Raw genomic sequence first — 60,948 nt, 5'->3', positions numbered from 1 at the left:
AGAGACGGGGTTGACCACGTTGGCCAGGCTGGTCTAGAACTCCTGCTCTCAAGTAATCTGCCTGTCTCAGTCTCCCAAAGTGCTGGGATTACATGTGTGAGCCACCACGCCTGGCCCCCAGTTTCGTTTCTTTTTTCTTTTCTTCTTTCCTTCCTTCCTTCCTGCCTTCTCTTTCTCTCTCCTTCTTTCTTCCTTCCTTCCTTTTCTCTTTTTTTTTTTTTTCTCTCTCTCTCTCTCTCTTTCACAGAGTCTCACTCCATTGCCCAGGATGGAGTGCAGTGGCACGATCTCGGCTCACTGCAACCTCCGCCTCCCAGGTTCAAGGGATTCTCCTGCCTCAGCCTCCTGAGTAGCTGGGATGACAGGTGTACACAACCACACCCGACTAATTTTTGTATTTTTAGCAGAGATGGGGTCTCACCATGTTGGCCACCCTGGTCTCGAACTCCTGACCTCAGGTGATCTGCCCACCTCGGCCTCACAAAGTGTTGGGATTACAGGCGTGAGCCACGCGCCCGGCCCCCAGTTTCTTTATGTGCAGATAAGGCTTAGGGAAAAAAAAAAAGCATCCTCTTATTGTCAATGCGATTGCATTTCTGTAGCAGGAAGTCAGAAGTACTTGATGGAATTTTGAACTCTCCTTTCAGAACCTGCAGGAGATCAAAGATAAACTGGGCTTTAAAAAATGTTTCACTGATTAGTTCTTTCCACATCCAAACACTGCGAATCTGTCCTCCCCAGTACTGCTCCATAGACCCCTCCTGCCCTTTTCCCTTCACTTCTAGCACTTCAATGACAAATGCCACCTGTCTTGATGTCCTCCTCTTTTCATCTGCTAACCCTGTCCTGCCAGGATCTCATTCTTCCCTGGCCCCTCTTTACCTGGCTTCCTGTGTACGCCCGGGTACCGCGCCTGTGCACAGTGTCTGGTGCTCAGGAATATTGCATCAAAAGGAAGAATTAAGCCTCTGAGCAACGAGGACAAGGTCTGGCAACACGTGTTAAATCGAGTAATTGTTGCTCGCTATAAATGTGACTATTCACAGTGCTGCCCAGTCACATCTTCAAGTAAGGTTGGGTTCCCAGTTCAGCACCAGAATGAAAACTGCATTAGTCACCACCCTTCAGCATCCCCAGCAGTACAGCACGCTGGGGAGAAGGGTAGGGGGTGGAGATTTATTATACAATTATGCGGTAACGCTGTGCTCTTAAGTACTGCCTAGCTGGACCACAAAAGAAGAATGAAAATGGATGTAAATGTCTGGCATCGGAACGATCACTCTGCATTTGAGAGCATAAGCTCCCCGTGCAGGGTTGACATGCGTCCTTAAGCGTCACCGCCTATGATGATGTTTGTCACGGTGAGTATTTAAGCAGGGGGTGACGCTGCACTTTGCCCAGGGGGCAGGTGGCGAAGCTACGCGCATCCGGGGTCAGCAGGTCTGAGGTCATTGCTCGCGCCCTCCCTCCCGCCCGCTCCCCAACGTCGCACTGACTCCGTCCCCGGCGGTGACGACATTCCTCCCAGGTCCTGCGCCCCGCAGCGTAGTAACCCCACGGCAGGCCACCGTGCGCAATCCAGCTGGTGGCACCCCGGCGTTGAGCAGCAAAACCCCGCCCCGAGCGGCTTGCCCCGCCCCCGGCCCGTCACTCACTCAGCCCACCCAATGGTGGTAGTGAGGGGGCGGAGCTAGGCCTGAGGGCGCCGTGCGCCGATGCTTGTGGCGTCAATGCGCCCGCCGTGTCCATGGAGAGAGGCTGAGGTGGCCGACCTCCGGCCCGAGGCACCGGGGCGCCGGGACGGCGAAGATGTCGGCTTCCTTAGTCCGGGCAACTGTCCGGGCTGTGAGCAAGAGGAAGCTGCAGCCCACCCGGGCAGCCCTCACTCTGGTGAGTGCTCGCGGTGCGTGGTGGGGCCCGTGACATTGCCCGTGTCCGCCCCGTGCAAGGGGAGGTCACTGCGGCCGGGAGCCGGGGCGCAGGGGCGCGGACACGTCAGACCTCGGGGCTGCCCTGACCTGCAGCACAGCCTCGCCGCCCCTTCCCCTTCGGCCCCTCTTTGCAAAGATAAACAAGTCCCGGGCGGGGCTGCTCCCTGGCCCCCGGAAACTACGTTTCCCGGCAGGCCGCGCGGCAACCGCGTGCGGGCCGGAGGGGAGCACGGGGGTGGGCGTCCCCGGGGTCCGATCGCTTCCACGCTCCGGCCGGCCTGCGCTGTTCGGCCCCTCCGGTTGAGCAGAGGCTGAACGTACCCGGTGCCGGGGGTGCCCGGTGGTGGCCCAGAGTCCTATCCTGGAGGTGCGTGGGGTGGGGAGGGACGAGGTTTTCCGAAGGACCGCTGTGTCAGGGCGACAGCGTTCGCAGAGGGCGAGCACAGCGGCAACAAAGGCCCCGGCTGCTGCCGAGGTCACGGCCGCGGCGCGCAAAGCGTTACTTACCGGTGTCCTGGGTGGTTGAGGCCTTTGAAACTCCCTCTGTGCCTCCAGCAAGCCTAGGCTCTTAGGACAAAAGATGATTTCCCGGAGTGAGTTTAAAGCGTTTTCTGGGTGAAAGGTCAAACACTCAGGGCACCAGAGTACAACCTGAGCTCGGTGTTCCAGCCGCACCGTTCAGTTTTTTTAGTGGAAGGAAAATCCCATAACATAAAATTAGCCCCTTTAAAGGGTTCGGTGCCATTTAAGACATTCACAGTGTCGTGCAACCATCACTTCTATCTAGTTCCAACATATTTTCACCCCAAAAGAAAAACTTATGATCACGTTCCTACATACACTCCCCTCTTAGTTAAGGAGATGACTTTATGCAACCATTCGCTTAGAGACTGGAAAAAAAACCGATTTAAATTGATTCATGGATTCTGTTCCATGTAATGCCAAAAGGGCCTATTACCAAAAAATAAGTTTGTAGCAAAGTAGAAGAAAATTGTGATCAGGTGAGAGAATTTATTTTTATAATCAATTTTTTAGGCCTCTGATGTTACTCTGATTATATATGGTACTGCTAGTGTACTGATTACGTATCATTCTATATTACCTCTTTTCTGTCGGAGCAAGCAAATGTTCATACGCCATGGGATGTAGAATTAAACAAGGTTTTAAGAACTAGAGGGCACAGCTCATTCTTTGTGTCTCTTTCAATCTCAGTAAGAGTTATTCAGAATTCTTCCACTGGTAATGGTAGATCCAGGAAGAGCCAGAAGGTTCAGGAACAGTTTTTGCCTTCTATTTTTTGCTTTTTGGCAACCCTATTAACTTTTTTTTTTTTTTTTTTTTGGAGACAGGGTCTCACTTTGTCTCCCAGGCTGTAGTTCAGTGGTGCAGTCATGGCACACTACAGCCTCAACCTCCTGGGCCCAAGCGATCCTCCCACCTCAGGCTCCCAAATCTCTGGGACCACCGCTGTGCACCATCATGCATGCACCTAGGGTCTCCCTGGGTTGCCCAGGCTGGTCTTGAACTCCTGGGCTCAAGCAGTCCACCAGCTTAGCCTCCCAGTGTGCAGGGATTACAGGTGTGAGCCACCATGCCTGGCCCTGATGTCTTTCTTCATCACCATTTGACATGTTACCTTTTCCTTCAGAATTTCTTTTTTTTTTTTTTTTTGGCGGGGGGACGGTGTCTCGCTGGGTCCCCAGGCTGGAGTGCCGTGGTGTGATCACGGCTCACTGCATCCTGTGCCTCCTGAGTTCAACTCTCTGCCTCAGCCTCCCGAGTAGCTGGGATTACAGACACCCGCCACCATGCCTGGCTAATTTATTTATTTATTTGTTTGTTTATTTATTTATTTTGTATTTTTAGTAGAGACGGGGTTTCACCATCTTGACCAGGCTGGTCTTGGACTCCTGACCTCATGATCCACCCACCTCAACCTCCCAAAGTGCTGGGATCACAGGCGCGAGCCACCGCGCCCGGCCCTTCCTTCAGGATTTCTGAGTCAGTCCCTTCCTCTCCATTTCTAGTCATTTAGAAAGATCTGCTGTGTTTCAGGACAAATGAATTAGTTATACAGTTACCAGCCTACAGGGACACAGTCGCAGGCCAAGCCTTTGCCACCTCTTTGGTCTCTCTCTACACTTGCTCCCCTCTGCTTCAGTACATGTTATCATAGCAGTTCTCAGTTCACAGGGTTGCCTTGTTGCCTGACTCAGCTGTTCTGGTTAACTTGCAGGAGTCTACTGTCTGAACTCTGTTGTCCTACTTACAGTATGGCTGACTTTAGAAGCTCTTTTCTCTGCGGTCTTAGAAGCTGTACCAGAGAGAAGGCACATCAGTGCTGTTTTCCGCACAGTCTGTGTTGGTGGGCTTGCAGTCATTTTAGTTCCAGCATTCGTGCCCTAGTCAGGACACTATGGCATGTATTGCTCTTTGTGCATAGTTTAACATCAGCATGTATCATCAAGTGCAAAAATATTGATGCAGTCAAAGGCCTAATGAGTGAAGACAGATAAGAGCAAACAAAAGTATACGTAATTTAGTAAAACTGATTGGAAGAGATAAATGTTACTTGGGTCTAATAAGTGGAGACAGGTAAGAACAAACAAAAGTATACCTAATTCAGTAAAACTGATCAGAAGGGATACATGTTACCTGGATATATAAATTTTGATATTAGTAATTTGACATGTTGCAGCATTTGAAAAGTGCTGTATCTGTGGGGTCTACCAGATGTCAGCAAAAGGCTAGGAAAAGTAATTGATAATATAACACAGTTCAATGCTGTCAGTATCAGATTATCTACATCTTCCCTATTTCCCTACATATCTAGAAATTGACAAGTGGAATTGAACTTGCAGGAGCCAGATGTGATTAAAGAATTGAAGAGTAAATGCTGCCCTGCTTGCAGACAGATTTATTTCCATCATTGTACAAGTCAGAGCAACCCTAATTTGTAGGATTGGGGTGGGTCACAGCTGTGCATTAAAACGCAACCAAGTTCTGTGAGAAGAATGATGATGCTGTGAGAGAATGATGATGCACAGCCATGATCATTCTTGATGTATTCATTGTGTACAGAAGGTGCCTTAGGGCTTCACTTTCTATTGGAGTCCAGTTGAGAAGCTAGGAAATGCTTAATGCTCAGTAAGGAAGTATGTGTTAGTTCACTGAACTAGAACCAGGAGTCCTTTCGAACAGTGACCAAGCACTAAGATTTCTGTCCGAAGGCAATTTAGGAAATACTACACAAGAAGCACTGGAAGTAGCCTAGCAGTCTAACAGTGAAAGAATGGTTAAGTACATGAGAATAGATCCTGTTGAAGGATATAGTCCCTGTAAATTATGATTTTTTTAAGTTTTAGAGTTGTAACTCTTCATTCTTTGACTTACGCTGTGCAAATTATTTAATCTTTAATACCTAAATCACAATGGCAGGAATAAAAAGATGATACATTTAAACCATTAAACACTTAGAAGGTGTTCAGTAAATGGTGAATATATTTTTATTACCATGTATCAAATGAAAAAAAATTGTTAAATTGTTTAAATGGAGGCTGCAAAATTATGTATATATGCCATGATTACAAACCTTTTTCTTTTTAGAGACAGGATCTTCCTCTGTCACCCAGGCTCATATGCAGTGGCATGATCATGGCTCACTGCAGCCTCAAACTCCTGGGCTCAAGCAATCCTTTCACCTCAGCCTCCCAAGTAACTGGGACTACAGGCATATGTCACCATGCCTACTAATTTTTTTTTTTAATTAAAATTTTTTTAATTTATTGTAGAGACAGGGTCTTGCTCTCTTGCCCAGGCTGGTCTCAAACTCCTGGCCTGAAGCCATCCTCCCACCTTGGTCTCCCAAAGTGCTGGCATTACAGGCATGAGCCACCACACCTGGCCCACAAATATATATATATGTGTGTGTGTGTGTGTGTGTATATTTATATATATAAAATATTTGTATATTATATGTGTTTTGGGTGTGTGTATACACACATACACAAATAACAAAAGACAAAAACAACACTCTAATGCCAGGCATGGCTGTTAAGCAATGAGTTTGATAAAATACACTATACTTGGTCACAGGCTCTCTTTATTTATCATCTTTTGTTCCCCCAGAAAATTGATATATTGACATTAAAATGCCACATTTGTAATGAAATTAAAATAAGTTGTTGTTGGCACGTGTTTAGTACACACAATCACAGAGTTAACTTTGGGTTTTAATTTAATTTTGTTTTCTTAAACAGCAAAAAATGAAATTTGCCTGGGGAGTTACTTAAAGAAATACAGGATTGAAAATGAAAAGTTTCTCCTACAAGGATTAGAAAGTGTATTGCTATGAAGTAGTGATAAAACATTCATCTACAGTGCCTTTTCCCATAATTTTAACAGCAGAAACATCTTGGAAATACTTAGGTTTTTTAATTAGGCCAAAATATCTTACCTCAAAGATAACCTCTCACTTTAAAAGTCATATTCCTGTGATTTGCATTCAGGAAGCTCTTAAATTTTAAAACATGGGCCAAGTCTCAGGTAAGCTATAGTCATTAATAGTACATACATTTCTTGAGAATTACATGTTTCTTGGTAGTTCTGGGAAGTGCACTGGTACTGGCATTCTGCGAGGCCCTGCAGCATGCCGTGTAGTTGAAGATTTTATGCTGTTTCTCTCATGAATTTTCCCTAAGCACAAAGTTGCCAGGGTATGTAGACTTAAAGCAGGGTAGGATTCTTAGCCTCTCCCTGATACTGAGACACAAAAAGTACTTTTTATAGCTCGATTTTTTTTTAAGTCCCAACTGTTCCCTGTTTAACCACTCTCACTTGTTCTGAAAATCAGATCCGTCACTTTGAAAGTCGTAAGAACCTTTTCCTTTGGTTGAGTACTCACCTGGGTTATCCATCATTAGTAACACCCTCCCGGTGAAGCACGTTTGGTTTTGGCCTGACACAGGAAAATTAAGACACATGTTTAGTTCCTGTAACAACAGCTTCCCAGGCACACAGGTTCCTGTTGAATGTTACTTTTCCCTTAAAGAGCCCTTCAATATAAGATGTAAACATCAGCAACTTTGTGATAAGTAGACCAATCCACACGAATTGCTTTCATTTACTGTATTTAAGTGTTTCCTGCTAAAAGTTGAGAAAATAAGAAAATAGATGACTTTGTAAAACCAAATTAGATAATTTAGAAAACCACTTGGAGATAAAAAAATTATATATTTGGGGCTGGTAAACGGAGTAGTGTGACACACGTTTGTTTTGTTTGGATCATGCAGTGGTGTGCCCGTCTGTGCCTTTGATCTACTCACATTAAATCAAGACCACGTTTAAGATTTTAGTTCCAGCAGGTATTTTCCATGGCTATGCTTTTTGTTTTTTGTTTTTTGTTTTTTGTTTTTTGGAGACAGAGTCTCACTCTGTTTCCCAGGCTGGAGTGCAGCAGCATGATCTCGGCTTACTGCAACCTCCGCCTCCCGGGTTCAAGCGATTCTCGTGCCTCAAGCCTCCTGAGTAGCTGGGATTACAGGCACGTGCCACCATCCTCAGCTAATTTTTGTATTTTTAATAGGGGTGGGATTTCACCATGTTGGCCAGGCTGGTCTCAAACTCCTGACCTCAAGTGATCCTTCCACCTCGGCCTCCCAAAGTGTTGGGAATATAGGTATGAGCCACCACACCCAGCCAAGCTATGCCTTTTTAAAAGAAACTTACAGAAAGCTATTTTTATTTGACAGTAAATGATTAATTTCTTCAGCATGCACATAGGAAAATATGATCGTGAAAATTTACAAGTGGTTGATAAGAAAGCTAGCTTTTATTGACAATCATTTAGAACAGGGGTCCCCAGTCCCTGTGGTACAGACTGGTACTGGTCCATGGCCTGTTAGGAACAGGGCCTCACAGCAGGAGGTGAGAGCAGCAGGCAAGCCAAGCATTACCACCTAAGCAAGCTCCACCTCCCGTCACATCAGCAGCAGCGTTAGAGTCTCATAGGAGCGCAAACCCTAGTGTGAACTGCAGGTGTGAGAAGCTAGTTTGTGTGCTCCTTATGAGAACAATGCCTGATGATCTGTCACTGTCTCGCATCACCCCTAGATGGGACCATCTAGTTGCAGAAAAACAAGCTCAGGGCCCCCACTGATTGTTCGTTTTGATGAGTTGTATAATTATTTCATTATATATTACAATGTAATAATAGAAATAAAGTGCACAATAAATGTAGTGCACTTGAATCATCCAGAAGCTATTCCCCTTATCCGTGGGAAAATTGTCTTCCTCGAAACCAGTCCTTGATGCCAAAAACATTTGGGACCACTGATTTAGAAGGGTAATGAGCACTTTTAAAAATAGTAACTATTTCTATAACTATTTAAAGTTGGTATTCTGTGACTCAAAAAACAAAAACAACACCATAGTCCTGCTCTTCCCGTTTTCTCCTTCCGCCCCCTGTGTGCTACTCCCTGCCTTGTAGGACTGCTTGCTTCCTTTTCTGATAGAACCATGGGAAAAGGCCTTTAGAGGCCGCCTACTGGCAGTGGTTTGTTTGTTTACAGTGACATGCAATAAGAAATGTATATACACAGATACTATATATTAATAACTGAATTAAAAGTTTTACTAAACAGTATTCACTTTTTTTAAGTGCAGTGCATTGTTTTCTGTTTTAAATTTTTAAGACATGTTGGTCTTCACATTCTAAATTGCTTTCATGCCCTTCTAAACTGGGTCTATACTGTGTTTAAACATGCTCATCTAGCTGAACGCCCACCCCGACAGGGCAGGAGAGTACACTCTAGGGCCATCCATTGGGCTGGCTCCTCCAGGTGTCAGTCCTGGCCTCAGTTTACTACCAAGTCTTAGGTCGTAATATCCAGACTTTGAGACTTCAGAAGCAGTCTCAAAAACTTTACTATACAGTAAAATGTCAGTACAAAGAACTGAAGGGCCTGCAGAGCACTGCCAGCTAGAGGAGCTGATAAAGTAGGAAGGACGCACGTAATCTCTTCATTATGATGTACTCTCATCATCGTAATAATACTTGGCTTTTCTGTGCCTGACTGTCCTGAATGCTTTTCATGAGTTTATTTAATCCTCGCAAGAATCCTGAGGAGGAGGAACTATTATCCCTGTTTCATCAGTAAGGGACTAGAAGTCAGAGAAGCCACATAGGGTGACTACCCTGGAGGCACAGCTAGGAAGTGGGCCAGGAATGCTGGAGAACAGCCTCCTTCCCAAGGAAGTGGAGTTGGTAATGCCGACCTGTTTCACACAAACTCTGATGTCTTTCTCATTTTGAGGCCCACTGAGCTGCGTTAAACAGCATTTCTCCTGGGAAACAGCTCCTCCTTGTTCTTATTTCTGTCATTGACTAGCTTAGTTTTCTTCATCTAGATCTCCTGAGATGTTGGTTTAATCCACGTTGGAAAAAATCTGTGTGAGCATTTGGTGGGACTGGTGCAAGAAGCACACCCTGGGTTATTTTATGCTGGTAACACTGTTTCCTCAAGCTATGCATTGTGTTGGATTAGAAATGGATTGTGAGTAAGAAAAAAAAAGTGTAGGATGAATAATCAACAGGAAAAACACCTGAGGTTGGCCTTCCCAGTGAGATACTTGATTCCTTCATTGGCTCTTTGTCGTAGGCAACATGCTGGTTGCTGGGCATAGAGTTGGTGCACAAAATAGATGCTGCCCAGAAAAATAGCATTTGTGATGTGAGTGAATAGCACCTTAGAGAGAAGGACAGGGAACCAACCTGACCTGAGGAGCAAGATTAAAAGGATGTTGCTAGCAGATACTTTTTAAAATAAAGAGGGTATTTTGAATTCAGTATAGTTTATGTGTTTATATATAAAGTCCATAAGGTAACCTGGGAAGAATGGAACATAAAATTTGTCACATGAATTTGCTAAAGACAGACTTACGAAGACTGATAAATATGAGGCTTTGAGGAACAAGTTTTGTAGCTAAAAACATCATTTTCTTTTTTCAGACACCTTCAGCAGTAAACAAGATAAAACAACTTCTTAAAGATAAGCCTGAGCATGTAAGTAAAACCAGTTAATTATTCAGTAAAAACCTGAAGCTGTATTTCAAAATAAATTATCTTGTGATATACAGTATTATTTCATTTAGGGGTTTTTATTTAAAAGGTAAAATATACTCAGGATTTCTTTTTTTTTTTTTTGAAACGGAGTCTTTCTCTGTCACCCGCGCTGGAGTGCAGAGGCCGGATCTCAGCTCACTGCAAGCTCCGCCTCCCGGGTTTACGCCATTCTCCTGCCTCAGCCTCCCGAGTAGCTGGGACTACAGGCACCCGCCACCTCGCCCGGCTAGTTTTTTGTATTTTTAGTAGAGACGGGGTTTCACCGGGTTAGCCAGGATGGTCTCGATCTCCTGACCTCATGATCCGCCCATCTCGGCCTCCCAAAGTGCTGGGATTACAGGCTTGAGCCACCGCGCCCGGCAGGATTTCTTCAAAATTCAAATAATATAAAAGGGCATTTAACTAAAAGGAAGTCATTCTTTCTTCCAAGAAGCAACCTCTTTGGTGTCCTTCCAGGAGTAATGTATACATTTGAAGTGGCTAGACCTGATTTTCTCAGCCTCCTCACAGTTGACACTTTAGGGCAGATTGTAGAATGTTTGACAGCATCTCTGGCCTCTGTCCACTAGATACCAGTAGTAACCCTTCTTTGCCACAACAAAGAATCTACATATGTGGAACCCACTGATACGGAAAGGTGACTGTATAGAGTAAAAGTGTTGTGAAGGGTAATGAGCACTTTTTTTTCCTGATTCTACAAAGCTTTGGTTGTCCCAACCAAAAATGTCTCCCTGAGGGCCACCACTGGCCTAGACTGGGCTTGTTATTCTTGTGTGTGTCTCTTCCTACCATAAATGTTTTCATTACACTTTGCTTTTTACCCTTAATAATGTGGCTTGAAGATATTTCCATATCATTATGTAATGATCTGCCTCCCTTTCTTGGCTGCATGTAGAGTATGTTCCATTGAACAAGTTCAATTTCTTTAACCAGTCCCCATGTTAAAGGGTCATTTTCATTCAGTGCTGCCACAAACACCGTTCAGCAACTATTTAGTGGCTGCAGTGTGCTCGGCTCATTGTTCTAGACCTGTAAGCATGGCTTAGTTCACCTACATAGGATCCATTCCTATATATAGAATTGTTGAGTTAGGAGTGTGTGTATCATCTTAATTGTACATTGTTAGTTGCCAGTGGAATGCTGTAAATCATTTCAAGTAATGGACTATCAATATTTAATAATTAGACTGTGGAGTGATCTGGTTTCTGTTGTTAACCAACGTTACAATGTAATGGAAGTTCTCAAACCTGCCTTTTAAAATTATTAAATTTCAGAGGATATCAGTGTTCTGATTCAATTTGGATAGACCAATGACTAGAGTACAAATTGGCCTAATGAAACAAGAGTTTAGCTTTGTAAAATCAGGAACTGCTGGTGAAATAGTACTTACAATACTTTTACTATATACAGTCACCTCCCCGTATCTGTGGGTTCCGCATACATGGATTCAGTCAACCACAGGTCAAAAATATTTGGGAAAAAAATAGAAGGTTGCATCTGTATTAAACATGTACAGACTTTTATTCTCCAAACAATACAGCATAACAACTATTTATGTAGCATTACATTATTACAGGTATTCAAGTCATCCAGAAGTTATTTAAAGGACATGGGAAGATGTGTATAAGTTATATACAAATACTGTGCCATTTGCATAAGGGACTTGAGTGTCTGCAGATTTTTGTATACTCAGGTAGTCCTGGAACCAGTTTCCCACACATACTGAGGGATGACTGTATTTAAATGAAAAGGCAGATCAGCCCTAAGACCGAGAACTCAGGTAGATATTGTTCGAAAATTGCGTTAATGTAAACATCGATATTTTTAAAGTGCTGTTTGGTCACTTTTTTAAACTTCTTTTGTCTGAATTGACTGCAGTCTTTTGCTTTCTGGTATTTGAGACTGTACACAGGTCTGCACTCGAATTCAGATCCCATGTAGAGAGAGGATTGCCAGGTGATAGACTGTGAACCCTGGTGAATCCTAACCATAAGGAAACATTTCAGAGTATATCTCACAGAACAAGGTAGAGCAAAAACATTTTAGATAAAGTCCCAGGCTGGACAGGGTGCTCCTGCCTTGTAATCCCAGTGCTCTGCGAGGCCGAGGTGGAAGCGTTGTTTGAGTCCAGGAGTTCGAGACGAGCCTGGGCTACATAGTGAGACCCTGTGCTACAAAAAGTAAAAGAAAGTCCATTTTGGTGTGGGGAGGCTATTGTCACTTTATTAGTATAATTGTTTAATCTGTACTACTTTAAAACTAAGTTTATACTTTCACTTCTTTTTCAGGTAGGTGTAAAAGTTGGTGTCCGAACCAGGGGCTGTAACGGCCTTTCTTATACTCTAGAATACACAAAGACAAAAGGAGATTCTGATGAAGAAGTTATTCAAGATGGTGAGTTTTTAACCAACATTTTTTGGGCACGTTGTTTTGCCTAAAATTGTTAGCCTTGCACAGCACAAAGTAAAAAATAAGGATAGTAGCAGGAATTATGTAAATAATGCTCACTGTGTGTGTAGGCATTGTTTGATGGAATTTCATATATTAACTGATGTATACACAACACTGAATGAGAGTGGTACCATATCCCTGTTTTTCTGATGAAGAAACTGAGGCACAGAGGAGTTAAATAGTTTAAGGTCATAGGAAGTGGCCTAGTAAAGTTCTTTCCAGAGACTCTGCTCTTAGTAACTAATTGGTAAATTATTCTATAAGCTTGTTTGAACTATGAAAGATCATTGTTATGTCCAAAAAGTGAACCAACCTTAAACCTCGGAGTGAGCCAAGAGTTTTTGTGTAAGCAGCAGTTTTATATCTGTGTCAAATAAGTACAAGTTGAGCATTCCAACCCAAACATCTGAAATCTGAAACACTCCCAAATTCAAAACTTTCAAAGTGGGTGCCAGCATGACACTCAGAGGAACTGCTCATGGGAGCTTTTTGGATTTGGGATGCTCAGGCAGTAAGTGTAATGCAGATACAGTCACACATCACTTAACGTTGGAGATACATTCGGAGAAATGTGACATGAGACAAATACTCTGGGGTGTACTTACACAAACCCAGATGGCAGAGCCTACCACATGCCTCGGCTAGATGATACAACCTATTGCTCCTAGGCTTCAAACCTGTACTGCATGTGACTGTGCTGAATACTGTGCACAGTTCTAACACAGTGGTAAGTATTTGTGTAAACATACCTAAACAAAGAAAAGGTGTAGTGATATTTCACTGTAAAAGATCAAATGTGGTCAGGCGTGTGAACACAAGCCTGTTGTCCCAGCTACTCAGGAGATTGAGGCAAGAGGATTCCTTGAGCACAGGAGTTCAAGATTGTTGTGTACTGGCCGGGCGTGGTGGCTCACCCCTGTAATCCCAGCACTTTGGGAGGCCAAGGTGGATGGATCACGAGGTCAGGAGTTCACGACCAGCCTGGCCAACATGGTGAAACCCCATCTCTACTGAAAATACAAAAAATTAGCCAGGTGTGGTGGCGCACCCCTGTAGTCCCAGCTACTGGGAGGCTGAGGCAGAAGAATCGCTTGAACCCCGGGAGGCAGAGGTTGCAGTGAGCCGAGACTATGCCATTGCACTCCAACCTGGGTGACAAAGCAAGACTCCGTCTCAAAAAAAAAAAAAAAAAGAGATTGTAGTGCACTTTGTTCATACCTGTGAATAGCCACTGCCCTTCATCCTGGGCAACATAGCAAGACCTCCGTCTCTTAAAAAGAAAAAAACATGAAGAAGGAGAAGAAGATAAAACACGGGACACCTGTATGTGGCACTCACCATGCATGGAGCTTGCAGGACTGGAGGTTGTCCTCGTGAGTCAGCGAGTGAGTAGGGGAGTGGTGAGCGAATGGGAAAGCCTAGGACATTACTTTGTAGTACTATAGACCTTATAAACCTTGTACATTTAGTCTTCAGTAAGAAATTAACCTTAGTTTACTGAAACTTTTTTACTTCGTAAGCTTTGCGATTTTTTTTATTTTAACTTTTTGACTCTTTTGTAATAACATTAACTTGAAACATACATTGTACAAATGTACAAAAATTTTTTATGTCCTTATTCTATAAGCTTTTCCCTATTTTTAATTTTTTTTCTTCTTTTTTTTTTTTTAACTTTATAAACGTTTTAATTAAAAACTAAGACACAAACATGCGTATTAGCTTAGGCCTCCACAGGCTCAGGGTCATCAGTATCCCTGTCTTCCACCTCATCCTCTCGTCCCTTTGCCATCAGGAGCAGTAACACTCATGGAATCGTCATCTTCTCTGATAACGATGCCTTCTTCTGGATACCTCCTGAAGAACCTTCCTTAGGCTGTTTCACAGTTAACTTTTTTTTTCTAAGTAGAAGTACACTCTAAAGTAACAATTAAAAAGTATAGTATAGTAAATACATAAAGCAGTAACATAACCATTTATTATCATTATCAAGTATGATGCAGTGTACATAATTGAACATGCTTAGACTTTTAGACGACTGGTAGTGCAGGTTTGTTTACACCAGCATCACCACAAACACCTCAGTCATGGACTGTCTTGTGATATTATGGTGGTTACAGCATTGCTAGGCAATAGGAATTTTCAGCTCCATTATAATCCTTTTTTTTTTTTTTTTTTTTTTTTTTTTTTTGAGACAGCGTCTCGCTCTCTCGCCCAGGCTGGAGTGCAGTGGTGTGATCTCAGCTTGCTGCAACCTCCGCCTCCCGGGTTCAAGCGATCCTCCCACCTCAGCCTCCCAAGTAGCTGGGATTGTGGCGCCCACCACCATGCCTGGTTCATTTTTGTATTTTTAGTGGAGCTGTATTATCAACTCACGTTTTTGAGGAATCCTGTATTTCCAATTTTTATTAAAAACTATTTTATTATAATTACATTTAATTATAATTAAAATTATTTAATTATTTTTACCACTGCCCCCTTCTTCCACCCTCTAATCTGTTAAAACCTATCTAAAATAAATAATTTATCTTGTCATTGGAAGTATGCACTTAGCTTGCAGTTCTTACCTCCATGGGAGAATGAGGCCTAGATTCCTAAGTGTGCTTTCTTATTAAACTAAAGTTACTAAGCAATAAAGACCTTTTAAAAATATATTATTTTGAAAATTATAACACATTATAAACCTTAAGATTCTCATCTTAAAGAAGAGGTGACTTATTTACATATTGTTTATGTTTAGCTAATGGCTCAATTTCTTATAAGGAAGAAAGTTTTTTGTTTTGTTTTGGTTTTTTATTTGTTTTTTGAGACACAGTCTTGCTCTCTTACCCAGGCTGGAGTGCAGTGGCACAATCATGGCTCACTGTAGCCTCTGTCTCCCTGGCTCAAGCAATCCTCCCACCTCAGCCTCCCGAGTAGCTGGGACTACAGGCACCCACCACCGTGCCCAGCTAATTTTTGTATTTTTAGTGGAGACAGGGTTTTGCCATGTTTCCCAGACTAGAAAGCTTTCTTAAACTGATTGTATTTGTTGGCTGGGCACTGTGACTCACACCTGTAATCCCAGCACTTTGGGAGGCTGAGGTGGGAGGATCACTTGAGCCCAGGAATGCAAGACCAACTTGGACCACATGGTGAAACCCTGACTCTCAAAAAAATACAAAAATTAGCTGGTCCTGGTGGTGTGTGCCTGTAATCCTGTGGGAGGATCACTTGAGCCTGGGAGGCGGAGCTTGTGGTGAGCCATGATCATACTACTGCACTCCAGCCGGGGTGACAGAGCGAGACTCTGTGTCAAAAAAAAAGATTGTATTTACAAAGATGCTGATCTCTACCTGTGTAATTACTAGGGAATAGTACCCGTTTTCCATCCCATAACCAGAAAAGACTATTGTTGTACTGATTGATCTTACTAAAATAGCCCCATTGTATCGCAGTCCTTTGTATATCTTTAAGCTTAAATCCGTGTATCTAGTGTATAGATGTTATTACAGAATTTTCATAAATTTTTTTTCATTTCATAAAACTCACCGAGAATATACATTTTCTTCACGTTGCAAACTGGAAAAATGAGTGAAGTATAGTGAAAGGTAAATTCTCATTTTGCATAAAATTGTCATGGGATACTTACATAAAATTCTCCCCTAATGTGATTGTTTGTGACATAAATTCGTGTGTGGGAAAGAAAGGGCAGACAAGAAACTGAATGCTTAATTCCTTAAGGAAATAATTTAAAATGTTCAAAGCTTCCTGTTTGACTTTTGTTGATAGTCACTATTTAAAGTTCACTTGTGCTTTGAATCAGCGAGTTCCATAAGGCTCCTGGCTTTATATGACACATGCTTTCTTTTCCCCAAGGAGTCAGAGTATTCATCGAAAAGAAAGCACAGCTAACACTTTTAGGAACAGAAATGGACTATGTTGAAGACAAATTATCCAGTGAGTTTGTGTTCAATAACCCAAACATCAAAGGGACTTGTGGCTGTGGAGAAAGCTTTAATATTTGAAATCTCAGGACTCTTCTGGCCGTAGGTTCCAGGAAAGCTCGTGGAAGCCTTGTTGCTCACTGCAGAAATCGTGTGACTGTCACATGCTGGAAAATAAAGTGATACATCTTGAAAATGAAGCCAGTGTGTTGGATTCCAGAAGAAATGATATTTGTATTCTCTATAGGGGACAGAAAGTGAGAAGCCATCACTCTCTTTGGATCATTTAGGTCTCTTGCATCCTTTGTTTTAGAACCAGTTTTATTAAAGTTGCCTTCCTGGCTACCTGTTTATCCATTTCCTGAACTGTGTGCACTCCTTAGATCGCTATTGAATGGCTTGAACATCCCTCAACATTTCTGCCAACCAGATCGGCGACTCCAAAAATCCGAGACAGGACATCCTGACTGCTGGTAGTAACATGGTGGTGCATTGTTTTTTCCACCCAAACTTAACATAGTCTTTGTATACACTTTGATGAAAAATTTCATTGTCAGATGCCTCATTGCGTACCCTTTAATAGTACCAGGCAAAGATTTTCTTCAACTATAGTACAGATTAGTTCTGATTGATGGTATCAAAAGGTGAGAAAGACGCCATCCATTTGTTTTTTAATCCATTTATTTTGCCACCCTATATGTCTGTTCAGAGAGGGGATTTCAAGCTGACTTTGATTCTTTTAGTTAAGGAGTCTCTTAAAGCCATCTAGCCCACCTCCCTCAATTCCCTGTGTGAGGAAGCAAAACCCCAGAGAAGCCAAAGGGCTCCTGTCCACTCCGATTCCACAGGCCGGGGGAGAGTAGGGACTCTAACCCCCCTCCCCTTCCTTGTAGGTGACACATGCTTTGTCCTCTGAGGCAGTCAGTGAAGGCAAATGGTCTGACTTCTTTATGTGGTCAACATTTTGATAGAATTTCTTTATAATTTGATAGAGATTATATTGTTTTTGTTTTATTTTGAGTGAGAAGAATTTTAAAACCTTTTTATGTGAATTACCATCTTGTTTCTTTCACCTTTGAAACAGTGGATTGTAGCAGAGACATTGTAGCAACCCAGAGTTATGCTTTTGGAATGTGGTCCTCACTGTGCAGGAGAACATGGGGATCCTTTGTTAACATTCCCAGTGTGCACACACTTTCTGCTTCCTCCGTCCAGTTGCTCAAGTTCTTAGTATTTTAGCCTAACGTTTTTATCACCTACTTTTCTTGAAAAGTGTTCCTTTTGTCACTTAGTTACTGATTTTCCTGGGTTTGACATACTAAGTATTCTATGAGATGATATATATGCTTTTTTTGAAAGCTAATTCTCATGAATTCAAGTAGCTGAGTTCCTTTGTTTCTTTTATTCACTAAAGTAGCTGGCACAAAACACAGAAACCTAGAGCAGCAGTTTTATGTCAATGCTCATGAGTTTGTATCGATAATATAATTGTTGATCCACTTATAATTCGTGCAATACTGTATGTATGTAGACATTGAGTTGTCAATTAAAGAAAATGTGGCCTCTTTGTGATCATAAAATTGCCTTGTTGAGGGGAGAGGGTTTGGGACAGCAGCTGCTAAAGCCAATAAAAAAATGACTGTCTTTTTTGCCTAGGCTGCCTGTCACCAGGCGTCTTCTCTGCCTGACACTGTTTCTTCCACAGTCCGAGCTGCTGACTCTCCACACAGCCCGGGAGAGACCATCTCAGGTGGCGCTCGTCTCCCTGGCTTTGCTGGCCAGGCTTTCCTCCTTGTCCTCCCCCTGTGAGGTCATCCGCCCCACCAGGCAGCTTCCTCATGTCCTCATCACTACCTGGAGCGCTTTTCCCTCTGGCATCTGAGCTTTTTATAGGAACCTCCTCCAAGAATGTTCTCAAGTGTTCACTCAGGCACAGTAGTGAGCACTGACTCTCTATTAGCCCTGAGGTTTCGCAGGTCATTAGAGACAGTCCCAACCTCAGAGAGCTTTAAGTCGGGAAATGAAACACCAACGGAGAGCGTCGATCGCATGGTAAGTGTTGTGAGCAGCTGGCGGTGATTGCTTGCTCACTGCATGCCTGGAAGTGTTCTAATACACATCGTCATCTCAGCGATCTGAGAACGCAGGTCTGCCTACTGTCTTTCTCGTAGATAAACCAAAACCCAGCTTAAATAAAATAGCTAAGGTTACACTAAGTGGCCGAGTCAGAATGGCGCCCCGTGCCCGTGACTCCAGATGCTGTGCTCCTAGCTGTTAGGCCATACTGCATGTCCTGATGGAACTAACAGTGCGCTTCTAAAAACGTATCCTACAGGTTATGGCCCCTGCACCTAGTTGAGAGATTTCGGGAAGAGGAAAGACAGTGAATGGTACTAAAGAGGGTTGAAAAAACACAGAGGGCGTGTTCTCACTTATAGGTGGGAACTGAACAATGAGAACACTTGGACACAGGGAAGGGAACATCACACACCAGGTCCTGTCATGGGGAGGGGGGCGGGGGAGGGATAGCATTAGGAGAAATACCTAATGTAAATGATGAGTTAATGGGTGCAGCACACCAACATGGCACATGTATACATATGTAACAAACCACGTTGTGCACATGTACCCTAGAACTTATAATAAAACAAAAACACAGGGAAGCTAAGCACTCAGGATACTGAGGCCCGGAGAGGAGCATGAAGGCTGAAGGGTGAGGTAGACGCCTGGGGCATTTGGGCTTTCTGCAAGTTCTGTAGGCCTTGGGGCCACTGAAAGTGTTTAGGGGCACTCATTAGAAAATTGCATTTAGTCCCTTGGATGCAGCTGGAATCCATCATTCTTAGCAAACTATCACAAGAACAGAAAACCAAACACCGCATGTTCTCACTCGTAGGTGGGAACTGAACAATGAGATCACTCGGACTCAGGAAGGGGAACATCACACACCGGGGCCTATCATGGGGAGGGGGGAGGGGGGAGGGATTGCATTGGGAGTTATACCTGATGTAAATGACGAGTTGATGGGTGCAGCACAGCAACATGGCACAAGTATACATATGTAACAAACCTGCACGTTATGCACATGTACCCTACAACTTAAAGTATAATAATAATAAATAAAAAAAAAAGAAAATTGCATTTAGAAGTGTCACGTGGCCTGGACTAGGCTGATGAGGACAGGAGGAAGCTACTGCAAAGCCCGCTATAATAGGACCTGAGCAGGGACCCATGTGAGGAAGGCTTAGGAGGCAGAAAGGATGGTACTCTCTCTATGTGTAGCCCAGCCTCATCAGCCAGTGTTTTGTGACTCATTTCTATTTGTACAGGCAGTACTTGTACTGTTCCTTGGTTTTGGTTCTTGTCTCTTGTACAATATTGAAAGGTTCTCGGAGACGGGAATACAATTGCTTCTTTAATGTTCATTTAGCATTGGGCAGGTCAGAATTATTTTGCAAAATGGCTCCATCCTACGGCCATGTCATACCATGTCATGCAAGCCTGAGCCCTCACCAGGAAGATTCTGTCTGTTGCACCACATTCGTCCACACTCTGCTCACAAACACTGGTCGTTGTGTTAGGCCATTTGGCAGTGCCCCTGGGTGATGGGTAGGCCAGCAGATCTGTCGCATAGCAGCAGATCTCAGGCTTTTCATGATCAGTTATAAGCCCACTCTTCCACATCAGGATGCTAAATTGAATGGATCAGGCCATCAGGACAGAGGCCTGCTGTGCTCCATTGTTGCAGGGCGCCTCCCAGCCCTCTGCCAACGGACCCACCAGAATGATGTTATTTCTCAAACAGGAAAGGGTTGGGAACAATCCCTACAAGATCAGATGTCCCTAAGATTTCTGGTATTTCCTAGGTTTCACTCAGCAGGAAATACTGGGGAAAAAAAATGGCCTTTCTTGTCACGTTCTGATACCTGAGAAATCAGGAAATGGAAAAGCCTGTGTTAAGCTGAGCTGTAAGCAACATCAGTGTCTCATTTCAGCCTTAGAGCAGACGCGACGTGAATAAACCCAAATACAGCTCACCTGAGCTCAGTGCAGGCTGGGGGGCTGGCCTGGAAAGGTGTAGGTTTGGGGTGAGATGGGCCTGGATTTGAATCGTGGTTCCTGTCATTTTGTAGCCATGTAACCTTCTGTAGAACAATCTCAGAATTAAGGGGGATGTGATGAGCTAACTACACATAAATGGCATCCTGCTAAGAGTAGACATTTCTTACATTGTAGTTCTCATCCCTTTTAGCCATTTTCTTGTGCCAAAAGGGATAGTATGCTAATGGGCTATCAATCAAAGCAAGAGCTTAGGGAAAGACTTTCAACACAATTAGGGAGTTATTGTCCCATATTCAAATCTGGGGGAAGTTTGCTGTATTTCCCTCAAATGACCACAGTAACTTCTTTGAAAAGAACCATAAATTAATTGCAAATACAACCATACAGAGAAATTTCATTCTCTTAGTGGCTGATTAACTGTAGACAAACCTGCCTTAATCGAGGAGCTGTTTTGAAAAGCTCATTCCCCAGTGGGAACTCAGTCTCCTGGACCCGGGTGGGTCTCATCAGACAAGAGAGGTAGGAGAGAGGGAGGTGCACGCTAGCCTCAGCCTCTGCTGAAATACAGAGCCATGTGGTCACTGTGGACGCACTTTCTCCCTCGCTGCTGTGCAGTGTTCAGGGAAGGCTTCATTTCACACCAACCTTTAGTGGGGCAAGGGCTCTGTACCAGTGGTACTGAGCTTAAAACTAGCCTACTTGACAGCCTTGGTGGGTTACTGCTTTCACTTCCACTAGCTAGTGATTCCCAAACTTTTCATTACGAAGTGCCCATTTGTTGGGCCAGGTGTGTTGGCTCACACCTGTAATCCCAGCACTTTGGGAGGCAAAAGTGGGCAGATGGCCTGAGCCCAGGAGTTCAAGACCAGCCTGGCAACGTGGCAAAACCCCATCTCTACAAAAAATACAAAAATTAGCCGGCTGTGGTGGTACATGCCTGTAGTCCCAGCTACTCGGGAGGCCGAGGTGGGAGGATCACTTGAGCCCAGGAGGCAGAGGTTGCAGTGAGCCAAGATTGTGCTACTGCACTCCAGCCTGGATGACAGAGCGAGACCCTGTCTCAAAAAAATAGAATAAAAAGCAAAGTACTCGTTTATTGTTCTCCATGGAGTCTATGTCTTGAAGCAGTCCTGAAACTTTAAGGTGCAAGTAAGTCACCTGGGGGTCTTGTTAAAAAGCAGATTCTTGGCCGGGAGCAGTAGGTAGCTCATGCTTGTAATGCAGCACTTTGGGAGGCTGAGGCGGGTGGATCGCTTGAGGTCAGGAGTTCGAGACCAGCTTGGCCAACATGGCAAAACCCTGTTTCTACGAAAAATACACAAAAATTAGCCAGGCATGATGGTGGGCGCCTGTGGTCCCAGCTACTCAGGAAGCTGAGGCAGGAGAATCACTTGAACCCGGGAGGTGGGGAGGTTGCAATGAGCCGAGATGGCGCCACTGCACTCCAGCCTGGGTGACAGAGCAAAACTCTGTCTCAAGAAAAAAAAAAAAAAAAAAAAAAAAAAAGCAGATTCTATAACAAAGGTCCGGCGCAGAGCCTGAGATTCTTCATCAGTAGCGAAGGCCCGAGTGAAGCCAGCGCGTTGCTCTGCAGACCACCTTTGAATGGCAGGCTTTTGAAATATTTTCTCATTGGAAGAATCTTCTGTATTTCTTAAATTCTGCTTAAAATTATTAACTTTCTTGTACATCCATGTTCACAACAGCATTATTCACAATAGCCAAAAGGTAGGAACAACCCAGGTGTCCATTGACTGGGGAGAGGGGGTGAGAAATTAATTTCATGGACACAGATTCAGTTGGAAAAGACGAAAAAGCTGTGGAGATGGAAGGCAGTGCCTGTAGTACAACAATGTGAATGTACTGAATGTCACAGAACTGTGTACCTAAAACAGGTTTAACATGGTAAGTTTTTTGTTATGGATATGTTGCCACAGTGTTCACGAGTTGTTAACTCAATTAGACTAAATACCCAGTAGATTGCATTCTGGGGAAATGGCTGTTTCAGGAAAATTTTCAGTGATTGCCACAAGGACCTCCCAGGGGTGGGGACAGAGTCTGGAGCACAGCTGCATGGCTCAGGGAGAGAATTTGCACGGCCAAGCAGCCCCCGGTCCACTTCTCCCCATAGCTGGCCAGGTGCAAAGAGCATAGCTCTACCTCCTATTATCTCCCTCAATTTCTTATTTGCACTTTGCCCATGTCTATAGAAGGAAAAACTTGACTGATTAGAAATTATATTCACGGCACCTGTAGTCCCAGCTACTCGGGAGGCTGAGGCAGGAGAATGGCGTGAACCCGGGAGGCGGAGCTTGCAGTGAGCCGAGCTCGTGCCACTGCACTCCAGCCTGGGCGACAGAGCGAGACTCAGTCTCAAAAAAAAAAAAAAAAAAAAAAAAGAAAGAAAAGAAATGATATTCACGCCAGTCTGGGCAACAGGGGGAAACCCCATCTCTACAGAAAAATACATAAATTAGCCAGGCGTGGTGGCGTGCGCCTGGGGTCCCAGCCACAGACTGAGGCAGAAAAAAAAAAAGAAATTGCATTCACAATTCAGCTACTCAGCTACTCAATGTTCACTCTTTAAAAATGCCTTTCCATCGTCCTCCACCATCTTCCCACCTATTATTCTCCCATCCCCCACCAAGCAGCAAGCTAATTCCCCATCGCTTAGTGTTTATGTGACCTTGAGGATGTCCACATGTCACAATGGACAGTCACTTACTCAACACTAAGCAATGACACATGCTAGGAGTGGGGCTGGGCCTTGGGGCTGCCGGATGAATGAGACTCAGCCTCTGCCCTGGGAGTGCAGAGACTCAAGACAGATATGACCAGGTGAAGAGACAACTGTAAGACAAGTGGTAAGTGCAGAGTGGCAAGTGCAGCTACAGCCATAGCCACAGGGCACTGTGAGACCACAGAGCAGCGAAAGCTAAGCCAGCCTAGGCTTGGCAAGGAGGCATGGAGTGAGGTGGGTAGTGGTCAGGGTGGGAAGACCAGAGCTGAGAGGTGAGATGGGGTTTGGGTTTATCTTTACCAATAAGGATGAGGAGCCTGTTTCATCTTCCTCCAGGCAGGTCACAGAAGCTGGAACCCAGTTGATCGTGCCGAGCCTGCAGACACCCTCATCCCTTCCAGCCTTCAACGCTGACAGCCCTGCCCTCTCCCCAGCCTCTGTGCCTTCATCCTCCCCATGTTCCCATGGATGCTTGGTCCTGACTTTGCACCCCTCCCTCACACCCAGTGTCCTTTCTCTTTCCTCTGCCACTTGGGACGCTGAGTGGGAGGATCACCCGAGCCCAGGAGGTTGAGGCTGCAGTGACCTGTGTTCACGCCACTGCACCCCAGCTGGGGTGATAGAGTGAGAAAAGCAACAACACCACTGCTCTGTATGATACTATAAAAGTGGATATATGTAATTGCACATTGTGACATCTCATAGAATGCCCAACACCAAGAATGGACCCTAATGTAAACTGTGAAGTATGCGCTTTAGTTAATAAGCATGCTTTGATATGGGCTCATCAAGTATAACAAATGTACCACACAAACATACGTAGTAAAAAAAGGGGGGAAGCTGTGTGTATGATGCAGGCAAGGCAGGGTGTAGGAACACTGTACTTTCTAACCAATTGTAAAATTGCTCTAAAAATTAAGTATATTAATTTTTTTAAAAAGCCTTTTGTTAAATTAGCAATATAATAGTTGCTTACCCAAGAAAATTCAGGTTTTCAAATATTGCATTTTAGATCAATTATTTCCAGATGTGAGGGTGATCTGGCTGCAACATCTGTCACCCCACTGATGGCCAGGGTTAATTTGTCTGATCTGGCTGGCGAGGTGGTTGTCCCCTTCCTCCCTCATCACGCGTCCCTCCAGACGCTGCGGACGACCAGTAGAGGAGGGCCGTTCTTTGGCCAAGGGTATATGAGTAGATGCACTGCCCTGCTAGAACCTCCAAACAAGCTCTCTCAAAGTAATTATTTCAAAGGAGGGATTGAGAGTTTCATCCTCTATGACAGAGTTAATTTTTCCTTTTTTTTTTTAAGACGGAGTCTTGCTCTGTCACCCAGGCTGGAGTGCAATGGCACGATCTCAGCTCACTGCAACTTCTGCCTCCTGGGTTCAAATGATTCTCCTGCCTCAGCCTCCCGAGTAGCTGGGACTACAGGCGCCTGCCACCATGCCCGGCTAATTTTTATATTTTTAGTACACACAGGGTTTCACCATGTTACCCAGGATGGTCTTGATCTCCTGACCCCGTGACCTGCCCCCCTCGGCCTCCCAAAGTGCTGGGATTATGGGCGTGAGCCACCGTGCCCGTACTATAAAAATTTTAGTAATAAAGGTTGTCCTTAATAGTTGGTGTGCACACCTATAAAACCCACACAAAGTAATCTGGCCTCTGCATCTAATATCTGCTCAGGATTGATGAGCTCTCTCCCTCCATGTTAGCACAAGATAGGTTGTTTAAGCTGCCCACACCGCTCATTCCCTGAAGCCATCGTGACAGGACACTGTCACCTTTGTCATCCATTGTGTTGGTATATAAATCCACTCAACTGATCTGTTCCTGGCCAAGACCACAGACTTTTCCCCTCTCTCTGAGGAGCTAAGGCTGATGGTCATATTTTCGGTTCTGATTGTTGTTATCAGTAGTAGCAAATTGCATTCCCTGTCAATCGTGTTGTCAATTCACCCTCTGACAACTAGAGCAGAAGGCCTAAAATGACTGAGTGCCCACTCTGTGCCGGCTGCCACGCCAGACAAGCGGCTCCCCTGGGAAGACAGCCAGACTCAAGGGCAAGAAATCAAGGGAATCAACCAGGAAAGCCCATTAGGCATTTTGGGGAAGGAGGAGCTGATGAAGTCTAGATGAAAAGTGACAGCTGAGAGAACTGAAAAAGGGGCAGATGTTGTCTTGTTTGGCTTGATGGAGCCTCCAGCTGATTCCAAGTGAAAGCCACGAGGGAGGAGTTCAAAAGGCCTGCATTCTGCAGGGGAATCTTCAGGTTCCTGTGGGCTCTCATCTCCTCACCAAGGAGTCTTCTCACTTAGACCAGCACTCCCAAAACATGGAACCCTGTAATCGCTGCAGTGAGCCCAGCTGCTTTGGGGTTTCAGAGGAAAAGGCCTAAAGGAAGAAGCCGAGGCAAAATTAATGTAAGTAGAGAGCTTATGTGAGCCAAGTTTGAGGACTGCAACCCTGGGGACATTGATTCAAGTTGCCCGGAATATATGCTCCAATCTGCAATTATAAGTGGGTTTTTAAAGGGAAAGAAGAAGGTGTAGTTCTAAAGTTGTTTACCAAGTATTTACATTGGTTCATTAAAATACCGTAAGCTTCTTTTTTCTTCTTCTTGTTGAGACGAAGTTTTCTTGTGTTACCCAGGCTGGTCTTGAACTCCTGTACTCAAATGATCTCTCACCTCAGCCTCCCATGTAGCTGGGATTACAGGTGCATGCCACGGTGACTCAAAATAGCATAAGCAATTGATTGGCTGTACGTTGTTCTTTGTATCACAGATTCCAGAAACATGAAGATATGGGTGAGGGTCACATTGTGCAACTCATAGCATTTTAGGTAATTTATCAGCTAGTCTGGAAACTACAGGGAATAAAAGAAAAGTACAAAATGCCTTTAAACAATTAACCCTGTGCATAGGGTTAATGAGACTCTTCTGTCTCTCTGATAAATTTTGCATTCCTCAGATTCTTCCGACCGCTCTGAGCTACTTTCCCAAATGAAACAGTTGTAGTCACACTTCATAAATTGAAAATGTAACAAAGTAATGATTTCCCAGAAATCTCATTTTGTTCCTAATAGCCCTGCATATTTAAATGTTGAGCATTTTCCACGAAGATGATATTAATCAAATGTTCTTAAATAACATTCAATTAACAGGATACAGTTCATTCTGGTTAATATATGTTTCACAACATTTGCTTATTTCTGTTTAGTAAATCTACAGTCTTTATCATTGCTATTGGGTCATATTAGATTGAATCAGTGGCTCAAAAGTATTCATTGAAACCTAAAATAATGATGGAGACATTAGTGGATATTCCACACATCAGAATCATCTATGAACACACATAGCGCTCATGATTCCAGAATGATGTAGGATGGCAACCAGGACTCACTGCGTCAAGCAAATCTGCAGGTGTGATGATCTTACAGAGGCAGCTGAAAAGTGAAAGTGAGTAAGTACCACAATGAACATCTGAAAAACGTGTTAGATTAAATCAAAGTTCTCCTTCCCCAAGTCCCCTGAGCAAAGTATAAGACCTGGCCAGGGACCGGGCACGGTGGCTCATGCCTGTAATCCCAGCGCTTTGGGAGGCCCAGGCGGGCAGATCACGAGGTCGGGAGATCAAGACCATCCTGGCTAACACAGTGAAAACCCATCTCTACTAAAAAATACAAAAAATTAGCCAGGTGTGGCCGCGGGCACCTGTAGTCCCAGCTACTCGGGAGGTTGAGGCAGGAGAATGGTGTGAACCTGAGAGGCAGAGCTTGCAGTGAGCTGAGATAGTGCCACTGCACTCCCACCTGGGCAACAGAGCGTGACTCCATCTCAAAAAAAAAAAAAAAAAGCAAGAAAACAACGACAACAACAAAAACCTGGCCAGATGAGAGCTTGTTAGGGCTCAAAAAACAATACACCTGCAGGAGCCAAGGGAAAAATGTCCTTTTTGCCCTCTGAAGGTTTGCTGAAAAAAATAACTCACAAAAGGCAGATTTATTGGAGAAAAGGAGTGTGACTTTTATAATGTGCACAAAGGAAAGAACCACAGAGTGATTACTCCAAACGCCCAGTGGGGGTACAGAGGCTTACATACCATCTTGAGGTTACCAACAGAATGAGAGCTCAGAGAACGGCCCAAAACAAGTTATGGTGGTAAATCAGGTTATGGTGCATGACAGGTTATGGCAGGGAGAGAAGAGGAGGCCTGGCTAGCAAAGGTGGTCTTGCTATGTAGATGAAGCCTCACAGGTAGCAGCCTTCAGAAAGAATAGATGGTAAATGTTTCCAACCTTCAAAGGTGTCAAACTCTCAGGTGTCAATCTTTCCTAGATCAAACAAGGCTCAGAAGAAGCCAGGCTGCATCAAGGCAGATTCCATACAGATACAAATCTCCCCACGAAAGACAGCTTTGCAGGGCTACTTCTGTTTGCTGGTTCTCTGAACAGACACCTCAAAATATATCAAAGAAGGATATTTTGGGGGTAAAACTGCTTCTATTTCTGTCAGTCCTATTTCAAAACTTTAAAAAACTTTCACATATTAAAAGCTATGTTCATGGCTTTACAGAGATTTGGGTTAGAAGTTGTTAGAGATAGGCAAAGGAGTGGGAAAAATTTGGGACAAGCGAAAAAGAGCAAATTTAAATATATTGTCCATATATTCTTGAATTAGTCTCTTATTTCTTTCTCTTTTTTTTTTTTTCTTTTTTTTGAGACAGTCTCTCCCTGTCACCCAGGCTGGAGTGCAGTGGCCGGATCTCAGCTCACTGCAACCTCCACCTCCTGGGTTCAAGCCATTTTCCCACCTAAGCCTCCTGAGTAGCTGGGACTACAGGCATGCATCACCATGCCCAGCTAATTTTTCTATTTTTGGTAGAGACGGGGTTTCACCATGTTTACCAGGCTGGCTGGCTGGTCTCAAATTCCTGGCCTCAGGTGATCCACCCATCTTGGCCTTCCAAAGTGCTGGGATTACAGGTGTGAGTCACTGCCCGGCCAAATCTCTTGGTTCTGAGAATAGATCAGTTCAGTGAAACCATTTTCTCCCATTCCAGAAGTTGGCATTGCAGATGGGCTAGGCTTCTCTATACTATGCAGGTAAACAGATCTTTAATAAGAGGCATTTCTACAGAAGAAAAACAAAGATTAACGTCTGGAATGTTCTATCTATAAACTAGTTGTTCTAATCTAAACTCTGTCTCTACTAAAAATACAAAAATGAGCTGGTTGTGGTGGCACACACTTGTAATCCCAGCTACTTTCAAAGCTGAGGCAGGAAGATCACTTGAACCCAGGAGGCAGAGGTTGCAGTGGGCCAAGATGGCGCCACTGCACCCCAGCCTCGGCAACAGAGTGAGACTCCATCTCAAAACAAAACAAAAAAGACCAAATAATGACAGCATGAGACCAACAGAATCTGTCTCCGAATCTGTCTCGTCTTCCGTCTTCTCCCCATCTCCTGTCTCTCTCTCGTGTGTGTGTGTGTGTGTGTGTGTGTGTGTGTGTGTGTTTAGTTTACCTAAAAGCTAAAGAAAAACCTTTTACTATCTCTTGTTAATACTACCTGGAAATCTTGTTTAAAAGAGGAAACCGAATTTTGCCTTTGCATCAGTGTATTAAGGCTAAAACTAACTTTAATAAAACCTGATAAACAGATCCATTCAATTGTAATCAGTTTTGACCACACATGATAAGATTTCCATAAACCTTTTTTAACCTCTTACAATTTTTTTATTCTTTCTTTCTCCAATTTTTTATTTCCATTTAGGTTTATCTATTTTTTATTCCTTTAATTAAAAAAAAGACTTTCAAAACCTCTAAACTGACACAATTATATTCGCTTTAACAAAAACCATTTTTTTTTTTTTTTTTTTGAGACGGAGTCTCGCTCTGTCGCCCAGGCTGGAGTGCAGTGGCGCGATCTCGGCTCACTACAAGCTCCGCCTCCCGGGTTCACGCCATTCTCCTGCCTCAGCCTCCCGAGTAGCTGGGACTACAGGCGCCCACAACCGCGCCCGGCTAATTTTTTGTATTTTTAGTAGAGACGGGGTTTCACCGTGGTCTCGATCTCCTGACCTTGTGATCCGCCCGCCTCGGCCTCCCAAAGTGCTGGGATTACAGGCGTGAGCCACCGCGCCCGGCCCTCAAAAACCACATTCTTATGATGTTTTATAATTTTTTTCCAAAACCACATTCTACTTTTCTTATTACACTGTGCATTCAAAATTGTTTATCTTATACTCGGTAGTTTTAGTTTATATATATATTAATTACGATGTTAACTCTTAGAAAACCTAGAAAGTAAGCAATTTTAACTGTTAGTCACATACTAACAATTTATGATACACATTTTATTATTTTTAGAAACATAGGCTTTCTAACAAAACAGTATTTCAGTGTGAAACAGGACATATTTACTAACAGATCTAAATAAGTTTTATTTCTCTAAAATAGGAAGCCAAAATTATAGGAGCTTAAACTCATTTAATCATTAATATCTTGGCATTATATCGTATTTGGGTATCATCTAGATAGCTAATGAATATCCATTATTTAATTTAGCTTAGCAAAACTCTAGGAGTTTTTATTAACAAAAAGATTTGATAAAACTTTTCTAAGTAAACATATTCTAAAAAACAATTATTATTAAACATTTGGCCAGCTGCAGTGGCTCACGCCTGTAGTCCCAACTACTTGGGAGGCTGAGGCAGGAGAATGGCGTGAACCCGGGAGGCGGAGCTTGCAGTGAGCCGAGATCGTGCCACTGCGCTCCAGCCTGGGCGGCAGAGAGAGACTGTCTCAAAACAAAAAGTAGAAAAAACAAATAAATAATTTGTGCAAATAAATAATGAGTGCAACCTCTACCCTCAGTGCAGACAAATGGAAATCTCCGGGAAATCCTACCAGCTCAGTAAAAACCTAAAGATACTCATCACATCAAGGGACCCTCCCCCAAAGGATTCACCCAAAGTCTGTGAGTCCCAACAACGTGCGCAGAGCCTCCCGCCAGCTTTTTAGCGTTTCACTCTCACTGAGCAGACGACCAATGATCCCCACACCATCAGAGGACTGCCTTTATAATGGAAAGTAGGGACCAAAACAAACAGGGACAAAAAAGATAGACTATGTTGGCAGAAGAAAACTTCAAAAGAACAATCAGAGTATCATTGAGGGATAAGAGAAGATAATTTTGCATCATGAAACGTGAATGAATGACAGGAAAAGGAACACTCGGGATAAAAACAGCTCTTTTTAAATCTTCTTATTTATTTAGAAAGGGTCTCACTCTGTTGTCCAGGCTGGCGTGGAGAGGCATGATCATGGCTCACTACAGCCTCAGTCTCCAGGGCTCAATGGATCCTCCCACCTTAGCCTCACATGTAGCTGGGACTAGGGGCGTACCACTCTGCCTGGCTAAGTTTTGTGTTTTTTGTAGAGACAGGTTTTTGCCATGTTACCCAGGCTGGTTTCAAAATCCTGGGCTCAAGCCATCCACCCGCTTCAGCCTCCCAAAGTGCTGAGATTACAGATGTGAGCCACCACGCCCAGCCTAAAAACAACTCTTACAAGCTAAGTGAATGAAAACAAAATAGGAAGGTTAGAAGATAAAGCAGAGGAATGTGCACAAGAAAACGACAGCCTGGCAACCTGGTGGGAAAAAAAAAGCGAGACAGAGCGAGAGACAGAGAGACAGAGAGAGAGAGCAAAAAGACAGAATTCATTATACCCCAAAGAGCTCTGCTTTGATCTCCTCCTGAGATTTGATACTTGGCCATAGGGAGCAAAAATTACAGAAAATACAAACAGTGTAGAGCAGTGCCGTTCCCGGACTGCATTTTGGCTGGGTTGCTGTCTCTGGCCCACTGTGGAGTCCTACCAGACGTCCCAACAGTGGGGCTGTTATCCAGGGCTAAGTCACAACTTTGCCCTTTGGCTTCCCCAAAGAGACCTGTGTGAACTCGCAGGAAGTGGAAGCCAGATGGGGACCTGCCTCTGTGCAGATCTCTGTCCCCTGGGAGCCTGATTCTAGCTTGGGAAACGTTGTTTTCCCTTTCATCCACGTCTTGCTACTCCATTTTCAAAAGTAAATACTGTCATGATAGGAACATGTAAATCAATAGCAAAACTGCAGAGAATAACAAGACAATGATGCCCATAGAACTGAGAATGGGGTAGCCTGTGGTTGGAGGGAGGGGATTCACTTGCAGATGGCCATCCGGAGGTCTCATGATACTGTTTGTTAACCCATTGGTGAGTGCATTTTTATTATTTGTGGCTTGTATTTTTATTATTTAAATAACACATATACATTTTATACCCTGTTTTCATGCTCAGGACAATTAGATGTTGAGAGAAAAGTAGTACTTGTTAAGGTTTTTGAAATGCAAATGAGATTTTTTAAAAAATTATTTCATGTGTTAATTCACGAGTCCAGTTTGGCTGCTTTAAGTGGCTGCTTGCGGCACCGAGGGTCTTCACCAAGTAATCATGACCTTCTATAGCCTGACCCTACTTGTCAGGACCGAAAAGTCTGCACTATTAATGTGGAAGATGCCGTGTCAGGCTGTCTTAGGAAGTCCAAGCTGTAGTACAATGGTTGCACTGCAGAGGGCTTCACTTTTTCCAAATCCTTAGTAAACTCCTTCACCCCTCAGGGACAGAAATCAGTGGCATGTGATTGAGTGTCCTTTAAAATTACATTCAAATGCTGCAAGAGAACCTGAAAAAAATCTTTCCAAGGCAAATACAACCAAGCATGGATTTATTATCTCTTTGCCAAGCTGTCCTCAGCTGAGACGATCAACTGCTCAGCAGATGAACGTGACATGGCAGTGAGAGGAGACTTCAGAGGGAAATCACCCCGTAATGTTTGCTTTTGTAGAGAACTCGGTGGCATGTTTGTCACATGAGTAAATTGTAAGCCACCTGGCAGGGCCACCAAACACTAGCTGTCACTGCAGGAGACTTATAACTGGGAGCTGAGGTTTTGTAAATTAATAGAAATAAGGTGAAAAGAAAGCTGTGGGATGTGGAAACTGACAAACTGACCCAGTGCCCAAGTATCATCAGAATTCCTTAGCGGAAAACAGGAATGTGAGCATCTCCTCTCACAGGAAACCATCATTTGTAAAGTCATGTTTTTACTTTGAGAACTGTGATAAATCTTTTCTTTTTACTTGCCTAGAATTCTGTGCTGATGCCCTGAATAGATCAATTAGAGTGATTTGCAGGCAAGTAAAAAAGAAAACCGAATTCCAGGTGACACTAAAAATAGGAAGCATATACCTTCAGAGCAGCTTTATTCACAATCCCAAAGAGGTGAAAGCTACTCACTTTTCCCTCCACAGATGAATGGATAAACAAAATGAGGTGTGCAACCCACAGTGGAGTATTACTCTATAACGTGGATGAACCCGGAGGATATCGTACTAAGTGAAATAAGCCAGTCCCCAAAAAACCAATACTGTATGATTTCACTAATATGAGGGTCCTAGAGTAGTCACACTCAGAGACAGGATGCAGAATGGTGGCTGCCAGGGTTTAGGGGGACGGGAGAAGTGGGAGTTTTTCAGTGAGTATAACATTTCAGTTTTACAAGATGAAAGGCTTCTGGAGATTCGTTACACAATGATGCACATGCAGTTAACACTACTGAATACTACACTTACAAATGGTTAAGATGGTGAATTTTGTGGTATGTATTTTACCATGATTAAAAATAAAATTTTTAAAAGGGAGATGTGGCTGGGCACGGTGACTCATGCCTGTAATCCCAGCACTTTGGGAGACCAAGGTGGGTGGATCACCTGAGGTCAGGAGTTCAAGACCAGCCTGGCCAACATGGCGAAACCCCATCCCTACTAAAAACACAAAAATTAGTTGGTTGTGGTGGCAGGCACCTGTAATCCCAGCTACTCAGGAGACTGAGGCAGGAGAATCTCTTAAACCTGGGAGGCGGAGATTGCAGTGAGCTGGGATTGTGCCATTGCACTCCAGCCTGGGCGACAAGAGTGAAACTCTGTCTCAAAAAAAGAGAGGTGTAAGTTTGAGGAGAAATCTATAGGATGCTTTTGTTTACATAAGGTTCAAACACATGCAGAAATGACGATATAGTATGTTGTCAGGGATACATGCACATGTGAAAAATGGAAATAGAAAAGGAGAATGCTAAACACAAAATTCGGGACAGTGGTTATCCCTGGGATTAGGGAGGAAGAAAGATGGAACTGAGGATGGAGACAGAAGGCTTCAGTGGTGTTCCCAACATTCTTCATCTGGGTTTGGGGCTCACAGACCTTTATAATTATTCATTCACCAAGAAAGAAAACACTCCCATTTAAACTCTGACATGCTCTGTAATCACTTAAAATTTTTATTTTATATCTATTTTGTTTTAGAGAAGAAGAGCTCTTTTAGATTTATTTAGGCATTTATTTTTATCATACATCCACTGCCTTATTCAGTGTCTATCATGACCACTACTAAATCAGTATTATCTTTGAGATCAGCATTGTCCAATAGAAATAGAATGCAAGTCATTTGTGTGATTTTAAATCTTCCAGATAGCCAGCTTAGAAAAGGTGAACGAGGCCAGCATAATGACTCACACCTGTAATCCCAGCACTATGAGAGACTGAGATGGGAGGATCACCTGAGGTCAGGAGTTCGAGACCAGCCAGGCAACAAAGCAAGACCCTGTCTCTACACACACACACACAAAAATTATTTTGAAAGAGAAAAGGTGAAAGATACAGGCAAAATTAATTTTAACACTATATTTTATTTAACTCAGTGTATCTAAAATATTATCTTTTCTGTATGTAATTGATATGAAAATCCCTAAGGAGATACTTTTCATTCTGTTTTCATACTTCAGCACATGTCAATTTCGACTACTCACACTGCAAGCTCTCAGTAACCACATTTGGCTAGTGGTTACCATATTTCATGGTACAGATCTGGAAAGCACTTGAAACAGCAATTAAACTCAACCTGTACTCTCCATAATATGTGTGTATATAAGGTGAATGGATGGCCTTATGAACAACTATGTCTAATTTCATGCAGATCTAGGTCATAGGAACTAGTCTGGAGGCCACTGGGCCAGCATCAACTGTGAGACCGATTGATTGTGAGGTGCAGCCTGCTTTTCAGAAATGTGACAATGTGACATTGATGCAATATGGTAGTTGCAAAGCAACTGTCTGTGAGTATGGGGACCAGTTGTTATTAGAAAAGCCTAACAACAATGTAGCCAGATGGTGCTGGAAGCCTGCAAGAAAGTGAATCTGAACTCTCAATGTTAGATTCAGGTGATGTGGCTTGCTAAATGCAGTTCTGTCACCTGTTAGGTGGCTAGAGCCTGGGGGATCATAGTTAAGGGTCTGAGAGGCTGAGGTAGGAGAATTGCTTGAACCCGGGAGGCGGAGGTTGCGGTGAGCGGAGATCGTGCCATTGCATTCCAGCCTGGACAACAAGAGCGCTGTCTCAAAAAAAAAAAAAAAAAAAAAAAAAAAAAAAAAAAAAGCAGGGGTTTTAGGTGCTCTATGGCCAGAACTTGGGATAGAGACCAAATATATTTCAAATTATACCACAGTTGTTTCTGTTGTAGTGGAAGGTTTATACTTGAACATCTAATTTATTCTCTATCATCATGTTGAATTCAGGAGGGAGAGAGAAAATCCCCTGTGCCCACTTATCTATCTCGAAAAATACTCTCGAGAGTAGGAATTGCTTCAAATATTGTTTCATTTTCCCAAAGGGTCTGTCATGGGACTGAGTATAATAGTAACTCGACAGACACTTTCCATAGAGACTAATTTCTCCTCAAAACAGGAAGGCAGCCTGGTCTGCAACACATCGAAGGAACACATGCTTTCTGTAAAAAACAAATCCAAATAGTGGAAAACATTCGAAATAGTAAAGTGCCAAAGCCCCACTTTTGTGCCTTCCTGCTCAGTCCTTTCTATTAAGATGTGGCCAGTGGGGCCGGGCGTGGTGGTTCACGCCTGTAATCCCAGCACTTTGGGAGGCCCAGGCGGGTGGATTACCTGAGGTCAGGAGTTCGAGACCAGTCTGGCCAACATGGTAAAATCCCATCTCTACTAAAAAGACAAAAATTAGCCACGCGTGGTGGTGGGTACCTGTAATCCCAGCTACTCAGGAGACTGAGGCAGGAGAATCACTTGAACCTGGGAGGTGGAGATTGCCATGAGCTGAGATCACGCCACTGCACTCCAGCCTGGGTGACAGAGTGAGACTCCATCAAAAAAAAGTGCTGTGTGTCCTTCCAGAGGATGCTCTGTGGATTCACAACTATGCATAGATTCTCACTTGATAGACAAACGTGTTTTCTCTCCTACATAAAATACATATTTGGCTTCGTTTTTTATATGGTGGGCTCATACTGTACAATTACTGTTAGCATGCATTCAGCAATTTTTTTTTTTTTTGAGACGGAGTCTCGCTCTGTCGCCCAGGCTGGAGTACAGTGGCGCAATCTCGCCTCACTGCAAGCTCCACCTCCTGGGTCCACGCCAGCTATTAGCTATTAGCTTAGCTATTGCTTTGACTCTATGTATAGAGAGTTGCAAGATTGGCTATTGAAGTTGGACATTGTCTACCTGAATTGGCACTGCTGATTAAAATTGGGAGGTGGCAGGGAGAGAGAGAGAAGAGGGGAGAGAGGCGAGAGGTTACATCTTTCCCTCCTCTGAGGGAAGGGAGGAGAAATATGTAACATAAGACTAGCCTGGCCAGCGTGGTGAAACCCCATCTCTACTAAAAATACAAACATTAGCTGGGCATGGTGGTGTGCACCTGTAGTCCCAGCTACCTGAGAGGCTGAGGTGGGAGAATCGCTTGAACCCGGGAGGCAGAGGTTACAGTGAGCTGAGATAGCGCCACTGCACTCCAGCCTGGGTGACAGAGCAAGACTCTGTTGCAAAAAAAAAAAAAAAAAGAAAAAGAAAAAGAAAACAGCAAATTAAATTGCAGTGAAAAATGTATGTGTGACAAGATCATATTTATCCACGATAGCATAATATATAAAACTGTGGGTTCTGATGTCAAACTACTGGTTTCATCTCAGATTTGCTACTTATTAGCTCTATTGTGCTAGGGAAGGGGTGCTTACCCTGTCTGTGTTTCGATTTCTTCAAATGTAAAATGGGGATTATAATGGTACATGTGTCAGAACGTTGTTGAGTGGATCAAATGGGATAATACATTTAAGTTCTTAGAACCACATGATTATAAAGGCATATAGAAATGTTCACAGAGTATCAGTTAGTATTCATAGCTCTTAGCAGTGGTCAGTATCATTGAGTTTGTGTGCACTGGTGCCTTCATTATAAGACACATAATGCTCAGGGCACTGAACTGCCCCACCATCGGGGTCTCTTACCCTGAGTGGTGCTGGGTGCATCCTTGCGAAATTCTAACAGCCCAGATTCCCTTTTATACGTACCAGGCAGGTCCTTCTGTTAACATAGTTTTCCTTCAAGCAGATCACAATGTAACTGACTAGATTTTTGTTTCCTTTAAAAAACAGCTTTATTTAGTTATAATTTACATAAGATAAAACTCTTTTTAGCATACAATTCAATTATTTTTAGTAAATTCACAGAGTTGTTCAACCAACACCACAATCTAACTTGAGAACTTTTCTGTCATCCCCAAAAGAAATATGTTGCCCATTGGCACTCACTTCCCATTACCCCTCCAGCCCCAGGCAGGCTGTAAGGGTTCGCTGCTGAGCCCCAGTCCAGCCACCCAGGCCCTTCAGGGAGTGCAATAAGCCACCTTATTTGGACTTCCCTAAACTATAATTCTTCAGTGAAACATTATAAGCAATCTCCCATGATGTGTAATTTCTACAGACAGCTGCCTTCATGTCTTTTTTTTTCTTTCTGCTGATTTAAATATGTGTCTTTTTTAATTGCAAAAGTAATCTTCATTGTACAATATATAAAAGTGTAAAGAATTGTAAGAAAGAAGAGACAAATTTCTCATAATCTTACCACTAGATGGAACTGTTAACATTTTAAGTGAATCTCATATATATATACACACACACATACACTCATATATACTCATATATATGAGTATATATCTCTATGTATATACATATATGTGTGTGTGTGTATATATATATATATTTTTTTTTTTTTTGAGACAGAGTCTCACTCTGTCACCAGGCTGGAGTGCAGTGGCGCAATCTCAGCTTACTGCAACCTCCTCCTCCCGGGTTCAAGCGATTCCTTTGTCTCAGCCTTCCAAGTAGCTGGGACTACAGGCATGCACTGCCACACCTGACAAATTTTTTTTTTTTTTTTTTTTTTGAGACAGAGTCTTGCTCTGTCACCCAGGCTGGAGTGCAGTGGCACGATCTTGCCTCACTGCAAGCTCCGCCTCCTGGGTTCATGCCATTCTCCTGCCTCAGCCTCCCCAGCAGCTGAGACTACAGGAACCTGCCACCACACCCGGCTAATTTTTTATATTTTTAGTAGAGACAGGGTTTCACCGTGTTAGCCAGGATGGTCTCGATTTCCTGACCTCGTGATCCGCCCGCCTTGGCCTCCTAAAGTGCTGGGATGATAGATGTGAGCCACCGAGCCCGGCCGCATGGCTAATTTTTTGTGTTTTAGTGGAGATGGGGTTTCACCATGTTGGCCAGGATGGTCTCGATCTCCTGACCTCGAGATCAGCCCTCTCTGGCCTCCAAAAGTGATGGGATTACAGGCGTGAGCCACCGCACCTGGCCCATATATGATTTTTTTTTTAGAAAAATAGAATTATAGATAGTTTCTTATAATATCTTTTTGTTTAGTATAAATATTATTTTAAAATTTTCCTGTTATTAAATATTTCTGTACAGTTTTGTAATTTCCCCAAATTTGTTCAGTTATGAGCCCCTCATTGGACATTGTTTCTTATTTTTTTCTATTCTACATAAGACCTTTTTTACATCTCTGGAGATCTATTTCAGCACATATCTCTGCTGTTTGTTATACTAACCTCTCTCATTCAACTTGGAATTACTTCTTTACTTACCGTGCTAATTCATGAAAGAAAAATTTAAAGATACAAGGAAAGTAAAAGTTCCACTGTAACCCATACTCTTAGGGACTACTGTTTGAGCAGTCCCACTCTTGGGGTATGTCCTTCCATAATTTAAAATGAATATATAAGCCTTCACTATAGGTATATTTTAAACAAAAACAAGATCATGTTCCAGGTATTTTGAAAATTTCCAGCTTTCTGTTATTGGTATCTAGCTTAACCCCACTGTAGTATGAGAACAGACATTGTATGATTTTCTATTCCTTTAAATTAATTCAATTCATGTGTGTTTTATGGCCCAGGGTCTGGTTTATCATGGTGAATGTCCCATGTGGACTTGATCTTGAGAAGAATGTGTAATCTGCCATTGCTGGATGAAGTAGTAGTCTATAGATGTCAATTACATCCAGTTGACTAAGGGCGCCGTTGAGTTCCGCTATGTCCTTACTGATATTCTGCCTGCTGGATCTGTCCATTTTCGATAGAGGGGTATTAAAGTCTCCAACTATAATAGTGGATCCATCTATTTCTTCTTGTACTTCTATCAGTTTTTGCCTCACATGGTTGCTTTTGGGTTTTTTGTTTTTTGGTTTCTGGTTTTTTGAGACGGAGTCTCTCTCTGTCACCCAGGTTGGAGTGCAGTGGTGTGATCTCCACTCACTGCAACCTCTGCCTCCAGGATTCAACCTATTCTCCTGCCTCAGCCTCCCAAGTAGCTGGGACTAACTACAGGTGCCCAACACCACACCTGGCTAATTTTTTAAATGTGTTTTTAGTAGAGACAGGGTTTTGCCATACTGGCCAGGCTGGTCTCGAACTGAGGTGATACCTTGGCCTTCCAAAGTGCTGGGTTTACAGGCATGAGCCACCATGCCTGGCTTGCCTCACATGTTTTGACACTTTGTTGTTAGGTGCATACATGTTACAAATTGTTATGTATTGACCCCTTTATCATTATGTAAAGCACCTCCTCATCCCTGATACATTTTCTTGCTCTGAAGTCTGCTCTGTCTGAAATCAATATAACTACTCCTATATTCTTTTGATTAATAAGGATAATATCTCTTTACTTTTGATCTGTAAGAGTTCTTATACTTAAAGTGTGTTTCTGGCCAGGTACAGTGGCACACACATGTAGTCCCACCTACTTGGGAGGCTGAGGCAGGAGGATTGCTTAAGCCTAGGAGTTTGAAACCAGCCTGGGCAACATAGACCCTATCTCATTTAAAAAAGTAAATAACAAAGTGTGTAGACAACATATAATTAATTGGGTCTTCTTTTTGGTCCATTCTGACACTTTCTATTTCTAATTAGTGTATTTAGACCACTGACATTAAAAGTGATTGTGATGGATTTGTATTAATATTTACCAAATGTTTTACTGTTTTTTATTTTTTGCCCTTGTTCCTTGTTTCTATTTTTGTCTTTCACACTTTCTGCCTTTTGTAGTTTTAATTGACCATTTTATATGATTCAGTTTTTCTCCTTTCTTAGCATATCAATTATATTTCTTTTTTACTTTTTAGTGGTTGCCCTAGAGTTTGCAATATATGTTTACAACTAACCCAAGTCCACTTTTAAATTACACTATACACCTTGCAGGCAGTGTGAGTACCTTATAATAACAAAATACTCCTAATTATTTCCTCTTGTTCTTTGTATCATTGTTGTCATTTGTTTCATTTTATAATAAGCTGTAATTGTTTGAATACATTCTTGCTATTATATTTTGTTTTGTTTTTTATTTAGAGACAGGTTCTCCCAATATTGCCCAGGCTGGCCTCAAACTCCTAGGTTTAAGCAATCCTCCTGCCTCCACCTCCCAAAGTGCTGGGATTACAGGCATGAGCCACCTAGTGCAGCCTGCTATTATTATTTTGAACAAACTGTTATCTGTTTCATGAATTAAGAATAAGAAAAATAAACACTTTTATTTTAATCTTCATTTACTCCTTCTCTAATACGTTTCACTTCCTTATGTAGATCTGAGTTTCTTACCTACATAATTTTCCTTCTCTCTGAAGAACTTCTTTAACATTTCTTGCAAGGCAGGTCTACTGGCAACACATTCCCTCAATGTTTGCTTGCCTGAGAAAGTACCTCTCTTTTACTTTTTTTTTTTTTTTCTCAGTTGGAGTCTCGCCCTGTCACCTAGGCTGGAGTGCAATGGCACGATCTCGGCTCACTGCAACCTCCGCCTCCCGGGTTCAAGCGATTCTCCTGCCTCAGCTGCCTGAGTAGCTGGGATTACAGGTGCATGCCACTATGCCGGCTAACTTTTTGTATTTTCAGTAGAGACAGGGTTTCACCATGTTGACCAGGCTGGTCTCGAACTCCTGACCTCGTGATCCACCTGCCTCAGCTTCCCAAAGAGCTGGGATTACAGGCATGAGACACCACGCCTGGTCGTCTCTCTCTTTTACTCTTGAAGGATAATTTCACAGAATACAGAATTCTAGGCTGGTGGGGTTTTTTTTTCTCTCAACACTTGAACCATTTCATTCCATTCTCTGCTTCTTTGCATGCTTTTTGAGGAGAAGGAAGAGTTAATTCTTATCTTTGCTATTTATAGCAAATAATTATTTCTAATCTTCCTGTGGCTTCTTTCAAGATTTCTTTATCTTCGGTTTTCTGCAGTATGAATATGATATACCTATGTGAAGTTTTTTGTTTTGGGGGTTTTATGCATTTAACTTATTTGATGTTCTCTGAGCTTCTTGGATCTGTGGTTTGGTGTACAACATTAATTTGGGGAAATTTTAAGTCATTATTGCTTCAAATGTTGCTTCTGTTTCTTTCTTCTCCTGGTATTCTCATTATGCATATGTTATACCTTTTGTAATCGTCCCACAATTCTTGGATATTCTGTTACCATTTTTTTCCAGTGTTTTTTTCTCTCTTTTATTTATTTATTTATTTATTTATTTTATTTTGAGATGGAGTCTTGCTCTGTCACCCAGGCTGGAGTGCAGTGGCGCAATGTTGGCTCAGTGCAACCTCCACCTCCTGGATTCAAGCGATTCTCCTGCCTCAGCCTCCCTAGTATCACGTGCCACCACGCCCGGCTAATTTTTGTATTTTTAGTAGAGAGGGGGTTTCACCATGTTGGTCAGGCTGGTCTCCAACTCCTGACCTCGTGATCCACCTGCCTCAGCCTCCCAAAGTTCTGGGATTGCAAGCATGAGCCACCACACCTAGCCTTTTGTGGGTTGATTTTTCAGGTTTGGAACATTCTGTTGAGATATCCTTAAGCTCAGACATTCTGTCCTCAGCCACAGCCAGTCTACTAATGAGCCCATCAATGGCATTCTGCATTTCTGTGACAGTGTTTCTGACCTTTAGCATTTCTTTTTGATTCTTTCTTAGAATTCCCATCTCCTACTTATATTACCTGTCTGTTCTTGCATGCTGTCTACGTTTCCCATGAGAGCCCTTAGCACGTTAATCATGGTTGTTTTACATTCACAGTCTGGTAATTCCAGCATCCCTGCCATATCTGAATCTAGTTCTGATGCTTGCTCTGTCTCTTCAAACTCTATTTTTTGCCTTATAATTTTTTGTGGAAAGTTGAACATGATCCTGTACTGGCTCTTCTGGAAGTTTCTGCCCTGTTCTCAGGGAGCTTCCTACTGCGGTAAGCTGCAATTCCCTGTATTTACCTGTCTGTTTCTGTTTCTCCAATTTTAGGTCAGCAATTTGCCCCCTGACCTTACCTCTCTGCCAGATCTAAGAAGAGTTGCTGGTAATTCCAAGCTCCTTGCATGCCAGAGGCGAAGCCACACTAGAAGTCCCATTGCCCATATGTCAATTGGGTTGTCTTTTAATTGTTGATTTCTAAGTGTTCTTTGTACATCTGGATACAAGTTCCGTGTCAGATGTATGATCTGTAAATATTTTCTCTCATTCTGTGATTGGTGTTTTTACTATTTTCGCTGAAGCACAAACGTTTTTAATTGTGATGAAGTCCAACTTATTCTCTTCTTCTGTAGCTTATGCTTTCATGTTATACCCAAGAAACCATTGTCTAACCCAGGGTCACAAACATTTACCCCTATGTTTTATTCTAGGAATTTTATAGTTTCAGCTCTCATGCTTAGTTCTATAATCCATTTTAGGTTCATTTTGTATAAGGATTGAGGTAGGGGTCTAACGTCATTCTTCTATGTGTGGATATTTAATTGTCCCAGCACCATTTATTGAAAAGACTATTTTCCTCCATTGAATTGTTTTGGCAACTTTGTCAGAAAATTGACTCACCATAATTGGGTTCTCTCTAAATAATTTTTAGCTTTTATTTCATTTCCTGTTATTTATGTTTTCCTTTTATATGACACAATAGCTATTCAACATTGTGGTTCTTTCCATTTCAACTTCAGTTCTACTGTTTTTATTTAGATTGTCATAAAAGAGAAAGAAGGACATTCTGTTTGACTAAATGGGGAATCAGAGTAAGCATAGGCTCAAAGAAAGAATGCACAGAAGCGCAGAAGATTGTTTCAGAAAAAAATGAGGCCAGCTGGCTAAAGTATAGAGAACATTTATGGCACTGTGGTAGCATTGAAATATGATTATTATTATTTTTTTTGAGACAGAGTCTCACTCTGTCATCAGGCTGGAGTACAGTGGCTTGATCTCAGCTCACCGAAACTTCCGCCTCCCAGGTTCAAGCGATTCTCCTGCCTCAGCCTCCCGAGTAGCTGGGACTACAGGGATGCACCACCTCACCCAGCTAATTTTTGTATTTTTAGCAGAGACGGGGTTTCACCATGTTGGCCAGGATGGTCTCGCTCTCTTGACCTTGTGATCCACCCACCTCAGCCCCCGAAAGTGCTAGGATTACAGGTGTGAGCCACTGCGCCTGACCTAAATATGATATTTTTAAATGATAGAAAAGTATCAGAAGCAGATTGTGGTTAGTCTTTGAAAGTTTGGTCACGAAATTTATAAACTGGATGGGCACAATGGCTCATGCCTGTAATCCTAGCATTTTAGAAGGCCAGGGCAGGTAGATCACCTGAGGTCAGGAGTTTGAGACCAGCCCGGGCAACATGGCAAAATCCCGTCTCTACTAAAGATACAAAAATTATCCAGACAGAGTGGCACATCCCTGTAATCCCAGCTACTCAGGAGGCTGAGGCAGGAGAATTGCTTGAACCCGGGAGACGGAGGTCGCAGTAAGCCAAGACTACGCCACCGCAGCCTGGGTGACAGAGCCAGACTCCGTCTCTAAAAAGAAAAAAGAAAAGTGAGGGCTGTAAAAACTACACTAGAATTGATAATTTAGAAGCTGCTATTATTTTTAAGAATTCAATTTTAGTTCATCAGCCAGGTAGAAACTAAATGTCATTATACTGAAGATTATATGATGAAAATATAAATGTAGCAAGTTCAGAGTTAAAGAAGAGACAAGGGTCCAGGGTTAGTGGTAGGTTCACAGTTAAGAGAAGTTGTATTATTACCCCAAGTGGAAAAAAATTTACATATTTGGAAAGAAAGGAAGGAGCCATTGGGGAACATGGGACTGAAGACAAGAGAGTGACAGGAAGCAAGAAGGAAGAAAAGAGGAGTTGTTGGAAGGGAAGGGAGGATAACTGAGCGGAAATACTCCACAAGAGTTATGAGGAGGGGCTGGGTGCGATGGTACACTCTTGTAATCCCAGCACTTTAGGAGGCCGAGGTGGGCGGATCACTTGTGGTCGAGAGTTTGAGACCAGCCTGGGCAACATGGCAAAACCCTGTCTCTACTAAAAATAAAAAAATTAGCCAGGTGTTGTGGCGCTTGCCTGTAGTCCCAGCTACTTGGGAAGCTGAGGCAGGAGAATGGCTTGAACCCGGGATCCGGAGGTTGCAGTGAGCCGAGACTGTGCCACTGCACTCCAGCCTGGGTGACAGAGAAAAAAAAAAAATTATGAGGAGGATAAAATATATCACCCTGGGTAGGAGAGAGAGAAAATTAACACTAGATGAGCAGAGAGAACTTTTTTCCTTCTGAGTTGGAGGGAAGGGTGAAAAGTTGGGAGTGAGTGCAAATGGAGGAGGGGATCGCACCCCCAGGAGTTTCTTTGAGACGCCCTTGCTCTTCACAGTACAAGGAAAATTTACTGTAGGAATTTGTGGGAGTAACGATGAAGAGAAGTGCCACAAAGCCCCTGCAAGAGCTCCACTTTACTCGCACGAATCTGTAAACCAGCCTTTGGCTATATTTCCATGACTTCACCAGGAACACTCTCCATGAGAGATTGGGTCAAAGGGCTGATCTAGATTTAGGCATTGACTTGGATCAAGCAAAGACTGAGGTTAAAAGTTTGCTGGTCAAGTCAACCTTTAAGTGTATAAAAGCATTTTTAGCTAGTGATCTGGTTCAGCATTCAGAATCCTGACACTTCAGTGACAGGGAGATGCACCCAACGGTAGTTTAGCAAAGAGGATTAGCAAGAATCTAAACTTCTTTGTGCTCCATTCCTTGTCATCATCGATACTATTGTAATAAAATGAGGACATATTTCTTAGCTATTGCTTTGACTCTATGTATAGAGAGTTGCAAGATTGGCTATTGAAGTTGGACATTGTCTACCTGAATTGGCACTGCTGATTAAAATTGGGAGGTGGCAGGGAGAGAGAGAAGAGGGGAGAGAGGCGAGAGGTTACATCTTTCCCTCCTCTGAGGGAAGGGAGGAGAAATATGTATTACCCCTTGGTGATGGGAGAAGGCAGCCTTCCTGTGGTGGACAACTCTGAAGCTGTCTGAAAGACAATAGTAATGGTTGACTGGAAGACATTGACAGGTTTTAGATAAAGCACGTTAGAGAAATATTTTCCTTTGCAGAAACCATTTCCTTCCTTCGCAGAAGGAAAGCACAATCAAGTCTTATTTTAACTGCCTACAGATAAACAGGTCTGTGGCAGGCATGCTGCACTGTATGTTTTTCTAGTCCTGTATGTCAACATAGTGATCTTAGTAGTGACAAATAGTGACAAAAATGTATTTGAGATTTTATATATACGTATATATGCATATATACACATGTGTATATATATCTCCATGTGTGTAAATGTGTGTGTAACTGTGTGTGTAAATGTGTGTGTAAATGTGTGTGTAAATGTGTGTGTGTAAATGTGTGTGTGTAAATGTGTGTGTAAATGTGTGTGTAAATGTGTGTGTGTGTGGATCCATTCTGGGTGTTTCTACTTTGCTTAGGAAGGAGGAGAAACATAATTGTTTTCACTTCATCCCAAATACCAAATGAGTGTTTTTGGTTCATCTCAGGCACTCATCCCAGTGACCACAGCTGCCAGTCATGATACAGTGATACCCTGTACCTAGAAATATATTTTTCCTCCATATAGTCCCTTACCTACCAGTAAGGGTTTCACTGGAATAAATTAAGCCAAGAATGTGAAGTTTTATGGGGTTTATCTGTATTTATTGCTATATAACAATTCATCCAAAGCTTAGTGGTTTGAAACAACAATAATTTACTCTTTGTCAAAATTTTAGAGTTGCCTTGCTCGGCTGGGAGGTGGTTCTCCTCCATCTGGGATCGACTGAGGTTGCTTATGCTGCTGTAGTCATCTGGAGGCTCGTCTGGGACTGGGAGAACCAAGATGGCTTCATCTACATGCCTAGTGGTCAATGCTGGCTGCTGAGTCTGCATGGTCTCTCCAGATAGGCAGCCAGATCTCTCTACATGGTGGCTCAGGCTCCCAAGAATGTGTAGGAAAGCCGTAAAGCCTCTTAAAGCCTGGGTTCTGGCACTCACACTATGTCACTGACGCAATGCCACAAGCTACTGGTCAAAGTCAAGCATAGGCCAGCCCAGTCAAATGTGGGAGAGCACTTCACTGCCACTTACCAATGAGACCAGTTGTGGAGATTCCATGGCCATTTTTAACCTCTTGCAGAAGAATTAAACACAATTCCATCTGCAAAATACCTTATAGTATATCTAGCACAAAGCATATTTTTTCAAAATGTTTATTGTTTTTGTTATTATCATTACATATGAGCCTTTTCCTCCTGAATAAAAGACACTTTTTGAGTATAAGGAGGTGGGTGAGTTTTTCTTTAGATGAACTGAAAGTTGATCAGAATATGTAAGACAAGAAAATAAAACCATCCAGCTGGGCGTGGTGGCTCACGCCTGTAATCCCAGCACTTTGGGAGGCCGAGGCGGGTGGATCACCTGAGGTCAGGAGTTCAAGACCAGCCTGATCAACATGGTGAAACCCTGTCTCATACTAAAAATACAAAATTAGCCAGGTGTGGTGGCACATGCCTGTAATCCCAACTACTTGGGAGGCTAAGGCAGGAGAATTGCTTGAACCTGGGAGGTGGAGGTTGCAGTGAGCCAAGATCGTGCCATTGCACTCCAGCATGGGCAACAAGAGTGAAACTCCATCTCAAAAAAATAAATACATAAAATTAAAACCATCCATATAGGATTTGTTACACTAGTATTAAAACTACACACGTTGTAGAAGAATTTGGGTATTTCAGCAAAATGTTCAGTTGAAATGTGACAAATTTGGCAGATGTAAACTAGGAAAAAGCAAATGAAAAATTTAAATTGTATTGATATGCTTTGAATTTGTGTCTCCACCCAAATCTCACATCAAATTGTTATCCCCAGTGTTGGAGGTGGGGCCTAGTGGGAGGTGACTGGCTCATGGGGGAGAATTTCCCCTTTGCTGTTCTCGTGATTGTGAGTTCTCATGAGACCTGGTTGTTTAAAACTGTGTAGCACCTCTCTCTCCGCTCTTTCTTTCTCCTGTCCTGGCCATGTAAGACATGCCCTGCTGCTGCTTTGCCTTCCCCCAACAATTGTAAGTTTCCTGAGGCCTCCCCAACCATGCTTCCTGGACAGCCTGCAGAACCATAAGCCAATTAAACCTATTTTCTTATAAATTACCCAGTTTCAGATAGTTCTTTAGAGCAATTCAAGAATGGACTAATACACGTATAAAATTTTCAAAACGTCCCACTCACAAATTTCTTAAGATTTCAGAAGTCTCACCTCCCCCTTTGTAGTCAATCTGATTTTTAATCTTTGATTTTTGTCTTTTCTTATATTGCTTCTTTAGGAATTAGAGAATAAAATCCCAGCACGATGTTCCTCACTGGAGACACCAGTTCAGCTGAGGACAATAGAGCAGCCACCCTTCCTCAATGTTCAGTATGTACTTAACATTGTACAATGGGGGGTACACGGGGAGCTTTACGTTCAAGTATCATAAATATTCAAACTATTGAATGCACAGTGACACACTTGGGAGCCATGGGAAACACCAAAATGTCACTTTAATGACTTAACATTCTTAGTCACAGAGAAACGTAGTTCTTCCTAGGGCAGGTGGGCAGAAGTGCTGAGCTGTGTTCGTGATAGTTTGGTTACATAATTCGTTCTAAAGAGCCATTCACCAATGTTAGCTCACTTTCTTTTTGTTTTCTTTAGGAAAAGATGTGTTAACCAAAGAACAATCCAGCCCAATTTCCAGGCTGAAGGTTTCATGATATCAGTCCAAACAGCGCACTATTTAACTCCCAAAAAAAACACTGGAAAAAAAGGCTATCAGCGCTAATACATTTACATATAAAATCTCCATATATGTACTAATTTCTAAAACAGTTATAAGACAGATACACAATTTGGGGTAAACTGACAAAACAGACTATTATAAAATATTAAAGGCAATCCTCCTGGTCGCCTCTTACTTGAAGTTGGCATAACTGAGAATGCATCAGTATATTCCTGTACCACCTTGTAGCCGAGCTCATACTGGTTCCAGGGTCTGGACCACATGTGTAGCCTCAGTAGTCGCAGACTCTTGACCTTCTAGAAGACCTCCAAAATCCCTTCTGCTTTCCCATGTGTTAGCTCACTTTCAATGTGTTGCCCTTGCAATAAAAGTGACTAGGATTGAAAGAAAACTGTGCATTGGGCTAAACGACCTAAATTTTGGGCCTAACCTGAGACTATGGCCTCTTTGGCCTTCCAGTGTAATGGAAACCTCTTAGAAATGATAGGATTTGTAGGAAATACAGGATTTTAGATGGGGACAGGTCCTCTCAGGGATCTCTTACTGTTTTTTTTCTGCCAACAACTATTCCTAGATACTCCACGAACATAACCATTTGCTCTGGTCAAATATCCCAGTGATCAATGACTATTACAGCCTTCTCAGGACTGGATTCCTGAACATTCTGGGGGTTCTTTGGAAACCAGGATGAGGCTTTGATATCTAAGTCATCTGGCTCCCTTTCTTCCTTCAGAGAAGTATAGCATTGCTCAAAACAAGCAAAGGCCAGTCTCCCACAGCTGTTTCTCTCCATGGTCACTCATAGAATTTCAGAGTTGGAAAGATCTTCAAGACTTTTGAGTTTAATTCTAAGTGCCTGATTTTATAACAAGCGTTTATAAGATGTGTCTAAATAATACATCTTTGGGGGAGTGAACCAGAGATTTGACATCTGTGTTCTCTATTCCACATTGCCAAAATTGACCCGGTTTAGTTAGGCAAAGATATCTTCCAAAGATAAAAATGCTTTGTTTTTATGGTTATTTGTTGTCCTATGGTTATTTGTTATTTTTTCTAGGGTTTGTGGGTCTGCCAGAATATTACATTTTTGTCAGTCTCGTGACTTACCACTTTTTTTTCTGTCCACAGCTGCCAGAATTATATGCATGTATTGTGAATTTTAATAAGGAGAGCAAGAAATCAAATCTTCTACAAATGCATGGTACTTCACTTAATGAAGCACAGGAAGTACTTGCTAAAAACCTGAATGTCATGTCATTCACCAGGGGCACTGATGTGAGAAGAGATCTCCAACCTGTTATGAGGGGCACAGTGGTTAAAAAAGAGCAGAAGCGAGCATCCATGACCGAGCTCCTCCACAGCAGCTTACTGGCGGGCTCCCTCTCTCCCGTGGGGAGGCTCTCCAGGTCCCGGCAGAGGCTGTCACAGTGTGGGATCTCCCCTCCCAAGCGCACTTTTCCTTGTGAAATTCTCAGTGATCACTCGAATGCCTTGGCCCAAGTTACCGTACAGAAGAAGGTTCCAAGCGCCAAAGTCTTGTGCAGCCTAGGCATTTCCAGTGCCACCCCGGAAAAGTTCGTTTTGGAAGATAAATTTCATAGATACTTCTTAGTTGACCCAGGTAATTTAAACAGATGAGGTTATGTGGGAAAAAAGGAATGGAAATCTCACTGCAAATTTACTAGAGCAGAAATAGTCCAATACTGACCTACAGCAATTTTGCCATTCTGAGGTTCATGGCTGCTATCGATATGTTTACTTCATAGTGTCAATAAAATGCAGAACAAGCCTGGAAAACATAGAAAGACCCCATCTCCAAAAAATAAATAAATAAATAAAAATTAACTGAGCTTGGTGGCTTGTGCCTGTAATCTCAGCTACCCGAGAGGTTTAGGCGGGAGGATCACTTGAGCACATGAGTTCGAGGTGGCAGTGAACTATGATCACACCACTGCATTTCAGCCCCGGTGACAGAGAAAGACCCTGTCTCTTAAAAAATGAATAGGTAAAAATAAAAATAAATTAAAATTCAAAACAGAGAATCCAGAATTCCAGGATCAAGTCTCAGATTCATTCTTAAAAGATGTATTGTTGGGCCAGGCGCGGTGACTCACGCCTGTAATCCCAGCACTTTGGGAGGCCAAGGCGGAGGCAGGTGGATCACCTGAGATCAGGAGTTTGGGACCAGCCTGGCCAACATGGTGAAACCTGGTCTCTACTAAAAATACAAAAAATTAGCTGGGCATGGTGGCAGGCGCCTCTAATCCCAGCTACTCGGGAGGCTGAAGCAGGAGAATTGCTTGAAACCAGGAAGTGGAGACTGTGGTGAGCTGAGATCACGCCATTGCACTGCAGCCTGGGCAACAAGGACAAAACTTCGTCTAAAAAAAAAAAAGAAACCATGAAACTTATGATGCTGAATTTTAATGAGAAGGGAGTGTCTTACACTTTAAGTCTCCATCTTATGTAAATTGAGAGAGGTAATATTTTATCATTTTGTTAATAGATTACATTGATTGATCAAATTGATTACATCAATTTGTGATGACCCTCTGAGGTAGTTTCTTGATTCAAGATAAGACCATTTTCACAGCTAATATTTTGACACCCCATTTTTATATTAAAAGTAGTGGGACAGGGCAATATGGCAAAACCCCCACTCTACAAAAAAATTTTAAAAATTAGCCAGGCGTGGTAGCATGCACTGGTAGTCCCAGCTATTCGGGAGGCTGAGGTGGGAGGATAGCTTGAACCCAGGGGTTCAGAGGTTGCAGTGAACCAAGATTGTGCCACTGCACTCCAGCCTGGGGAACAGAGCAAAACTCTGTCTCAAAGATGAAAAAAAAAAAAAAAAAAAAAAGTAATGTGAGAGGCAGAAGGAGCAGATTTAAAGGAATAGATTGATTACTGTCAGTATATTTGGTCCAAAGAGTTGGAAGAGTTTTTGCTGTAACTCCCTACATTGACATCTTAACAGAACCAAATGCGGGTTTCAAAATCCTTTCATAGAGTCCTACTTTGTGGGCTTTGGAGCCTAGGTAGCGGTGCAATTAAAGCAATCATAGGACTGGCCTAGATAATTCACAAAGTACACAAGTAAAGTCTGGGACCGGAGAGGAAAAATCATGAAAAGTTTTGAGATTCAATAAGAAGAACTAGTCAAAAACCTATTGAAGAAGGGTTTTGGATGTTTGATAGGGTCTTGAACATTTATGACTTTGCCATCCATAGGGGCCAAGTTTTTCTTTCTTCCTAATGTATGAATTACCTGCTGCTTACCTAACTTCTGGAGGTCTCTGATGTGGTCTCACAAACTCTGTGTTGGAGTCTCTTCTCTGCCTCCTTATCTTCATTCCCTGAGATCCCAGAGGTAAATTTCTGGTACACGTCATGTCTATTCAAGAAATATGCCGGCTGGGCACGGTGGCTCATGCCTGTAATCCCAGCACTTTGGGAGGCCAAGGTGGGTGGATCACCGGAGGTCAGGAGTTCAAGACCAGCCTGGACAACATCGTGAAACCCCATCTCTACTAAAAATACAAAAAATTAGCTGGGCGTGGTGGCAGGCACCTGTAATCCCAGCTACTTGGGAGGTTGAGGCAGGAGAATCGCTTGAACCCAGGAGGCAGGGGTTGCAGTGAGCCAAGATCGCGCCACTGCATTCCAACCTGGGCGACAGAGTGAGACTCCGTCTCAAAAAAAAAAGAAAGAAATATGCGTGGAGTCAGGCAGGCATCTATGTGAAGGGTATCCAGTAATCCCTCAGGGGTAACTGGTATTGCAACAATTCACCTTCCACTCTCCTACTCAGTCCAGAAGAACTTTAGGATCTTGGTATTCCAAAGTATACTGAAGGACATATTCCTACTAGCACCAAGCACCGGGTGAGGAAAAGAGAGTGGGTGTTGCCGTTTTGTTCTTCTGTCATATGAGCTCCTCTTGTTCAGGCCAAATCCTGTAGAATCATGTAGGTGAGGAACCAAAAATAACAGAAAACCAAATAGTGGTTATTTTTCTTACATAATTAGAAGTCTAGGGGCACGCAGACAAGGGTCGGAGCAATGCTTTTTTTTTTTTTTTTTTTTTTGAGATGGAGTCGCGCTTTGTTGCCCAGGCTGGAGTGCAGTGGCTTGATCTCAGCTCACTGCAAGCTCCGCCTCCCAGGTTCAAGTAATTCTCCTGCCTCAGCCTCTTCCATGTAGCTGGGACTACAGGTGCCCACTCCCATGCCTGGCTTTTTTTTTTTTTTTTTTTTTTTTTTTTTTTGTATTTTTAGTGGAGACGGGGTTTTACCGTGTTAGCCAGTATGGTCTCAATCTCCTGACCTCATGATCCACCCGCCTCGGCCTCCCAGTGCTTTTTATCTCTCCATTTATTTAATGAACACATTGTAATTATACATATATATGGAGTACAATATATGTTTCAATAGATATATATGTTGTATAGTGATTGAATCTGTGTATTTATCCTGACCTCATGCACTTACTATTTCTTTGTGGTGACGACTTTTAAAAGACTTCCTTCCAGCTATTTTGTAAGATACCATATCTTATTGTTAACCATCCTCACCTTATTGTGCAATAGAACACCAGAATTTATTCTTCTTATCTAACTGTAACTTTGTTTTCAATTACTTATTTATTTTAATTTTATTATTATTATTTTTTGAGACCCTGTCTCCCAGGTTGGAGTGCAGTGGCACAATCTCAGCTCACTGCAACCTCAACCTTCTGGGCTCAAGCGATCCTCCTATCTCAGCCTCTCAAGTAGCTGGGACCTCAGGTGCATGCCACTACACCCGGCTAATTTTTGTATTTTTTATAGAGATGGGGTTTCATCATGTTGCCCAGGCTGATCTTGAACTTCTGAGCTCAAGCGATCTGCCTGCCTTGGCCTCCCAAAGTGCTGGGATTACAGGCATGAGCCACCACTCCTGGCCCATTTTACATTTTTTTGAGATGATATATTGCTATGTTGCCCAGGTTGGCCTCAGACTCCGGGTCTCAATGACTCTTCCTCCTTCAGCCTCTCCAGTAGCTAGGACTACAGGGGCATGCCACTATGCAGGGCTTCTTTGTGTGTGTGTGTGTGTGTGTGTGTGACTGAGTCTTTCTTGGTCGCCCAGGCTGGAGTGCAGTGGTGCGATCTCGGCTCACTGCAAGCTCCACCTCTTGGGTTCACGCCATTCTCCTGCCTCAGCCTCCCGAGTAGCTGAGACTATAGGTGCCTGCCACCATGCACAGCTAATTTTTTATTTGTTTGTTTGTTTGTGTTGTATTTTTAGTAGAGACGGGGTTTCACAGTGTTAGCCAGGATGGTCTCGATCTCCCGATCTTGTGATCCGTCCGCCTCGGCCTCCCAAAGTGCTGGGATTACAGGCGTGAACCAACCCACCTGGCCACAGGGCTTCTAATTATAACTCGGAACTCACTGACTTCTCTCTCCCATCCTCCCCTCCCACTCCCTACTCTGTCTCTGGTGATCACTGTCTGTGGAGCGATGCTTTCAAATGTCTCCAAGGACCTGGGCTCTGCCATTGTTTTGTGTGTAGCCTTTGTTTTCACATCCAAAAGACATCTCCTTCCCCCTCGGATGCTGTGGCTACATTCCAGGCAGGAAAAGGTGGGATAGGATGAAGAGCCACATTGATACTTTTGTCCTCTTTTAATAGGGAAGCAATGATTTTCCAGAACACCTCTCCTTAGGTGACTTCTTTCTACATCTTCTTGGCAAGAATTGTGTCCAATTATCACCCCTTCCTGTAGGGAAGGCTGGTGAATAAGAGTTCTTAGCTCCCTCCTCTATAGCAGAGGGAGGCAGAAGAAGACTGCAATGTGTATGGAGAAGCCAGCCTAAAGTGTCTGTCAGAGATCATGATATGAAGCTCTTTTTTTCTTTTTTGACAGAGTCTTGCTTTATCACCCTGGCTGGAGTACAGTGGCACGATCTTGGCTCACTGCAACCTCCGCCTCCCGGGTTCAAGCGATTCTCCTGCCTCAGCCTCCCGAGTAGCTGCGATGACAGGCACCCACCACCATGCCTGGCTAATTTTTTGTATTTTTAGTAGGACGGGGTTTCACCATGTTGGCCAGGCTGGTCGCTTTGGGAGGCCGAGGCAGGTGGATCACCTGAGGTCAGGAGTTCGAGACATGAGGCTCTTTAGTCACCAAAATTATCTTCTCTTGTCAAAGATCCCCTTCCTTCTTTTTGCCACCACTTCTTGCTATGCCAGTCTACAAAGATCTTGTCAAACTCCCTGAAACTTGGCAACTGGCCTTATGATCGGACTGCTGAACACCATGGCCAGTCGTAGTATCTGTTCTACTTGGGGAGGTATGAGCCCAGTGAAGAGTCCCTGGCACCTGTCTTCTACTTCAGACATGTACAGTCTGTATAAAGACTTCTCACCAGGCAGGCCCAGGCCCTCCCAGTACAGGGACGGAGGACTGATTGGGGTGGGGTGGTGCCTGCTCAGTCTTTGGACTACAGGTGACCTGTTCAAATGTCACCACATGGGGGACAGCAAAGTCACCCACCAGAAATAGACCAGCCATCCTCTTATCTGCCGTGACCATAATTCTCCTTATACTTGTTTCTGTGGCCCGTTGGCTCCTGGTTTTACACTCCAGCCCCTGCCTTCAGCCTTGCTTTTGTTGTTGTTTTCAGCATTACAATGTATTTAGCCATGAAAGGGGTGGAAGGGAAGGGAAAGGGGAATGGCTGCTGGGGAGGGGAACACGGGTTGTGTCTTTGCTTGATTCCTTCTCGTTGGCTCATTGGCTCTTTGAAGGAATTGTAACTGCTAATGACACCCCAAGCTTGTGGGTCCTGAATGAGTGTGGAGAATGGCCAAATTCTAGCTCAGCCACTGCCCTTTTATACTTAGGGCTTCCATTAGCATCTTGGAAGAAATGACTCTAACAATCTGTGCACTTCTGACCCATCTTCCTCCCTGGTTTAGGATCCTTTTCTCCTCACTGCTGCTCTCGGGGCTCTGTAGAGCTCTCCGTTTGCACATTCTGTTAGGATCCAAGCACAGAATGAGACACTCCCTCCACCTGCCGGGGCCCTGTAGGGTCCACTCAAGCCCAGTTAGCCAGACCCACTCAATTGCTGTCTAGGAGCGGGCTTCACATGAAATCAACATCACAGGGTCTCCCTTAAATTTATGAAGCTTTAGGCCGGGTACAGTGGCTCACTCCTGTAACCCCAGTATTTTGGGAGGCTGAGGCAGGTGGATCACCTGAGGTCAGGAGTTTGAGACTAGCCTGGCCAACATGGTGAAACCCCATCTCTACTAAAAATACAAAAAAAGTAGCCGGGTGTGGTGACGGGCGCCTGTCATCCCAGCTACTCAGGAGGCTGAGGCAGGAGAATCACTTGAACCCAGGAGGCGGAGGTTGCTGTGAGCCAAGATCACCCCACTGCACTCCAGCCCAGGCAACAAGAGCAAAACTCTGTCTCAAAAATAAATAAATACATACAAATTAAAAATAAAGCTTTAGAAATGGCTTTCTGTCAGAAAGAGGGGACTTAAGTTCATCAAAGGCTTACCCTTACCATGAAGAATCTCTGAGTAATGAAAGGCTAAGTAAAAACACCATGTGATTCTTTTCAGGAAAACAGTTCATGGATCTAAGGGATCTGGAATGGAGATATTTTAAGGGGCTTGCGAAGTGGAGGCGCACTACAGCACTTTCATTCACAAACGTAAAATACAACACTGAGAAGAGATTTATAGAGAGCCAGGGCATGCCTGATGTTATTTTCCCCCCTATAGTTCGCAAGTCTTTGGTCGTTTATCCTCAAATTGATTATCAAAATGAAGGAATTTCTTCTCTTAAATTGAATATGTAGTGTATGAAAATATTTTGGACATAGATTTTTGCTTTTGAGAGCATTGAATTTATACACAAAAAGTAAAGAAGCCAAGGACCCAACAGAACATCTGAACTGAGTGTGTACAACACACATGAAGGTGTACCGTAAAATTAAGCCATTAATACAGAGCAAAAGGTCCAATTTAATCTGCTAATGTGAGAAGTGGTTTGGACTGTGCAACCCATTTGGACCAGCGCTAAAGCAAATATAAGTCATGTGAAAAGAAAAGGTGTAACTGAAGAATACCCAAGCAAGAATAGCTTTTTAAGGAATTTTAAACACACAAGGAAGTTCATCATCATAAAAGTATTTGGTAAGTTCGACAAATAAATTAACACGTGAGCATATAGAGATCGACATGAAAACTTAAATATAATCTATTAACTGTCCAATGACAAAGAAGGAAACAGCATCCATGAAATAAGAACAGAAATATTTGAAAAAGAACAAATTGGAAATCTTGGAAGTGAAAGATACAGTCATTGAAAATTATAATAATAACCCTTGATAAATTATCCCAGTGGTACCCTGGATATATCTGAAGAGAGAGGGCTAACAAGTTGGAAGACAGCACTGAAAAGCTTATAGATCATAGCACAGTAAGACAGAAAAAGAAGAGTGTTGGAGGGTAGAATGAGAAGTTCAGAAATGCATACAATGGAATTCGCAGAAAAAAATAGGAGAATGGAAAGTAAGTGATATGGGAAAATAAAATGACAGAAAATCTCAAGAAACACAGGAGACCTTGAACTGAAAAATCACAGGCTGATTAGCAAGATATTGAAAATAAATCTATGCCCAGAAATACTGTAGCAAAACTATGGACCACTAAGCAATAAAGGAAAATGTAATCTACAAAAGAGAGATGGATTACATACAAAGAAACGACAAATTGACAATAGAACCCTCATTAACAATAGAGGTCAGAAGACAATAGTGCCATATACTTACAATGCTGAAGGAAAACAGCTGTCTGTAATTCTGTAAGCAGCCAAACTCTCCCTGAGGAGTAGGGGTAAAATAAATACGTTAAAAAATACATGAGCCTAAAAATGTTTACTATCCATAATCCCTTTCTTAAAAAACTACTGATAAAGTACATATTTTAGTAAGAACCTGGAGGGAATGCAAGAAATAATGGCACGCAAATTGTTAACAATATATGTATGAATGACTGTGTAGATATTAAAATATATTTCCAGATTCTATTTCCTAATATGTTATTTTTAAAAGTTGTCTCCATATAAGTGAAATTATTCTGTAGTCTCCACTTTTTGCACTGTTTTTTAAAACCAGATTTTGGTATTAAAAGGTAAGCATTTCGAGAGGCTGAGGCAGGTGGATCACTTGAGGTCAGGAGTTCGAGATTAGCCTGACCAACATAGTGAAACCCCATCTCTACTAAAAATACAAAACTTAGCTGGGTGTGGTGGTGGGTGCCTGTAATCCCAGCTACTTGGAAAGCTGAGGCAGGAGAATCGCTTGAACCCTGGAGGTGGAGGTTACAGTGAGCCCAGATCGTACCATCGCACTCCAGCCTTGGCGATAGAGTGAGACTCCATCTTAAAGAAAAAAATTATGCTGGCTTCAGCACAGTGACTATCTTCAGCAGAAGATACTATCTAAAATGAGCATGGGGTGGGTATCTGGGGTGCACACAGTGTTCTGGTTTTTAATCTTTTTGCACAGATGTGTTCAGTATGCAAAAGTTATTCAAGCTACACACAACTATTCATTTTTCTCCAGGCATATAATATTTCAAAAAAAAAAAAGGTTTTAGAGTCAAGCACAGTGGTTTGCTCCTGTAATTCCAGCTACTGGGGAGGCAAAGGCAAGAGGATCACTTGAGACCAGGAGTTCAAGATCAGCCTGAGCAATGTGGTGGGACCCTGTCTCTAAAAAATAATGTTACAGCTGGGCGTGGTGGCTCAGGCCTGTAATCCCAGCACTTTGGGAGGCCAAGGCGGGTGGATCACAAGGTCAGGAGGTCGAGACCAGCCTGGCCAACATGGTGAAACCCCGTCTGTACTAAAACACACACACACACAAATTAGCCGGGCGTAGTGGCGCGTGCCTGTATTCCCAGCTACTTGGGAGGCTGAGACAGGAGGATCGCTTGAACCTGGGAGGCAGAGGTTGCAGTGAGCAGAGATTGTGCCACTGCACTCTAGCCTGGTGAAAGAGCAAGACTCCATCTCAAAAAAAAGAAAAAAAAAAGTTACAAAAATTAGTTGGGGGTGGTGGTGTGCACCTGTAGTCCCAGCACTTGAGAGGCTGAGGCAGGAGAATTTCTTGAGCCCAGAAGATCAAGGCTAAAATGAGCTATGATCATGCCACTGTACTTCGATCTAGGCAACAAAGTGAGACCCTGTCTCTTCAACAAAACAAAACAAAACACAAAAAAACAGTTTATTAAAAGTTATGCTAGCTTTATACAATGAATTGGGGAGTTTTTAATCTTTTTTAAGATCACAGATATTTAAACAATATTAGAAATACTGAAATCTAGCTAGAACTCAGCTATAGAACCATCCACCCCTGATAACTTTTCTTGTTTTTATGAAAATGTTTAAACATTCATAAAAATGAATAGGATTCTACAATGAATTTGCATATATCCATAATCTATATTCAACAGTTATTAAGATTTTACTACATCTGTTTTATCCGTTCCTTTTGTTGTGTTTGCTGTGTCTGCTGAAGTACTTTAAAGCAAATCTTAGACTCCATGTCTCAGTTGTTACTTTTGTTTGCATCTCAGAAAAATATGGACATTTTATTTCATAGTCACAATGCATTCTTTACTAAGAAAAGTTAATAATTCCTTGGTACCATCTTTGTATCTATTACAAAGTCACCTTATTATCATAAAATTATCTTTTTCTAGTTGGTTTGTTTGGATCAATATCCAAGCAAGGTCTAAAGATTGCATTTGATTGTTAGGTCTCTTAAGATTCTTTTAGTCTAAAGCGATTCCTCATTTTTTTCATGCAGTTGACTTACTGAAGAAATAGGTCCATTGACATGTAGAAGGTCCTGCCTTCTAGATTTGTTTCCTCATGGTGTCATTTAACTTGTTCTTCTATCACATGTATTTATTTAGAAATAAATTGACAGATTTATTTCTTATAAAATGGGTGTCTGTTAAAGACTTGATTGGTTTTGAGCTCACCTCTTTTTGGAAAAAGTACCTCATTAGATGTTGCTATGTACTTCACATTGCTTCACAGTACAAGGCAAAAAATATCCTATTGTTCTTTAGTGAGTTTCAGACTGAGTAAAGGATTCAGGTGATGACAGTCTGATGCCTCTGTTTTATAAAGTCCCCATCAACTTTTCACCTAATAGCTTCCATCCTTCGATGATGATGGTAGACAGTGTTGAAGTCAAATAAAATATAGAAACACATATCTAAATTTAAAATTGGGGAAGCAAGAATTGTAATTTGGGTCATACACACACACCAGGTGGTCTTCAGTATGTCCAAAGAACAAAGATAAGGTTGCAAGTTTCATAAAAAGAAGAAATGTTACATATTGTTCTGAAAGAAAGTTCACTGGCACTAGCAAAGTTTCGGGGAACTGGCAAGCTCTAATTGGTGAGTGACCGTGGTGGCTAAAACTAGTCTTAGAGTCTAAGCAGGTTGTTCCAGTAGCCATTAGATAAGACTGGTTTTAAGTTATAGCAGACCGTTTCAGCATCCAGGCTTGCAGAGAATGACATTCTTGGAGCAATGTTATGTGTCTTAGTGTTTTTCTCCTGGCCCCTCAACTCTCATTTAGTTCGGTATGACAAGAACAATCCAATTTGTATGATCAACTTTTATAGCAGCCTCTAGGAGGTTCCCCGTGATCACCGCCTCCTTATATTGACTTTCTGTGCAATCTCCTTTTCTTGACTCTAGCCTGGACTTAAGACTTCTAGAATAGGGTGCATCAGAGGTGATGAGATGTCATTTCAATAATAAGCTACCAAAAAACTGTGGATTCTACCTTGGGCATCTTCTCTTGCTCTCTTCTTCACTGCTAGCTCTTAGAGAAGCCAGCTGCCATCTTGGGAGATGCCCTATGGAGAAGCCCATGTGGCAAGTACCTGTTGTTTCTGGCTAACAGCCAGTAAGAACCTGAAATCTGCCAAGCACCCCATGAGTAAGCTTGCAGGTGAATCTTCCCCGACTCAAGTCTTGAGACGATGGCAGCCCTCGTTGACATTTGATTGTAGTGTTGAGAGACTGAACCAGGACATCATGTTAAGCTGTGCCCTGATTCCTAACCCACAGAAACTATGAGATGATAAGTGTTTGTTGTTTTAAACTGCAACATCCTGAAGTAATCTGTTACACAGCAATAGATAACTCATATTATGACCTTTGCCTGAATTATTTCATTAGTGGTTACTCGTTGGTGATTATCTAATCCTGCCATTAATTCCACATTTATTAGTTGGAAATTATTTGTAAAGAAAAACTTTTCCTCATCAACTAGAGCTATCTACTTACACTGAAATACAATCTACAAGAAAGCAGGTTAACTGCTTATGTTTTTCCTGTTGTCAATTTTTAGATTAAGGAGTTGATGTTCTAGTTACTTCCAAGGTTGCCAAATAAGTGTTTCTTTCTTTCTCTCTTTTAAAATAGTATTGTGGCCAGGCATGGTGGCTCACACCTATAATCCCAGCATTTTGGGAGGCCAATGCGGGTAGATTGCTTGGAGTTCGACACCAGCCTGGCCCACATGGCAGAAAACCCAACTCTACTAAAATTAAAAAATAAATAAATAAATAAATAAATAAATAAAATAAAAATAAAAAAATTAGCCAGGTGTGGTGGTGTGCTGCCTATTAATCCCAGCTACTCAGGAGGCTGAGGCAGGAGAATCGCTTGAACCCAGGAGGCAGAGTTAGCAGTGAGCCAAGATGGCATTACTGCACTCCAGCCTGAGCAACAGAGTGAGACTTTGCCTCAAAAAAAAAAAAGTATTCTGAACTTGTAGGTGTTTGTTTTGTTTTTTAAAAACTTTTTTGAAGTATAATATTATACAGCAAATCACAAACTTGATGAATTATAACAAACTGAACGTACCCATGGAGTCACTACCCAGGGCATGAATCAGAACTCTGCCAGCATGCCTGTCTCTGGCCCTCTCCTAATCATTACTCCATCCCTCCCTTCCAAAGATAATCAATGTTTACCATAGACTAGTTTTGCCTATTTTTATACAAATG

The 60,948-nt window shown here is 42.7% G+C and overlaps 2 protein-coding genes and 1 long non-coding RNA gene across 5 annotated transcripts; 2 read left to right on the top strand and 1 right to left on the bottom strand.

Moving 5' to 3' along the window:
• Window positions 1-243: 243 nt before the first annotated feature.
• Window positions 244-1,481, bottom strand: LOC126937507 (uncharacterized). The gene is made up of 2 exons (XR_007719758.1): window positions 883-1,481; window positions 244-650 (listed from the first exon to the last, which is right to left on the bottom strand). It is a non-coding gene; the product is annotated as an uncharacterized LOC126937507 (long non-coding RNA).
• A 29-nt stretch (window positions 1,482-1,510) lies between these two features.
• ISCA1 (iron-sulfur cluster assembly 1) lies at window positions 1,511-18,007 on the top strand. Its single transcript, XM_050760963.1, has 4 exons — window positions 1,511-1,890; window positions 9,940-9,993; window positions 12,342-12,447; window positions 16,360-18,007. The coding sequence occupies exons 1-4, from the start codon at window positions 1,810-1,812 to the stop codon at window positions 16,506-16,508; spliced, it is 390 nt and encodes a 129-aa protein (XP_050616920.1). The 5' UTR covers window positions 1,511-1,809; the 3' UTR covers window positions 16,509-18,007.
• A 78-nt stretch (window positions 18,008-18,085) lies between these two features.
• C15H9orf153 (chromosome 15 C9orf153 homolog) lies at window positions 18,086-57,004 on the top strand. Of its 3 annotated transcripts, none has more exons than XM_050760960.1 (4): window positions 18,086-18,479; window positions 47,386-47,477; window positions 48,970-49,462; window positions 55,463-57,004. In XM_050760960.1, exons 2-4 carry the CDS (start codon window positions 47,412-47,414, stop codon window positions 55,699-55,701), a joined length of 798 nt encoding a protein of 265 aa, XP_050616917.1. In that variant the 5' UTR covers window positions 18,086-18,479; window positions 47,386-47,411; the 3' UTR covers window positions 55,702-57,004. The 3 variants fall into 3 exon arrangements, with proteins under 3 accessions (XP_050616917.1, XP_050616916.1, XP_050616918.1); XM_050760959.1 differs by lacking the exon at window positions 18,086-18,479 and adding an exon at window positions 19,564-23,353 and having other exon boundaries at window positions 55,463-57,002; XM_050760961.1 differs by lacking the exon at window positions 18,086-18,479 and adding an exon at window positions 42,027-42,046.
• The last annotated feature ends 3,944 nt before the right edge of the window (window positions 57,005-60,948 follow it).

This window comes from Macaca thibetana, chromosome 15 (assembly GCF_024542745.1).
Source record: "Macaca thibetana thibetana isolate TM-01 chromosome 15, ASM2454274v1, whole genome shotgun sequence".
Lineage (NCBI taxonomy): Eukaryota > Metazoa > Chordata > Mammalia > Primates > Cercopithecidae > Macaca > Macaca thibetana.
This window is presented reverse-complemented; position numbering and strand designations above follow the sequence as displayed.

Excerpts from the sequence above, each read along its gene's own strand:
- ISCA1 (XM_050760963.1), top strand. The coding sequence starts at position 1,810 with ATGTCGGCTTCCTTAGTCCGGGCAACTGTCCGGGCTGTGAGCAAGAGG. Across the intron at positions 1,891-9,939 it reads CCCGGGCAGCCCTCACTCTG|ACACCTTCAGCAGTAAACAA; the intron begins GTGAGTGCTCGC and ends TTCTTTTTTCAG. Across the intron at positions 9,994-12,341 it reads TTAAAGATAAGCCTGAGCAT|GTAGGTGTAAAAGTTGGTGT; the intron begins GTAAGTAAAACC and ends CTTCTTTTTCAG.
- C15H9orf153 (XM_050760960.1), top strand. The coding sequence starts at position 47,412 with ATGTTCCTCACTGGAGACACCAGTTCAGCTGAGGACAATAGAGCAGCC. Across the intron at positions 47,478-48,969 it reads CCACCCTTCCTCAATGTTCA|CTGCCAGAATTATATGCATG; the intron begins GTATGTACTTAA and ends TTCTGTCCACAG. Across the intron at positions 49,463-55,462 it reads ATACTTCTTAGTTGACCCAG|GAAAACAGTTCATGGATCTA; the intron begins GTAATTTAAACA and ends GATTCTTTTCAG.